The sequence below is a fragment of the Rhineura floridana genome, chromosome 1 (genome assembly GCF_030035675.1).
Source record: "Rhineura floridana isolate rRhiFlo1 chromosome 1, rRhiFlo1.hap2, whole genome shotgun sequence".
NCBI classification, from domain to species: Eukaryota; Metazoa; Chordata; class Lepidosauria; order Squamata; family Rhineuridae; genus Rhineura; species Rhineura floridana.
In genome coordinates this window covers 52,780,818-52,852,906 of record NC_084480.1, presented here as the reverse complement: position 1 = coordinate 52,852,906, position 72,089 = coordinate 52,780,818, and the positions used below count along the sequence as shown (strand labels likewise).

General features: G+C 41.8%; 1 long non-coding RNA gene across 1 annotated transcript; it reads right to left on the bottom strand.

Moving 5' to 3' along the window:
• Positions 1-15,929: 15,929 nt before the first annotated feature.
• LOC133378610 (uncharacterized) lies at positions 15,930-43,598 on the bottom strand. Its single transcript, XR_009761113.1, has 3 exons — positions 43,438-43,598; positions 16,506-16,588; positions 15,930-16,221 (listed from the first exon to the last, which is right to left on the bottom strand). It is a non-coding gene; the product is annotated as an uncharacterized LOC133378610 (long non-coding RNA).
• Between the last annotated feature and the right edge of the window lie 28,491 nt (positions 43,599-72,089).

The window sequence follows — 72,089 nt, the reverse complement described above, 5'->3', positions numbered from 1 at the left end:
AAAACAACTTGCATAGATCCAGATTAAGAACAGAGGAGGCTAAGTCAGAAACCACTGGTCCATCTAGTTCAGTATTTTCTACTGGCAGCACCTCTCCAGGATTTCAGATAGGTCTCTCTCTCTCTCTCTCTCTCAGCCCTACCTGGAGATTCTGGGGATGGAAACTGGGACCTACTGCATGCAAAACAAATGATCTACCACTGAGTTATAACCCTTCCCAAAATTCCTCTCACACCTTTAGTTCGCAGGGTGAAAACAATCATATTTGGCAGTTATGTACTTTTCCCATCGGGGTGTTTTTTGTTTTTGTTTATTTTGGGGTGTTTTTTTTGGTAATATGTATCTTAAATTTACCATCAGGTTGGTTAAACACAATGCAACATTCCTTGTCCTCTATGGATATTGTGAACAATTGTTTCTCTCTTCTGCCCAAGTCTTCTAAATGCTTGGGGACTCTTAATATGTCCTTCCTTAATGTATGTTTCTCTAGGCTAAACATTGAATTATGTTTTATTTGGTGATTAGGGATAAATTCAATTTAGTTTGAATTTGTTGTCATGAGCCCCTTGGAGACTCTTGGCAGAACTGGTCTGAAGAAGGGGAGGACTGGAATCCAGGGGAGGGGCCCAGTGAGTTGAACCAGGCAGTTGGCAAGGTTGGTGAGGAGTCCAGTGATCTGCTGGCTAACAGTCCCTCCCCCAAGGTGTCGACTGCCACATATGCGAGAGAGTCCCCTGTAATCCATACCCTCACTCTGCCTCTGGAGGATCTTCAGCCCCTTGATCCAACCTCTGTTCCATCTCCTGTAACTGACGCATCCTTAGAGCAGGAGGAGTAATCAGAGGTGGAGCCTGGAAGTGAACTGGCTAAAGTGTCTCTGCCTCCATCACCAAGGATGTGGTAGTATCTGCAAAAGCATGAGCGAACCAAGCCCGCTCACCAACCTACTTGCAGGAGGGCCTGCTTGTTTGCCCAGTCCTGGACTGAGAGACAATTCCCAAGAAAGTACTGTGCCTATCTTGACCCTACATAAAAGGGTCTCGGGGGGTGCGTGTCAAATGTTGTAACAATATCTTCGTTTGAGTAAAGACCTAGAGACCTGTAGTCTGATATATGTACCAATCGTGCACCAAGTTCTGTATTAAAGCCTTCAGGAATAAGTAAGTCAGTAGTGATTTTGCAGGGGATAGCCGGGACAGCAGTGCTGTTATTAAACTCTCGTGTTTATCTATCTATCTCATTGTGGAGCAGAAGCTGACAGTTTACAGATAGTTTTTTGCAAATATTAAAAAATGGGGTAAACAAACATAATTCCAAAAAACATTTGTTTTTGCCAGTATCAGTCAACCAGAGAAGAAACACCAAAGGACTAGAGCCAGAACATATTGTACCAGGCTGTCTCCGGATAGTTCCAGTCAATACATTTAATAAATCCCTCTGATTTAGTGAACCACTCTTCATTGCAGTCTCTTGTGGGAACTGGAGATGATCCTAAAACAATGATTATTAAGGTTGAAGGCTGGGAAATGCATCTCACAATGAAGCACATAATAGGAGATGTCTCTGCGAGAGTTTCTTTTTTGTTATGTGCATGAACACACAAAATGCCAGTCAAGAAGCAAGGAAGTATTACTATGTAATCACACTAAATTCACACAATTAGTCTTCTGAGAACCTGGATTCATGGTGAAGTGTGATCAAGGTCACATGGGCTATACCACATGCCTGGGCTTAAAACTGAACATTGCATTTAAAGCATAATGACTTTGGGTTGGTCTATAACAACACATTAGATAACTTTACAGGCGCAGCCATATACCAGGATCCTGTTGTGTGGTTAGCCCTGGCAAGCGAGGGGGGACATCTTGGAGAATCTCATGAGAGTGTCAGATTCTTGCAGGATCCTGCAGAATCTCATGGGTGGGCAGCACTTCAGCCTATAAAAGGCCTGGTGAAGTGCCAACCTGGCCTCTTGATTCCCTCCCTCGCTGGATTCACCTTACCCATGCTCAGGATAGAGCTCACACTGAGGTGTCAAGCAGACACCCCCCCCCCCATAGTCCCAGCGCGGGGTTGTTTTTACCTTTCTCTTAGTGAAAAGCAAGAACTGTTAGGCATTCTTTATGCTTTGTCACAACTTTCGTTAGGGCAGAAATGGCATTGGGCAGGGTAATTAAAATAAGGGGGACCCCCATAAGAGGTCTGGAGATGGCTCTCATAGTATGGGCCAAGCTTGGGGGGACAGATCTGAAGCCACATAGCTCCGATTCTCATTGGGACTGGTCCTGCACCACACTGGATCCATCTTGCTCTGGCTAATTCACATGTGCTCCTCAGTAGTCATTCTGAGGTGATTGTCAAACAACAGGCGTGTTGTTTGAGGGGATGTCAATCCTGCCTCCATTGCTATGCCAACCTCAAAATACCTGCTATAATCAATAAAGTTGTGGCCTGTTTCATCCCACACATATCTGGGGGTCTGTTAATTTCCGAATCTTGCCTTGAGAGACAGCACAAGGGTGTATACCCCACAACCCTACTGGACTCCTACTGGAAGAAAGAGTGGGATATAAATCTAATAAATAAATTCATTTTCAAGAGTATTCTTTGAAACTAAAGAGTATTCCTTCAGGCAACTAAAATCATGTGAGGGGTAAATGGGGCCAGGCTCATTGCCCCCCCCGCTATCATGTCATTGTTGCTCCCTCTTACCCTTCCCCCCTAGTCCAGGTGTTGGAGGGAAAGTCCAAAGATGGATTCCTGCTTTTAGGTTACAGACCCAGTTATTGGTGTGCTGGTTCCAGTGCATCTCCACCTCTGTTTTCTGGAAATGAGGGCACACGATGCTGGTCAAACTCTGCCCCTTTTTACTCTAAAACCTGGTTGGATCAGCTCCAATGCAGTGTTGTTGTTTTTTTAAATCAGCTTCACATTTTGCAATTTGGTAGATCAACCCATTTGCCTTCCAGGTGTGGCTAATGGAAATGCTTTGCTGTAGGCTCAGGCAGAGACAGTGATTTCCCCAACACTTTGCAGTGTTTAAAACAAAACTGATACCTACCAAAATTCAAACTCCTGATTTAGTTTCCATGCCCAGTTCAAACTCCTAAATGGCTTAGGACCTGGTTACCTGAAAGGCTGTCTTCTCTTATATAGCCTTGTCCATGGATTAAGATCTACAGGGTAGATTCTCCTTTGTGTCCTGCCAGCAGAAGAGGCACATTTAGTGGGAATACAAGGGTTTGCAAGGGTTGGTACTCTCTGACTAGGGAGGTCTCTTTAGCCCCTTATCTAGTCCAGCAGCTATTTGGCATGCTGAGATTATCTCTGTCCTGTCCAGAGGTATAGCTTTATGCCATATTGCTCTTGGATTTTTCTGTTTTTAGCTAGCTGATGTTTATTGCTACTGCCTCTCTGGTTTTTAAATGTATTATTGTCCCCCGTCACCCTACTGTTAGACACTTTCATTTCTTTCTGAAGATATAGTGTGATATAAATTTCCTTTATAAACCATTTATTTGTACTAGTGGTACACTTGATAATGAGAAATAGGGTGCTTTCAGACAGCAGTTTAATCCATTTCCCTGATGGTTCCTTACCTCATAATTTTCACCTTTTTTTTTTTTGGTCTTTCACATGATGTAGAAGTCAGTTCTAGAAATCTAATGGAATAGAGTGGAAGTTTACCACTTGTTTCTGTGCTAAATGATTCCAGAAATAATCTGTTTGCAAGGCTTAAAATCTGGTAAATTGTGGGAGTTTTGCATTGTTATTTTCTCACAATCATGCTACCGCCACTCATATGGCCAGCTGGGGTGCAGGATCCTAGCATGCAATTTGCTCCTGTACTTTTTTTTCTCCCTCATGAAAATTGTGCTGGTCTTCCAGTATATTCCAGATTCTGTATCTGGCCCTTGGAACTCTACCCAGGCCATACCCCCTCTTGGCAGGCCATACCCCTGGTTTAGCACCTCAAGTGTTTTTGCCTGGCTGGAATGTGTCCTCGAGCTCCAATGATGCCTCTTGCTTATCTGGATGGAGGACAGAGAGGGATGTATGTGTGTGTGTGTAGAAAGTAGCCTACTGTACAAAGGTAAAATTTACATTCATTGCTCCACCCAGTTTTGCTTCTGGCCACTCACACCCCTGCAATGTGGCCCCCAGAAGGTTGTCCAGAAGGGAATGTGGGCCTTGGGCTGAAAAAGGTTCCTCCACCCCTGCTGTATATGTGTTAAGAATGTGGGTCTGCCCCCACACACTGCTGGAATGCAGCCCCCAACAGCTTCTACCAGGGTCATGCGGACCTTGGCCTGCAGAATGTTCCTGACCCTTCTTCTAATGGATGCCTATGAATGTGAAGCCCCTTCAAGATTTATTTATGTATTTATTTACTGACAGTAGTTGTAAACAAATAACAGCAAAATGCCAGGTGTGCTTCCTTAAGATCTTAGTGGGAAGGCAAAGTAAACACATTTTAAATTAACCGAATAAACACATTTCTGGGTCAAAAATGGCAAGCCTTACGCATCCCTGAATAAACAAGTACTTCTGGCAGATCTTCTCAGTACGGGCTTTGGGAAACCATTGCACTGAAACTCAAAGAGACAAAACATTTAATATTAAAAACCTGTTGGCACTACATAAATATAGAAGTCATAGGTTGGTGGGAGTTTTTTGTTTTGTTTTGCTTCTTTGAAAATATTCTCAGTTATTCTAACACAGTTTTAGGAGTGATTTGGGAAAGGGCAGAAAACAAGTGGGAGAGAAATACTATGAGACAAAGGAAGTTGTAAACAAGAGCAAGGAAAAGGCAGTTTTTCATGCTGCAGATATTAAATGCATAGTCCTCTAAGCTTCTAGTAATGAAAATGAGATCTGACAGCTTTCAATGGTAGATTGATTAGGAAACACTTGGAACCTAACCAAGGTCTATGAATGGCATGGGAAATCATGTTGCAACCCCACACTGTGTTATGGAGGAATACGGCAGGATAATAACAGGCTCAGGGGATATTGGAAAGCTGCCATCAATACGACACTGCAAGGAAGCCGAACCACACAACACTGTGTGTGGCTCTAACACATACCTGCACAGTTCCTGATGTGCCATGAATGAGAAGTCCATTCTGCAGCTTGACTTCCAAGATATATATATCTTTATTGACTTGCTTTTAATAAATCCGCATACCACCTTACAGGAAAAAAATCCAGACCCAAAAGTTCTATGCCTCTTTAGTGTGCCTGAAAACGTTTTTCCTGTTTAAATCTTCCAATGTATTACCTAACACCAAGAGGAATAACTGATTTGTGGATTTACCCCCCCCATGAAGAAAAAAGAGTTAATCTTAGCACAGAATAAATTTTAATGCAGCATACTAAAAATGGACTTGCATTTTCTCCATTCGGTGAACTTCTGTTTCTGTGAAGACTTCCACAGAATCATGCCTATGACAAATGGTTGCTTGTAACCTTAAAGTATTAATGAATTCTTCCTACGGATGAGTCTTTTAAAGTTTCTGAAGCATCTTAGAATTTGACAAGAATTGCCCATAAGCTCTTTCTGTGGTAGAATAATTCTAATCTAATTTAGGAGTGGAAAATCAAGGTGCAATTTTCGATCAGCAGTTGACCTTTAAAAGTGACAACTCTTATTTATTTATTTATTATTTGATTTATATCCCACTCTTCCTCCCAGCAGGAGCCCAGGGCGGCAAACAAAAGCACCAAAAGCACTCTAAAACATCATAAAAAGAGACATTAAAATACATTACAACAAAACAACTTTAAAAACAATTTTTAAGAAAGCTTTGAAGATTTTTTTAAAAAAAGATTTAAAAACATTTTTTTTTAAAAAAAGGTTTAAAAGCATATTAAAAAGCACTTCTAACACAGAAGCAGACTCTTCTCTCCATGAACTAGATCCTAGTCTAAGGAACACAGTGGTTCACTCAGCAGGGTCAAATAATCATGCAGGAGAAGGAAATAAGTTTTGCAGGAAAACATCCAACACAGCCATGCTGTCCCTTTAGCAACAGAACATAATATTCTTTTCCACTTTGTATTGATATGTATAGTGATGTACACAGTAAAAGGTGATATTTAGCTGTGAAAATTGGTTTCTTATTGTCTCCTAGAATTTGCACGTCCAAAACTGGAAGGTATTATAAGTTTTAAATAAACATGTATTGTATAAAGCCAGTAATACAATAAGCTAATTATACTGGTTTTCTTGAAACTTTTACAGAAATTGGTTGGCCTATGTTCTGTCATGGTCCTGAGGGCTTTCTCAGTTCTGAAGGAACAATAAATGAAAAAGTGACAAGCCGCTGGGAATGAAGAAGCATTCAAGGCAGCCTTTTTCATGTAGTCACATTTTGCACATTAAACATAAGTGCTCAACGAATCTGTTAGCATGGCAAATTGTTCCTATGAATGTTGCTGTCAATGCCAGCTTTCTATTTGGGAGCAAGCAGTTCTGAAGCTATTGTCCATTGTTCCCCAGAATGATACACAACCAGGCTTCTTACCCAGAAACATGTTTTGGCCTCATTCCTGCTAAAGTTAGTCAAGACTCACTCCTCTTAAAATAATAATAATAATAATAATAAAATTTTATTTTTTAGGCCGCCTATCTGGCTGAATGAACAGCCACTCTAGGCGGCGTACATAATTAAATTTAAAATACACTTATAAAATACATAAAAATACAATTATAACATATTCAGTTACCCCCATCTGTACACTATAAAACTAAAATTAACTAGGGATTCTATATGCCCGCTGAAATAGCCATGTTTTTAGTCATGGCAGAAACCTACCAAGGAAGGGACATGGCGTAGATCGTATGGCAGAGAGTTCCAGAGGGTGAGGGCCACAACCGAGAATGCCCTCTCTCTGGTCCACACCAGTCTAGCTGTTTTAACTGGTGGGACCGAGAGAAGGTCTTGAGAGGCTGATCTTGTCAGGTGGCATACTTGGTGATGCTGGAGGCGCTCCTTTAGATACACTGGACCGAAACCGTGTAGGGCTTTAAAGGTTAGTACCAACACCTTGAATTGGGCTTGGTAAACAACTGGTAACCAGTGTAGATCTTCAAGTACCGGGGTGATGTGATCCCGCCGGCGGCTGTTCGTAAACAAACGTGCCGCCGCATTCTGTACCAGCTGTAATGGAAGAAAGTCGTTGCAGCAATGCTTTCAATGGAGGTGTGCCCTGGTTCATACATTGAAACGCCTCCATATGGGGTACTGGCAGACATCTGGCCAGAAAGAATTGCATGTGAATGGGTACCTTCTTCTGGGGCTGTTGATGCAACTCCTGTCATTCCCATAATCACCACTGCAGTTGCAATTGTTTGATTGGCCAGGACCATACCAAGGGTCCTCATGAAGAAATGCCAACTCCCACAATGTCCACTTCTATAGTGACTGCCACTGGGACATGCTGTTCTCACCAGTCTTGCATACTGCACAGGGCAGAGGATCATAACTGACTTTAGCTGGAGTGCAACCAAGTATTGCTGCTATGCATCTACCATTAATTTCAGTGAGGCTTGCCTCATTGCCAGGGAGAAGCACTGCAAAATGTTGATCAGTGGATTTCATGAGATTCATGAGGTCTACAATCAGAAGTGGGCAGGCATTGTCACAGAATTTGCAACCTTATGTTTGTTATTCACTAATAGGCAAAAAAAACCTTGCGGTTTAAGAATGTACCTATAGTCAACAGATATTTCAAATTTTAAAGAGCTGGGAAATGGGGCAGCTATAGTGAATGCACCAGGGGAGCAGGAGACCTGACCTCTCTGAGATATTGTACTGCCCTACAAATTAGTCAAAATGCAAACACAATCTTTCACAGTCCAATCCACTTCCTGTGTAGCTTGGAAGAATTTGGTAACATGTGCCTCTATAGCATTCACTATAGCTGCCCAATTTCCCTGCTTTTTAAAGTTTGATAGAAATATCTGTTGGCTATAGGTACATTGTTAAACCACAAGGGTTTTTGCCTATTAATGAATTTCCCTGCTTTTTGGTATGGGAGATAATGGGATCCTGTGCAAGTTTGCTGAGAACAAATTGATCATTTGCATGCTTATTGAGTTCAGTGGGATTTACTCCCCTGCAATCATGCTTAGGATAGGTAAAACTGACCATGGCGAGGGAAGTCTGGAGTGGGCAGCGGAGGAGGAAGAAAGAAGATGGGAGGAGAGGAAGAAGGGAGGAGGAAGGGAGAGGGGAGGTGAAGGAGGGCAAAGCCAGGTCTGATCATTTGCATGCTTACTGAGTACAATGGGATTTACTCCTGTGCAATCATGGCTAGGATAGGTAAAACTGTCCATGGGGGAGAAGGGGGAGGGGAGAGCAGAGGGAAGGAAGAAAGGGGAGAGGGGAGCAGAAGGAGTGGGAGGGGGAAGGATGGGATTGGAAGGGAGAAGAGGGAGGGGAGAAGGAAGGGGGAGGGAAATGGAGGAGACTGGCCCAACGTCACCCAGTGAGCTTCATGGCTGTGTGGGGATTCGAACCCTGGTCTTCCAGGTTATAGTCCAACACCTTTACCACTACACCACACTGGCTCTAGGTGCTACTAGGTCACATTCATTCAACACTGACTGTTGGCACCCAAAGGTAAATAAGAAAAAACCCAGGGTCTATAATCTTTTTGGGCCTGTGGGCATAGTCAGAATTTTGAGGGACTGCCATAGCACAACTCCTCCTGGGTGCTTCCATCCTCTGCACCAGACAGAGAATGCACTAGGGATGGAAAGATATGTCTGTTTCCATTCTCTCAGTTTCTGATTTTTCCATTGTTAAATTCAGTTCTCTACAGTTCTACAGCGATCTGCGAATTTTTTTTTTTAATCCTCATGAAAATTCTCTACCGTTTTAGTGCGAATTTCTCCAAATAAACACATTTTTGTAGGCAGTTTTGACAAAGGTATACATTTTTGCAAGAGGAAGGAAAAAAGGGGGGGAAGACCCCCAAGACGCCAAAAAGTGTGTTTGTAAAAATAAATCCAAAGCAGTTTATTAAAAAGAAAAGCCCAAATTCTTCCAAGCTACACAGCAAGTGGATTGGACTGTGAAAGACCAACCCCAATTGTGTTTGCATTTTGACAAATTTGTAGGGCAGTCCAATATCTCAGAGAGGAGGTCAGGTGTCCTGCTCCCCTGGTGCATTCACTATAGCTGCCCAATTTTCCTAATTTTTAAAGTTTGATAGAAATATCTGTGGGCTATAGCTATGTTCTTAAACCACAAGTTTTCTTTTGCCTATTAGTGAATATCATTACCCAGGGTGTCATTAATCGTGGTCTGGTGAAGATCAGAAGGGACCCAGTGACTGAGTGAGTCTGAGGGGCTGCCCTGAAGTAAGGTCTTGCCAGAGGGAAGTGACACATGTGGGGAGATAGCACTGGCTAAACTGTCCCACAGCCAGGAGTGCAGCCAGTGGAGCTTTGGGGGCACAGGGGCAGATTGGCCCCAGTAGCTGGATTGGATTGTGGAAGTAATTGGCTGGGGTGGAGGTTTAGGGAAATTGACTTGTGGGAGAGCCACTTGGAGATTGGTGTCAGCAACGGTGTCTCTGGAGACTTTAGAACCTGTCAGCAAGCATCTGCAAAGTCTCCAAATAAGCAACCGTATTCCCTTTTGTAAACTATATCCCTTCAATAAACCTACAACATAGTTCAAGATTTATACTGACAGTGGTGGCGTCATTTCACGCCTTCCACACACGCTACTAGGAGAGTTTAAAGAAGTATTCTGTGTGAATGGGTGGCAGAAAAAGGGTTATAGAAGCCTGTTTTATGTGAAGTGAGGCTGAGGAACCAGGGGAATCCCTAACAGTCTCCTTTAAGGGAAAGGGCTATACCTCAGTGGTAGAGCAGCATCTGCTTTGCTTACCGAAGGTCCCAAGTTCAATCCTGGCATCTCCACAAAGGGCTGAGAAAGACTCCTGCCAGAAACTCTGGGGAGTCTCTGGTAGTCAGTGTAGACAATACAAAGCTCGATGGACCAATGAATCATAGAATAGTAGAGTTGAAAGGGGCTATAATGCCATCTAGTCCAACCCCCTGCTCAATGCAGGAAAATGGTCAAACTTAGTGTAAGGCAACTTCTTCCGCAAAGCGTTGTTGTTGTTATGTGCCTTCAAGTCAATTACGACTTATGGCGACCCTATGAATCAGTGACCTCCAAGAGCAACTGTCATAAACCACCCTGTTCAGATCTTGTAAGCAGGTCTGTGGCTTCCTTTATGGAATCAATCCATCTCTTGTTTGGCCTTCCTCTTTTTCTACTCCCTTCTGGTTTTCCTGCATTACTGTCTTTTCTAGTGAATCATGTCTTCTCATGATGTGTCCAAAGTATGATAACCTCAGTTTCATCATGTTAGCTTCTAGTGACAGTTCTGGTTTAATTTGTTCTGACACCCAATTATTTGTCTTTTTCGCAGTCCATGGTATCCTCAAAGCTCTCCTCCAACACCACATTTCAAATGAGATGATTTTTCTCTTATCCACTTTTTTCGCTGTCCAGCTTTCACATCCATACATAGAGATCGGAAATACCATGGTCCGAATGATCCTGACTTTAGTGTTCAGTGATACATTTTTGCATTTGAGGACCTTTTCTAGTTCTCTCACAGCTGCCCTTCCCAGTCCTAGCCTTCTTCTGATTTCTTGACTATTTTCTCCATTTTGGTTAATGACTGTGCTGAGGTATTGATAATCCTTGACACATTCAGTGTCCTGTTTTTCAACTTTAAAGGGCTCCTGCTGGGAGGAAGGGTGGGATATAAATCAAATAATAAATAAATAAATAAAGTTACATAAATATTTTGTTGTCATTACTTTAGTCTTCTGGACGTTCAGCTGTAGCCCTGCTTTTGTGCTTTCCTCTTTAACTTTCATCAGCATTCATTTCAAATCATTACTGGTTTCTATTAGTAGTATGATATCTTCTCCATATCTTAAATTATTGATATTTCTCCCTCCAATTTTCACACCTCCTTCATCTTGGTCCAATGCCGCTTTCCATATGATATGTTCTGCATATAGATTAAACAAATAGGGTGATAAAATACACCCCTGTCTCACACCCTTTCCGATTGGGAACCAGTTGGTTTCTCCATATTCTGTCTTTACAGTAGTGTCTTGTCCAGAGTATAAGTTGTGCATCAGGACAATCAGATGCTGTGGCACCCCCATTTCTTTTAAAGCATTCCATAGTTTTTCATGATCTACACAGTCAAAGGATTTGCTGTGATCTCTAAAGCACAGAGTGATTTTTAAGCATTTTTAATAACACACATATATGTATATATATTGGGGTGAAGACATTTGCTATTTGTGTTGGAAGCAAGGCAAGGAGATGTTGCCCCACTTCAACCTTCCATGCATTAGACCTATGCATGGAGGGAGGATGTGACAAAGGCAAAATAAAATAAAACAAAAGAATAACTTGTTGCATTCTCCAAGTTAAATTTAGGAACCAACTCAACAAGCATATATAATGAATAAAATTGCTTTCAATATCAGCTGAATGGATGTTTAGTGAGAAATCAAGCATAAACTGAAGGGCCCATCTTCAAAACGTCCAAAGCTTAAGTCCTAAAATAATCCTTTCCAAGGTTCAAGGCTGATTAGAAATCAAACTATCTGATCAAAAGCTGTTCCCATCGGTCAGCATAATGCCTCCAATGCCAGGCTGAAGAACCAGCTGGTACCATACCACAACAGGAGGGATAATATGACTGACTAGATCCAACAATCATGGTGCTCCCCTAATTGGAATGGTGAGATTCCGCCTGTGTCCTTGGGCAATAGTCATCAGTTATTTTGACAAGATTCCACAGGTGACACTCTTCAGAAATGTGAGTGTGCTCAAGCTGCAGCTAAACTGCTGCGATTTAAACCAATTATTAACATAAAGCTGTTTGATAAGGTGGGGAATGGCATTTTATGTGCCTTTCCCCTTATGTCAATGAAGAGGGGAATTTTTTTTTTAAAAAAAGTAACGATATTTTGCCAAAGGGCTCCAGAGGGCATCAGAATATTGAGGATTTTGAGAGTACGTTTGAGGGGCAGCCCTATCATTACTTCCTTAGGCTATAGAAGCTGAGAGGTGTGGAGCAGTGCTGAGATACGTGTGCTAAGTAGCCTGACCTGCACTTCCTAAGCAGGTCTGCTCCCTGCAGGTGCAGTGGAGCATGTTGTCCTATCACCAGCATTGAAATAATGGTCTACTGCCAGTCCAGTTAAGTTCTGTAGGTGAAAGGAGGGTGCTGTCTTTTGCCTCAGGTAGCAAGATGTCTTGGGTTGCCCCTGCATATTTGAGCATAAGACTAGCTCTGTAAGTGGCAGGAGCAACCTGAAATTCCTCAGCATTAAAAGCCAGTTTTGGAAAGTAGTTGTTTCCTTTAAAAATCACAAATGGCATGTGCAATATTGAGACATCAATGCTACCCAGACTAAATTATAGACAAATCCTTCTCTGAGGACTTGAATAGAAGAGACTAGATATCTTCTCACAATATTTCACTGGCTGGCAAAGCAAGCTCAGCAGAGTGAGTTATAAGTATCTTGTGTTACGTTCCATGTTCCTATTGTGTACATCGTACAACTCCAGACTCTCCTTTCGCATCTGTGCACATCAGCCTCTGGGCTTCCATTCGACTTTGACACAGTGGCGTCATTAGTCACAGCACTACTTGTACTTGTCTGTTGTTCTTCCCCAGTAGCTTGCTGAATGCCTTCTGACCTGGGAGTCTCATCTTCCAGTACTATCTCGTGTTGCATTTTGGATACTCTGTTCATACGGTTTTCATGATATTCAGAGGTGGTTTGCCATTGCCTTCCTCTGAGTCTGGATGCATCTTAGTCTGGTGTCTCAGCTTTGACCATTCCACCTTGGGTGCCCCTGCTAGGAGTCTAGCCTCTTGGTCTAGACTCCTGACAGCATTGCTTTCAGCTTCTTCAACACTCTGAACACCCTCACCATGTTAAGGTGTGCATCCTAGAGGGGGTGAGATATTGTACTGCCCTACAAATTTGTAAAAATGCAGACACAATTTCGGTTGGCCTTTCATAGTCCAATCTACTTCCTGTGTAGCTTGGACAAATTTGGTAACGTGCCTCTGAGCACATAATGAGGGGAGGAGGAATGGAGGGGAGGGGTCTGGAAGGGGAGGGTGGGATGGGGAGCAGAAGGCAGGAAGGAGGGGATAGGAAGGAGGAAGAGGGGAGAGGAAGTTTAATCATTTGCATGCTTATTGAGTTCAATGAAATTTACTCTGGTGCAATCATGCTTAGGATAGGCAAAAGTGACCTGGGAGAGGGGCAGGGAGGGGGAGGAAGGGTATGGGTAGGGAAGAAGGTGGAGGGGAGAGGGGGGATCTACAATCAGAAGAGGGGCTGACTGTTAAGCCACTCCGGCCACTGAAGCTCTGTCAGGGGAATAGGAGTCTCCTAACAACTCTTAGCACCCTTCACAAACTACACTTCCCAGGATTCTTTGGGGGAAGCCATGACTGTTTAAAGTGGAATAAATGTCTGGCATGGGTGTGGCCCCCTAATTAGCCAAGCCAAACAGCTGTGAGTCTGGCTTTTAGAACACTGACAGTTGGTTCTTACTGAGCATGTCTGTGCTATCCAAATTTAAATTTCTTAAATTAATTAAAAATCAGCCAGGCATTTTTTTTAACTTCCAAACTGCAGAAGATGAAGGTCAGTATGGGGCAAGGTCAGTAACAGGATTGCAGGTATTCAGTGAACATGGCTGATTTTTAATTAATTTTGACAAATTATGAGACCACTGACAGAAAAAAGTCCAAAGGGGTCTGGATTTTTTTTCTCTTGTTTTGCACGTTGAGTGTTTTGTATACCGCCATTAAAAGTTAGAGGGTTGTTAAGTAAGCATTTCTGAGTTCAGGATTACAAATTTTGTAAGATTTTGTTTTGAAATGAGCTTATGGGAAGCAGCAGAATGGCATGGGCAGTATATTCAATTTAACATAGCAGAATGTGAAAAATCCATGCTGGTTATAGCATATAGCCATTCTTGTGTCTGTGTAATAAGTGATCTTGGAAGAATGGTTGTAACTTTGTAGTGACTATAGCCCTAATTGTTATTCCTCTGCATGTCACTAGTTAAGGTGAGCCTTGGTCAGAGACAGAACCACCCATAAAAAGTATTCTTGAGTCTGGAGCTATCTAAAAATGACACAATTTCATTCAGAGGATTGCCACTTCCCAAGCTGACATCTTAAAGGGATTCCATATTTAAGCAAAATAATATATCATGCAGTCATGGTGCCTGACTTTTTCACTACATCAGATTAAAATGTGGAATTCTGTGAAGTACAGTGCATCCATCCAGAGCTTGAAGTGGCTTTAATCTCCTTTTGTTTTGTTTTTCTAGCAAGCAGTCTAAACCATCGTCCCTGTTAGTTATTAACTCAGGAAGTGATCTCATTGACATGCAACTAAAATAGTATTTAAATGTAAGTTTGAAAGATCCACTTTACCCTCTTTACTTAGTTATGGGCAGTCATCCAAAGTGGCTATATGCCAACTGGGGGGGGGGGAATTCTCCTCTGTGCAGACAAATTCAGAGAAGTTCACTAACATGGAAGCTATCCAGAAAGTGAACAGCTAGATTGTATATCTATCTGTGGTGCAGCTAGGCTAGCCACTGTATTTACCTGAAACAAGGAAGCTCATTAAGAGGCTCTGTAGGCCTTCTTATGTAACAATATGGACAGACAGCATAAGAACCTATGTCACAAGGGTAAAAATTAGAGGAGTTTTCAAGCCTAGAAAATGGAGCTGTGTTGAATTAGAGAACTGACAGCAACACACACTTCCTCTGACCAGCTTTTTAGAGAGCAAAGATGTCTGAGAATACGTCAAACATATGTATGGTCCATGACATATTCATTTATTGATTCAGAACATGAAACATCAAAAGTGGAAGATGGACCATACAAATTACTGGCATATGTATGACCAACTCAGCATGCGGCTATGCTCCTATTTTATATAGCTGAAAGCCATATTGATAAGCACTGTTGATATAGGCTCAAGAGGCCATCTGAAATAGCACTAAAACTGAAATTCTGCACATACACATGGAAGTAAGTCTTGCTGAAGTGAACTCATGAAGCCTTAATTCTGAATAACCTTGCATCAGATTGAGCTGCGCATGTGCTTAGCATTGTGAAAGCTGCAGAATCCCATTTTAATAATTGCATTCTAGCTGAAGTACACACAGCATTGTGCAAATTTGGGGTTAATTAAACGAGCGCAGTGCCTTTTCTGTACGAATACAGCCCATCTGCTCAGACTGAGGATTAAAATATCAGCTGCAGTGTGAAATTTAAATGAGGGCCTTTTAAACTAGCAGGTGGAAGAGAATGAGCAATTGCTTCTGGTGGAAGGACTTAGTGTCATGATATTATGAGTATTCGTGTTTGAACTTTTCAGGAAGAGGCAGACATGTCCGTTGGCCTGTGCTACATACATGCAGCTGCAAAAAAGCTGGAACTCTGTTCCTGTCATCATCAGGACAGGACAAATAATGAAACACTTTGAAATACTCAAGGGCTATTCATAGGGCTTTTTATATTTACAGGGATGAAGAGAGAGAGAGAGAGAGAGAGAGAGAGAGAGAGAGATGCAGCAGTCATTTTTATCCATAGATATGAACTAAAAATAACCTCTTGATAAGGATACAGAACTTTCAAGAGTTTAGATTCAATAGCTCTGTGCCAGATATATTGTCTGTACTTTCACAAAAGGCAATAGCGTGTAATACTACAATGATTATATTCAAGCATTGACACAGCTCATCTGAACAGTGCCATTATCCATTGGTACATGGTACTGGAAATTGTCACTTTGACACACACTTCTTGATCAGCACCCAGGACAGCTCCTTGAAAGTTCAGACTAAAATCTGGAGCAGGATTCCACTACCCTACTGACATGGAGCTACCAGCCACAACTGACTGGTTGCAAGTTCATTACTTGGGCCACCTCCTTCCATACAGACCCTCTCAGGTGCAGTTCCAACACCTTCAGAAGTTGAGGGGAGTGACCCATGATAGGTTATTCTCTATGGGAGCCCATTATCTGTAGAATTTCCTCTCCTCAGATGTGTGTCTGGTACCTTCATTATGTTGTTTTTGTTGTATGCTGAAGATGCACCTCTTTACTCTGGCCTTTGAAAAGAAAGGAAATTATAAGTACTACCACTGATCACTTATATATATTATTTAAACTGAAAGATCTGATTTACAAATTGTATAGCTAAATCAAATCTTCCTCCTCCTCCTCCTCTTCCTCCCCCACCCACCCACCCAAGGGAAGAACCATAGATCAGGGATAGATCATCTCCTTTGCATGCAGATGGTCCCATGTAGGGCTGGTGAATGCCCCAGTCTGAAACCCTGGAGAGCCACTGCCAGTCAGAGTAGACAATACTAAACTAGATGGTCTGGCTCACAATTAGGCAGCTCCCTATGTTCCTTTCTTCTTCTTCTTCTTCTTCTTCTTCTTCTTCTTCATTGTTGTAATGTGCCTTGGGTCCTAAATTAATAATAACAACTCCTATTAAAATAAAATACTGATAAAAGGACACATTTATGGGCTCATAGTTTCCCCTTATGATGCTTCAGTATGGATAGGAAGTAATCCTCATACAGCTTTTCAAGGGATGATTAGCCTAAATTGCTATAAGGCACTGCTTAGGGGAAGCTGAGCAGCCAGCTTCTTGGTGCCATATCTTCTGCTGTGTCGACAACTAGGTATCAATCAGGCTGTAATGTGTTGGTGGCTGAGGATTCAGTGTGGCCGATATCTATACTATTCACCCATACAGGATGGCTGATAGCCATACTATTCACCCTTTATAAAGTACAGGAAAAGGGTGAATGCAGAACCACGGACTTGGTCTTAGGCTGTGGTGTGTGATCATTGCATGACTTCTAGACCAGGAATTGGAAGCTTGTGACTCTACAGATGTTGCTGTTCTACAGCTCCCATCATATCTGACCACTGGACACAGTGACTGGGGCTGATGAGAGCTAGAGCCCAACAACATCTGGACAGCCACAGGTTCCTCCTTTCCCTTTTCTAGAATGCCTTTCCATGCCTGCTGCTTATGCTTTCACTGGACAGGTTTAATGCTATTTTCAAATGTTGTCTTTTTTGCATATTAAAAACATTGTAGGATTATAATGTTCCATTATTTCAGAAGGACAGGTCCAAGCAAAAAAAATGCAAAAAAAAGTTTGATCTCTGTAGTCTATGTGTACTGGAACCCACTGCACTGTCTCACTGTTCGCTGACACAGCCTTTGTAACACTTGCTTTGGGGAGCGCCAGGTCCTCCACTGAAGAGTGTTTCTCCAGTGGGGCATATCAGTTGCAATATCTTAAGAGGTGTCCAAATCAGTGCAGTTTTGAAGGGTTTGATCCACGATCTTGATTCAAAATAGTACCCAATTGTATCCAAGATTAAATCAACACTGTGCCTTAATCTCAGGAACCATCTTGCAAACGTTGATTAGGATGTCTTGAGGTGTCCAAATCAGTGCAGTTTGGAAAGATTTAATCTGCCACCTTGATTGAAATTGTCTTCTGACAGTAGCTAAACCTAGACTAAAACCTCTTCCTTGATCTGAGCAATTATCATGCCAAATTTGGTTAAAATCAGTGGAGTTTTTAAAGGTGCAATGCACCACCTTGATTCAAAATGATATCCAAACATAGGTGAAAATCTGCTCCTCAGTCTGAGGAACAATCATGCCAAATTTGGTTATGATATCTTAAGAGTTGTCCAATGCATAGAGAACAGACAGTCAAATAACATATTTCCAAAATATATAGTAGACTTTGAATGGCTATGACTGGAATTTTATATTATTCTTTTTTGTTTGTTTGTTTTTTGTTATTGTTTCAAGCATTGCTCACTAGCCTTGGGGGAAGTCCATTGGAACAGTTGCTATGGCAACCTTACAAATTTGCCCATTCTTCTGGCCAGACCTGTCAGTGTTGGGATGCTGTCCCCATAATTAACACCACTGAAGTGAATTTTTGTCTATTCTTGTGATAACAAAGAACATGTTATGAAAGGACTGATCTGCAGACAGATGCTTCTTATTACAATATGAATGTGAGTTAAGTATGAAAGAAAAAAAGGCCATGACGTCTAAGGGGGGGCGGAAAATGAAGTGAGAATCCAATTTAATGTGTAAAGACACTCAAAAGATAAGGCTGTGCATCCTTATTCACAACAAGGGCTGTATTTAGGTTCCCTCAGATCCTTTCTGATTTCTCAGGTCCATGAACCATGTCAGTAAAAACAAAATACATCCCTAATGGGAACTAGCTGGTGTCCATGTGTTCTGAAGCACATCTTTTTTTGCTATTCCATATGGATAACACATGGAAACTAAAGGAAAGGTGCAGCAAATCAACCTAATCCCATAATTCTTTGCCTGTAGTGAACAGAATGTATCCACTAGTGACTTTCTTATGAAAAAGCAGGCCAACATTTATCTGTCTAATCTAGGTTCCCCCTGTTGCTGCTTGTTATCAGAATAACTCCATTGTGCCATGAACAATGCATATCAAGTTCCTTTTCTAGATGACAATATGATAAGAATAATCTTTCCCCAATGAAATGGAAACAATTTTATTTATTTTTTCATTTTGTGGGTTTTTTTATAGGAAGTAATTTTCAAATTTTCCTAATTACCTCTCAGAAGTCTTTGATCTTACCAATCCCTTGCTGTTTGTTATTTCTATTCTGAAATAACAACAGCAGACACCGTTGTGTGTGTGTTTTCATATGAAGGGTTTGAATCTCAATTAGGGCCTGTAGCTGAATTGCCGTTATAATTGGTAATGGGCTTAATGTGGACTGTGTACTATATTGCGGGGGAGACCAGCCTTTGTTGTTAATTGTATAACAAGATCATTGCATGCTGCCCACAATCTTGATAATTCTTAATGAAAAATGTCTATGTCTGTGGCATTTTTCAAAGAGAAGCCTATCAATAGGACTTCATCACACATGACACTAAAGGCCTCTCTTGGCATTATATCGGAAGGACTGTCATCTCTTATATGAACCTGACACTTATTAAGGTCATCAACAAAGACCCTGTTTCCATCCTATTCTTCAGCTGCTTGGGACCAGATAGAGGACCTATTCAGTAGTTGCATTTAGGTTATGAAGTCCACTCCTGAGAGATGCTCACTTTCCCCCCTCTTTATTGGGTTCCTGCCAAATGAAAATGATCAAGAATTTTTTAAAGAAAGTATTTGGCACAATTACAATGTCACTTGCTTATCTGTTTCAAGGCTGAAGAACCTCCAGCCTGCAGGCCAGATGTTAAACTTCCCCTTCTCGCCCACCATGGTACCAAGGCTGCTTGGGCTCCCTTGTGTCATGGGCCCCAAGGAGAACCTTTGGCAAGATTGGTAGGATGAGGAGTGGGTTACTGATGTCATGGAGGGGGCTGGGGAAAACATGGGAGAAATGTTTCCAGAAGGCTCTGGCAACTCTAAATTTTGTGAGGTTAAAGTAGCCCATCTCCCCCCCCATCTTTGAGACTGACAAGGTTCCCTCACTGGTACCCATTCCAGACCTAGCCATTGACAGATAACAATTAATGAACAACCAGAGTCTTCCAGAGAGAGGAAATCGAAATCAGTGTGTCTGAGTGTGAATTTATGCTTTTGCCAGGGTCACAGAGATTTGAAAAAAAGACAGCTTCAGAAAATGATCTTTGCTTCTAGGAAAAGCCCTCACTTTGCAGCAAAATCAAGAAAGTACTATTGGATGCTCGGACAAATATATGCCTACCCACTTCTCTTATATTTAGGAAGGGTGAATGAAATTAGGGCATAGCAATAACAGTCCGTCATACCTTCACCTGCTAGTTTGTATCATGAGATATATAGCCTGCTGTTGCTTCCATTTGCCTAATTTGTATCCTGAGATATACCTAGACTGTTTATAAGAGAGATGACTAGCCTGCTTCTGGGATATGTCTAGTCTACTCCTTTTATGTGTTCTGAATCATGCCTAGAATGCCTGATGCTGCGTTCCTGCACTGACCTCTGGAATAAAGCTCATTAAAAACCCAGACACCTAGTCCTGAGTCTGCTTCTCTGGTTGGGAGCCAGGATACCTTGTGATGCCTATTTGCATAACAAAAAATGCAGTTAACACCATGTCTCATTTGGTCCTCAGTGACTGTTCTATCAGCTTATTGTACTATCATTGGTTCTTAAATTTCCTTCTTTTCCTCTTTCCTGCTTTCCTTTTTTGTGTCATGTCTGTTGGAATGTAAGGGCAATGTTCAGTTAAATAATTGCACAAGCAGACCAACTTGGGCAATGGAACTTTTTCCCCTTCTCCCCACAGATGCCCCACACTGTCCCCAAATCAGAACAGATTTAGGTGGTGCACTGAGGGAGGAGAGGGGGAAAGTGTTCCATTACACAAGGAGTAATCTTTGCACTGATGGAACATTTGCCTTAGTGCTACATTGAATGCAACACAGTCTGTAGGCAGAGCCTGTGTTGTTGTTTATTCAGTACCTAGAAATTAGGAATCATCATCATCATTGTCATCATCTGTTAAAATTGTGTTATGATGTGTACAGTCAGCCTTTTTGCTATAAAAAGAGTTGATGAATGGGTCATCCGTACCAATCTACTACCAAGATGAGCTTATTTCCTATTGTTCAAACTTTCCCCTGGTCTATGGAACAGAAAAGTAATAAACAGAATTCAGAAGCAAAAACAACAGCAGTCTAGCTTATACTGGTTCCCTTTATACCAGTGGTGTGAAACCTGTAATGCCCAGATATTGCTAGACTCCATTGCCATCAGCCACAGCCAGCATAGCAAATGGTCAAGGATGATGGGAGTTGTAGTCTAACAACATCTGGTTGGCCACGGGTTCCCTATCTCTGTTTTACACCCTTGATATCTAGCAAGCTATTGTTTACATTAGTTGCTTCAAAAGTATTGTCTGTATCAACGCTAAAGAACAAAAGAATTCAAGGTTGTAATAGCTATCATTTTTAATTTCTCAGGGGAGCATGTCACATCTTCACATCTCAGAGCAGAATTTAAAATCTTTAGTGTAGCACAATATTTTCATTTTGGTTTTACCAATTATTGCCAAGGTACTTTGTGCAGTACAGTAGAAATCTTGCCTTGCCTTTCAATTGGTCTGTTATGTTGACAACAGCTTTTCTAAAGGCAAGAAATCACTTGTCACTGCCATCTTAGTGTACCATTCAGACCATAGCACAGACTGTGACAAACTGCATTGGATTCTGATCCCATGTCTAAATGTGAACAAATGTAACATTCAAGCATTCCTTTCATGATAACACAAAAACTATCACATCCATGAAAGGGGATTATTATCTCTACTATAGAAGTGTGACCCCCTCCCTCAATAAAATACCCATGGTCAAGTCTATCTCTTCAGTAGAGAAATTATATTTAGTCTGTAGGGTTGTTATAATTATCAAAGCCCATAATAGATAATTAAGCATCCTTACATGAGACAGCTCAATTTTAACATACTGGGGGGGAAGGTTTTCCTGATCTCCTACAAAAACTAGAATGGAACAGAGCAGCAATCAGTGCAATTTATTATTTCATGTATATTTTTATGAATTGTAAAAAAAACACATTTTATATAACAGAAAAGAGAGCACATTGAACAATCAGCCACATCAAAATCTGAAATATAGTTTGAAATGCTGAAGAGATGCTATATAAAGTCATGAGCAATCCATTGAGTTGGATCAATGGATTAGATCCAGACTAAGGCTGTAATCCGACCTAACCCCACTTACCTAGAAATGAGCACTACTGAATTTAATATAGAACTTACTGAAGAGTAGACATGGTTAAGATTGCACTGTAAGTTATTTGAAATTAGGTCCACTGAAATCAGTGGAAAAAGTTGTGACTTTATATGTCCCACTGATTATTATTATTATTAATAATAGAAACACCAATAAACAAATCAATCTCTAGACCAAAGAAAAAACTTGACAACCACAATGGATTAACAGGTGAAGTAACATAATATTCTTTCTTGTTATGGTCTAATATAGAAGACTATCACTATGTTCATATTCATCAGACAGAGGGATTTAAGGCATAATCATCAACTGATTAATACCCAAGCACTTGAATCATTAATTATCCCCCACCCCATCATGTCATATTGGGCTGGAAGCATCCTTCTGCTATTAGTCTTATTAGTGTGAAAAATACAACTCCTACATTCTGAAAAAATAGTGTCTTGTTTTACTTATCCCTTGATGATTTGTAAGCTTCTCTGCAATGGTAATTTCCCAATTTTACTGTAGCTAACACACAGCCTCCCCTTTCATGCTGATTGACTCCTAGGAATGCCTGTTGTACTGGAGTGTGTACTCAGAGGTGACGCAGAAAGCAAGGGACACAAGGGAAAGTGGAAAAAGGGCAAGGCTGTGAGGAGTCGTGGTATGACTATCATGAAGGGACCATGTACTTCTCAATTTTCCACTACACTACTAATCACCACAAGTCAGGCAGCAACTAACATAAACGTAATCAAGTCTCTGCATGCTATACTCTTTTCCTCCAAGACAAACAGTGAAATTAGCTTTAATCTTGCTGCATTAATGATTGTTTGCCCGGTTATGTTGTTGATCTGTTTGAGTACTTCATCCCCCTGTACTTATGTAACAACTTCCGCTCACACAATGCAACTTCTCCTTGTCCTCCTCTCCTGGAACCCACCACCACAAAAACCTGGTCCAAAGGTTTGGGAGGAATTCCAAGAGCTGATCTGGGTGGGCATCAACCTGATAAAGAATTTTGCTGACTCTTTGTCTTTAAATCAGACTTAAACTGGGCATCCCTTCAAACAGAGGATGCTTTATTTATTTATTTATTATTTATTTATTTCGTTTCATTTCTAGACCGCCCATAGCTAGTAGCTCTCTGGGCGGTGTACAAAACTGGATTAAAATACAATAATATAATAAAATCAATAACACATAGCAGCAAATTAACTAACAAAAAATTAAACGTAAAAACATTAAAACGTCTGGGAGTATAGCCAGGTCTTAACCTGGCGCCTAAAAGAAAGTACCGTAGGCGCCAGGCGTATCTCCTCAGGTAAGCTGTTCCAGAGTTCGGGGGCCACCACAGAAAAGGCCCTAGATCTAACAACATTCCTCCGGGCTTCCTGATGAGTTGGTACCTGGAGGAGGGCCTTAGATACTGAACGAAGTGAACGGGTAGGTTCATAGCGGGAGAGGCGTTCCACAAGGTATTGCGGTCCCACACCGTATAAGGCTTTATAGGTCAAAACCAGCACCTTGAATCTAGCTCGGAAACAGATGGGTAGCCAGTGCAAGCGGGCCAGGACAGGTGTTATATGCGCAGACCGATAGGTCCTCGTCAACAACCTAGCTGCCGCATTTTGCACTAGCTGGAGTTTCCGAACAGTCTTCAAGGGCAGCCCTACATAGAGCGCATTACAGTAGTCCAATCTAGAAGTTACCAGAGCGTGAACAACTGAGGCGAGATCGTCACTGTCCAGATAGGGGCGTAGTTGGGCTACTAGGCAAAGATGGTAAAACGCATTCAATCCTTTCAAACAAAGGATGCTCTCTTTACAGTAGGACCCATGGCTACCCTATTTCCTGACCTAATCTATTACAAAGGATGATGGTTTATATTATGCTAGATATAATAGCTGTTTAAAAGCAACTCAAAGTCCTTGAAAATGAGAACTAAATATTTCCTCTGGGTGACTAGTATAATAAAGTTAGTTTCCTTCTCTATCTCACTCCATCTTTGCTTTCTAAACTAATAATATTCACATAACTTCATAGAGTGTAATGTTCTTTTCTCTTCTTCCTCCTGTATAGCAGCAACAGTCAATGTGGTGTCCTCCAGCTCTTGTTGAACTCCAGCTCCCATCAGCACCAGCCACCATAGTTAATTGTCAGGGGTGATGGTGTAACCCCTATGGGTTATTGGTTTGGTCCAGTGGGTGGAGAAACCTTAAGGAAGGATCGTACTTGGGAGTTTGCGTACAGTAAACGTGAGGGCTGAAGAGAAAAGGAGCTGTTATTGCCAGGGAGTAAGGATTATGCCCTTGTCACCTTGAATTAGGTAATGGGGTTTTAAATTATGTGTGTAAAAGGGAATGGAAGAGTAAATTGTTTTTTGTGGTTTTATGTATTTGAATTCAATTTATATTTCATTTAGGGCTTTAAGATTTTGCATGGGAAACTTCTGAACTTTCTCTCCTGGACCTTCTGCAAGCAACTTCTTCATTGATGCCTTGCTGGATGCATAGGACTTTGGGGATTATTATGTTATGAAGACATATGATACATTCTGTTGGCATATATTGTGTTATGTTCCTTTTCAATTATTACTTAATATATATATATAAAACATTTGTAATTGTGTTTGCAGTATTCATTTCAAGGAGCCCCATAGGACCCAAGAAAGAGGTACAATGGGAACTGTAGTCCAACAACATCTGGTGATCACCACATTGGCTACTCCTGCTGTATAGGCTCATAGACCCCCAATGCTAATTTTTATATTAACTTAAATCTGTATGAGTTTGCTTGTGCAAACAGTAACAGTAGTAATTTAAGGCTTCCACATCACAGGGTTATGAAGGCCATAATGCACCTTTTATCTATTTTATCTATTTTTATATATAAAAACTGCTACTAACTTTAGCTGCCGGCTAACAAAACAATCTGTTTATTGCTAGAATAACACAGGATATAAACAGAAAGAACTGGAATTCTAATAGGGAAGACTTGCTCTAGCCCATTTTAATAAATATAACTCCATAATGATCAGATTATTACAGACCCAAACACAGATCAATGATGACAAAATAATATCATAATTATTGGTCCCGGTAATGTTCCATATGCACAAGGTGCTCCTGTTGCTGGCTGTGGCAGATAAGAACATAAGAAGAGTCTGCTGGATCAGGCCAGTGGCCCATCTAGTCCAGCATCCTGTTCTCACAGTGGCCAACCAGATGCCTGGGGGAAGCCCGCAAACAGGACCTGAGTGCAAGAACACTCTCCCCTCCTGAGGCTTCCAGCAACTGGTTTTCAGAAACATACTGCCTCTGACTAGGGTGACAGAGCACAGCCATCATGGCTAGTACCCATAGATAGCCCTGTCCTCCATGAATTTATCTAATCTTTTTTTAAGGCCATCCAAGCTGGTGACCATTACTGCATCTTGTGGGAGCAAATTCCATAGTTTAACTATGCGCTGAGTAAAGAAGTACTTCCTTTTGTCTGTCCTGAATCTTCCAACATTCAGCTTCTTTGAATGTCCATGAGTTCTAGTATTATGAGAGAGGGAGAAGAACTTTTCTCTATCCACTTTCTCAATGCCATGCATAATTTTATACACTTCTATCATGTCTCCTCTGACCTGCCTTTTCTCTAAACTAAAAAGCCCCAAATGCTGCAACCTTTCCTCGTAAGGGAGTCGCTCCATCCCCTTGATCATTCTGGTTGCCCTCTTCTGAATCTTTTCCAACTCTATAATATCCTTTTTGAGATGAGGCGACCAGAACTGTACACAGTATTCCAAAAGTGGCCACACCATAGATTTATACAACGGCTTTATGATATCGGCTGTTTTATCTTCAATACCTTTCCTAATTATCGCTAGCATGGAATTTGCCTTTTTTACAGCTGCCGCACACTGGGTCGACATTTTCATCGTGCTGTCCACTACAACCCCGAGGTCTCTCTCTTGGTCGGTCACCGCCAGTTCAGACCCCATGAGCGTATATGTGAAATTCAGATTTTTTGCTCCAATATGCATAATTTTACACTTGTTTATATTGAATTGCATTTGCCATTTTTCCGCCCATTCACTCAGTTTGGAGAGGTCTTTTTGGAGCTCTTCGCAATCCCTTTTTGTTTTAACAACCCTGAATAATTTAGTATCGTCAGCAAACTTGGCCACTTCACTGCTCACTCCTAATTCTAGGTCATTAATGAACAAGTTGAAAAGTACAGGTCCCAATACCGATCCTTGAGGGACTCCGCTTTCTACAGCCCTCCATTGGGAGAACTGTCCGTTTATTCCTACTCTCTGCTTTCTGCTTCTTAACCAATTCCTTATCCACAAGAGGACCTCTCCTCTTATATCATGACTGCTAAGCTTCCTCAGAAGTCTTTGGTGAGGTACCTTGTCAAACACTTTTTGAAAGTCTAAGTACACTATGTCTGCTGGATCACCTCTATCTATATGCTTGTTGACACTCTCAAAGAATTCTAATAGGTTACTGAGACAGGACTTTTCCTTGCAGAAGCCATGCTGGCTCTGCTTCTGCAAGGCTTGTTCTTCTATGTGCTTAGTTAATCTAGCTTTAATAATACTTTCTACCAGTTTTCCAGGGACAGAAGTTAAGCTAACTGGCCTGTAATTTCCGGGATCCCCTCTGGATCCCTTTTTGAAGATTGGCGTTACATTTGCCACTTTCAAGTCCTCAGGCACGGAGGAGGACCTGAGGGACAAGTTACATATTTTAGTTAGCAGATCAGCAATTTCACATTTGAGTTCTTTGAGAACTCTCGGGTGGATGCCATCCGGGCCCGGTGATTTGTCAGTTTTTATATTGTCTATTAAGCTTAGAACTTCCTCTCTCGTTACCACTATTTGTCTCAGTTCCTCAGAATCCCTTCCTGCAAATGTTAGTTCAGGTTCAAGGATCTGCCCTATATCTTCCACTGTGAAGACAGATGCAAAGAATTCATTTAGCTTCTCTGCAATCTCCTTATCGTTCTTTAGTACACCTTTGACTCCCTTATCATCCAAGGGTCCAATCGCCTCCCTAGATGGTCTCCTGCTTTTAATGTATTTATAGAATTTTTTGTTGTTGGTTTTTATGTTCTTAGCAATGTGCTGCTCAAATTCTTTTTTAGCATCCCTTATTGTCTTCTTGCATTTCTTTTGCCAGAGTTTGTGTTCCTTTTTATTTTCTTCATTTGGACAAGGCTTCCATTTCCTGAAGGAAGACTGTTTGCCTCTAAGAGCTTCCTTGACTTTGCTCATTAACCATGCTGGTATCTTCTTGGCACTGGTGGTACCTTCTCTGATCTGCGGTATGCACTCCAGTTGAGCTTCTAATATAGTGTTTTTAAACAACTTCCAAGCATTTTCGAGTGATGTGACCCTCTGGACTTTGTTTTTCAGCTTTCTTTTTACCAATCCCCTCATTTTTGTGAATTTTCCTCTTTTGAAGTCAAATGTGACCATTTTGGATTTTCTTGGCAATTGGCCATTTACATGTATGTTTAATTTAATAGCACTATGGTCACTGCTCCCAATCGGTTCGACAACACTTGCATCTTGCACTAGGTCCTGGTCCCCACTGAGGATTAAGTCCAGGGTTGCCGTCCCACTGGTCGGTTCCATGACCAACTGGTCTAGGGCATAGTCATTTAGAATATCTAGAAATTTTGCTTCGTTGTCGCGACTGGAACACATATGTGGCCAGTCTATGTCTGGGTAGTTGAAGTCACCCATTACTACCACATTTCCTAGTTTGGATGCTTCCTCAGTTTCATATCTCATCTCAAGATCTCCCTGAGCATTTTGATCAGGGGGACAAAAGATCGTTCCCAGTATTAAATCCTTCCTGGGGCATGGTATCACCACCCATAACGATTCTGTGAAGGAGTCTGCCTCTTTTGGGGTTTCGAGCTTGCTGGATTCAATGCCTTCTTTCATGTATAGAGCGACACCGCCACCAATACGTCCTTCCCTGTCCTTCCGATATAGTTTATATCCAGGGATAACCGTATCCCACTGGTTTTCTCCATTCCACCAGGTCTCCGTTGCGCTCGCTATATCAATGCTCTCCTCTAAGACCAAGCACTCCTGAAATAGAGATCTATAAATGCCTGGAGAACTTTCTCTCTCATTGCACACAATGAGAGGTGTCCATTGCTACACACAGGTTTTGGATAGCAGCCACTGTGCTCATTTGGTTTCACTGTAGCTAATGCTGCATTTTGCTGATGGAAAAAAGATACAGCAGTTCCTAGAGAAACTGTAGATGCTGGATTTATTTTGTAATAGGCAATGAAGGAGAACGTAACAGCAAACCTGTAACAGGACAGAAATCACTTAGCAGACTGACTTCATTCATGCAAACATTTGTGAACATGTTTGTGCATTTTCAATCACTTTAATTACGCAAACTGAAATGTCTTCAATAACATTATGAGATAAATAATCAAAATAGCTTTTCAAATATTATACCACAGCCTATGACAAGGCATTTCATTATAGTAAGCTGCAAGTGCTGACATGCACAAAACTCTCCTGATGTCCTGTTAAGTGCACTGAACATTCCTCTCCTTTAATAATGAAAGACAGACTTCTGTGGCCAGAAGAAATACATTGACTAAAGTGGTCATGTGATTGCCTGCCATAATCCCTACTACATATAATTTAAAAACACACACAACTATATAGCAAACCACACATAAAAAACTCTTTTATTTGCTTTTTCAATCAGTGGATCTTTTTCTTTCTCTCCTTGCTAGTTGACCTTCTCTCAGCATATCACTGTGCCTCTACAATGATCTCTCCAGATCAGTAAGAGAAACCCAGATCCTGGTTCCAGGGGGAACTGGATGTCAAGGTAAAGAGTCAGACTTTAAAGTATTCTAGCAGAAGCCACAAGCCTCATACGCAAGAGAAAGAAGCCTGTTTGCAAGGTCAACTCAAGGAGCAGCTGAGTGAACAATTCCTTTGTGAGGTTGAGATGTCTCTGTGAATGACCTTAAAGCCTTTCTGACAGTGTTTGCAAGGGTTATTGGGTGTTCCTACAAGCATGGCTCCCAAGGTCCCATGAACAATTTCATTTGGTGCCTATGACTCTCATGAAAATTAAGACAATGAAGTGACATAGAAGGACACTGTGGATGCATACTGCCTTTACATTTCCTAAACTCCTTATTACAACTAGGGCAGCCAATTACAAATCACCAAAACAAGAGGGGAAAAGATGACATGGATTTGCATAAAATGTGCATATGCTAACTACATGTTGAGTTGCAAATTTAGAAAAAAATCCTATAAATTTAAATAGAAATACACCACATCTCACCATTGTGGGGAAGACTGTGGTCAGGTCTACCGTCCTGGTGCTAAACTTTGATGGGCAACTTCAAGAGGCACCTTTCTTGTGATTCTTTATCTTGAACTGGACTAAATTAATAATTTGTGAAAGACCGACCCAAATGGTGTTTACATTTTGACAAATTTGTAGGGCAGTACAATATCTCAGAGAGGAGGTCAGGTCTCCTGCTCCTCTGGTGTATTCACTATAGCTGCCCAATTTCCCTGCTTTTTAATCCAGGAGGTAAGAAATGGGATCCTATGCAAGTTTGCAGAGAATGGATTGATCATTTGCATGTTTATTGAGTTCAATAGGATTTACTCCCCGGTAATCATGCTTAGGATAGGTGAAACTGACCAGAGGGGAGGGGGAGGGGAGGAGGAGGATGGACAGGGGTAAGGGAGGAGGAGGGAGGGGAAGAAGGGCAGAGGGGAAAAGGGTGAGGTGAGCAGGCAGGAGGGTGAAGGGAAGAGAAGGGCAGGTTTGATCATTTGCATGTTTGTTGAGTTCAGTGGGATTTACTTCTGTACAATCATGCTTAGGATAGGTAAAACTGACCATGGGGGAGGAGAAGGAGAAGGAAGGGGGAGAGGCAAAGGAAGGGAGATGGAAGGGGCAAGAGGTAATGATAGGAGGGGAGGGGAGGTTTGATCATTTGCATGCTTTTTGAGTTTAATGGGATTTAGTCCTGTACAATTGTGCTTAGGATAGGTGAAACTGACCTGGGGGAGGGGCAGGATGGGGAGAAGGAGGGCAGGAAGGGGAGGGGGAGGGGAAGAGATTGGGTGGGTGGGCACTGGACAGAGGGGAAGCCCCTTTCCTTTCCAAAAGGAAAACATTGTGGAGAGTATAATTGCTTTTCATGGTTTCCCCCACCTTTGTATTCTACAGCAGGCATATGCAGCCTCCCACCCAAATTTAACCAAAGCTGTCCCTGGCCACATACATACCAGACCTTTATTTCACTTTAGATAGTCATGGCTTCTCCCAAAGAATCCTGGGAAGTGTAATTAGTGAAGGGTGCTGAGAGTTGCTAGGAGATACCCTGTTCCCCAGAAGAGCTTCAATCAAAGTGGCTGACTTTAAACCCCTCTGGCCACTGGAGTACTGTCAGGGGAATGGGAGTCTCCTCTCAGCACCGTTCACAAACTACACTTCCCAGGATTCTTTGGGGGAAGCCATTACTATCTACAGTGGACAAAATGTCTGGTGTGGGTGTGGCCCCCTGATTAGCCAAGCCCAGCAGCTGTGAGTCTGGCTTTTAGAACACTGACAATTGGTTCTTACTGAGCATGCCCGACATTATCATTGAGTTCAATGCTATATGTCTTAAATTAATTAAAAATCAGCCAGGCATTTTTTTTTAACTTTTAAACTACAGAAGATGAAGGTCAGAGTATGGGGCAAGGTCAGTAATAGGATTACAGGTCCTCTGTGAACATGGCTGATTTTTAATGAATTTCAACAGATTATGAGAACTCTGACAGAAAAAAGTCCAAAAGGGCTCTGGATTTTTTCCTCTCATTTTACACTTTGATTCTCTCTGACTGTTTTGTGTATCACCATGAAAATTTAGAGGGTTGTTAAGCAAGTGTTTCTGAGTTCAGTACTATAAGGTTTGTAAGGTTTTGTTTTGAAATGAGCTTATGGGAAGCATCAGAATAGCATGGGGGTATTTTCAATCTAACATTGCGGAATGCAAAAAATCCATGCTGGCTATGGTATACGACCACTCTTGTGGTTGTACAATAAAGTAAATGGAAAACAACTTTTTACTAATGAAACCTACTACTAATAACAATTTACTGATCATCATTATTTTCCTTTGTAAATGCTTTGGGCAGATTTTGGGCCTCCTCTTCCAGTTATTTTGGCAGTTTGTGGAGCTGAATTGAAAAGAAACCAGGGAGAGCACCAGGCATGACTGGGCCCTTGGGCACCAGCCTGCCCTGGGCCCATGGTGCCTGCAAGCCTCACCTACCTCTTCAATTGTCTCATGTTAACCACTTGCATGCTGCTTGCGTATGCATGCCATCAACCAATATGGTGGTAGTGGCTTCCCTAAGGGGTCTGATGCTCCTGCTGCCATCTTAGTTGGTGGCACGCATGCATGCTACATTATGCATGTGCACATACCTGCCATCAACCAAGATGGCAGCAGGGGCAGCAGCCCCTTAAGGAAGCCTCCACTGCCAACTTGGCTGATGGCAGGCTTGTGCGTGCAGTGCACACAGCATCCCCCAAAATTGAAGAGGTGGGGCTTGCATGTGGGCTTATTGAAGCCCGCACTGTCAGTATGGGTGGGGTGCTTAGGAGCTCCATCTCTGAGATCTGTGGCATGTCAGGAGTTGACAGTGCTGCAGATCACAGAATGGGAGTGCTAGCCTCACACCCTAAGGAGAGGCCCTTCAGGGGCCCTCGGCCAGGGCCTGACCTGGCCACCCTCTGGCACTGACCCTGAAAGAAACCCTCAGATTTTCCAAACATTTTAAATAGGGATGGGGGGATATTTTGGTTCAGACTGCATTTTACTACCCAATTTGCACATCCCAAAACAACATGGGAAGCAAAACACATCTATCTGAATTTTACAACGCAATTCTCCAACCATATAATTCTCAAATGCGTATATTAGAGGAAGTGTGTATAAAAATGAATATATTCATGAAAATAACATACAAATTGCTTACAAAAATATGTATATTTGGCAAAATTCCATACAAGTGGAGATATGTACACTAAAATGCTGATAAACATTTGCAGAGGACCAAGGATACTGTAGACCAGATGTTCCCCTTGAGGCAAATGGGACACAGTTATAAAAATACCTCCCCACAGGGGAAGGGAAAATAAATAAAGGAATTTTAGTGGTATAGAAGGCATCACAATCTAATTGTTTTACTTTTTAAGAAGTACATGAGAAGACCCTGCTGGATCAGGCCAAAGACTCATGTAGTCTAGCATCTTGTTTTCACAGTGGCCAACCAAATGCCTCTGGGAAGCCCACATCAGGACTTCACTGCATCAGTATTTTCACCACTTGTGATTCCTTATAAAGTGATGTTCAGACACATGCTGCATCCAACATATACCCGCCAACACAGTATGTCTCTGACAGTAGTCCCTTGGGCTCTCTGTCTTGCCCCAGAAGATCTTGATATTACTATCTGGCCTCTAGAATCCACGTATCTTCCTTATACTGGAAGGAAACTCTTCAGACAGTGCAATGAATATATATATAATTGCACAGAGATGGGGGTTTCTCAGGGGAAAGTGAAATTTGGGATTCAGTTTTGAAGGGATGCTATTTCTTTCTTCTGTCTTCCTGAAAGAAGTATTCTAAATTATCCCATTCATTCAATATCAGTATCTCCAGATGACAACTCTCCAATCAGCAAATGAAGTTTCGTAACTTGATTGAATAATAGCTGTTGATTTATATAGCACAGGAACTCTTTATTAAACCAGCTCACGTTGCACTGCTATTTGAGAACTTGTATTTCCTAGGGCAGAAAGCACCCTCACATCACACAAACCAGGGTTCCAGCTTCCTCACTAAGTGGCATGTTCTGATTAATGTATACAGTGTTTATCTAGAAAAGAAATAGTGATTTAAGAAGGCTACCCAATCAAACTGACGACCAGAAATAATTCATTGTACAGAATGTAACATTCTAGCATGCACAAGCACGCACACACACAAATTTAACTCTGCTCTTGATGGGTCAGCAAATTCTAAAGCTGCAATGGTACATGTAGCATTGGCTTCTCTTGTAAAAACATACTATAGGCATCTGAGGATTGTGACAATAAATCAGAACTACAATGAACATTTGCTTGAGATGTCATTTCCTATCCAGTTACTGAATCACTATGGCTCTTAAACAAAAGGAAGTCGGAATGTAGAGCAAACTTCCTAAGTAGGCTTTAAGGAGAAATGTAAACTTTTTTATATATGGTTAGGTATGAGCTAAAGTGCCAGTTTTGGTTTCTCTCTATTTCTAATTTTTCCAATCTTACATTCAGTTCTCCAGATTTTTACATCACTTTGAAAAAGTTTTTCAAACAAAAAAGTCCTCTTGAAAATTCATCAGCTTTTTAGTACAAATTTCTCCTAAGATACACACTTATTTTGCCTAATATACACATTTTTGCAAACCAATTTTCCAAATATAATAAATTTTGTATATTATTTTGACTAATATATGGGTTTTGATGCACACTTCAGTGTATGCATTTTTGTACAGATTACTTGGCTGGAGAATGTATTGCAGAATTCAGAGAAGTGCAAATTTTAAAGGGTGTTCGTGTATTGTTTTGGAAAGTGTGAATTAGGTAGGTTCATCTTTAAATGAACTGAATCTAATCCCCCCATCCAACATATATGGATGTTTCTTCAGGGAAGAAACACAAGGGGGTGTTCAGTTGTACAACCATGTGCATTGAAAGAATATGTGAGGGGGGATTCTGGGATTGTGCTGCATTGCCTCATCTTCTTGCTGCCAATGTGCATGCTAGCTCTCCCCCCCCCCCCCCGGGTTGCTCTTGCATTTGGTTGCTGTATGAAGAACTCTTCCTTGCAATGCACTCTATGTGGGGCTGCCCTTCAAAGTGGTTCAGAAGCTGCAAGCTGTACAGAATGCAGAGACCACGTTGCTGGTGTGTACAGCTGTAAAAATGTATATAAAACTGTTCTGAAGCAGCTTACTGGTTTCCACGCTTCAGCATCCAATTCAAGGTGCTCACATTAGTGTTTAAAAACAACTTGGATATCAAATAATTGAAAAAGTACCTTCTTCCCTATAGATTGTTGGAAGAGGGCCTTCTGGTAGTTCTACCAGTCTCAGATGTTTGGGAGGAAGGCCTTCTTGCTGGTGGCCTCAAGAATGTAGACATATGTCTGGCACCATTTCTTTGTCTTCCTTTAGTCACGGAAGATGCACTTCTCTCAAAACTGAATAATTGATAGAACCGTAGAGTTGGAAGGGGCCTATAAGGTCATTGAGTCCAACCCCTTGCCCAATGCAGGAATCCAAATTAAAGCATACCCGACAGGTGGCTGTCCAAGTGCCTCTTGAATATCTCCAGTATTGGAGAGCCCACCACCGCCCTAGGTAATTGGTTCCATTGTTGTACCACTCTAACAGCTAAGAGATTTTTCCTGATGTTCAGTTGAAATCTGGCTTCCTATAACTTGAGCCCATTATTCTATGTTCTGCACTCTGGGATGATCGAGAAGAGATCCTAGATCTCCTCTGTGTGGCAACCTTTCAAGTACTTGAAGAGTGCTATCATATCTTCCCTCAATCTTCTCTTCTCCAGGCTAAACATGCCCAGTTCTTTCAGTCTGTCCTCATAGGGCTCTGTTTCCAGTCCCCTGATCATCCTCATTGTCCCCTTCTGAACCTGTTCCAGTTTTGTCCGCATCCTTCTTAAAGTGTGGTGTCCAGAACTGGACAGAGTACTCAAGATGAGGCCTAACCAGTGCTGAATAGAGGGGAACCAATACAGAACAGAAGGAATAGAAAGGGAGGTGGAGTCACACTCTATGTTAAAAATATATATTCCTGCACAGAAATACTGGAGGATGAGCTTTGTAGCTCCACCAAGAGTATCTGGATTAAAAATGGGGCAAGGAATAAAAGGAATATGGTGGTTGGAGTCTACTACCAACCACCCAATGAAGGAGATGAGGATGAAACTTTTGCAAAGCAAATTGGCAGTGTTTCAAGGAGGCATGATATAGTAGTAATGGGGAACTTCAATTACCCCTATATCTGTTGGGAGACAAAATTCTGCCAAACATGGCCCCTCCAAGAAATTCCTGACTTGCTGAAGATAACTTTCTCCTACAGAAAATGAAGGAAGCAACTAGAGGATCAGCTATCCTTGACTTGATTCTAACCAACAGAGATGACTTGGTGGATGAAGGGGCAACTCTAGGGGAAAGTGACCATGCTATACTTGAGTTCTTGATTTTAAAGGAAGCAAAAGCTGAGAGCAGCCATACAAATACCCTGGACTTCAGGAAAGCAGATTTCAGTAAACTCAGAACAATGGTAAGTAAGGTTCCTTGGCAAGCAACCATAATGAGAAAAGGAGCCCAGTTCTAAAGGAAAATTCTAAAGGCACAATGGCAAACAATTCCATCAAGAAAAAAAGGGGAAGACAGCAGAAGAAGCCAATGTGGCTCCACAAAAAGCTTAGAGATGACCTGAAAACAAAAAGGACACATACAGGAAGTAAAAGGAATGCCAGGCCACAAAGGAAGAGTACAGACAAGTGGCAAAGAATTGCAGGGGTGGCGTCAGGATGGCTACAGCTGAGAATGAATTGGGGTCAGTGAGAAATGCTAAAAGCAACAACAAAGCTTTCTTCAGGTACATCCATAGTAAAAAAAAAAACAGAAAAGAAATGGTGGTACAGCTACTCAATGAGGATGGCAAAATGATAACAAATGACAAAGAAAAGGCAGAAGTGCTCAATTCCTACTCAGTCTTCTCCCAAAAGATGGCCTATGACCCTTCTGGAAAACAGGAAGTAGAAGGGGCAGGATTGCTGCTGGAAATTGATAGATGGAAATTTCGCCCAGTTTCTAATTTACCATTCTTGGGCAAGGTGATCGAGCGAGCAGTGGCCAAACAGTTACAGACACACTTGGATGAAGCAGATTATTTGGATTCATTCCAGTCGGGCTTCAGGACTGGTCATGGAACTGAAACAGCCTTGGTCGCTCTGGTGGATGATTTAAGGAGGGCGTTGGACAAGGGAGAACATGCATTCCTCGTCCTCCTGGATCTCTCAGCGGCTTTTGATACTGTCGACCACGGTATCCTTTTAGATCGCCTGAAGGGAATGGGAATAGGGGGCACCGTCTTACGGTGGTTCCGTTCCTATCTCTCAGACAGGCATCAGCGGGTGGCATTGGGGGATGAGGTTTCAGACCCTTGGCCTCTCAATTGTGGTGTGCCACAGGGTTCTATCCTCTCCCCCATGCTATTCAACATCTATGTAAAGCCGCTGGGAGCCATCATCAGGAGATTTGGGATGCGGTGCCACCAATATGCGGATGACACTCAGCTCTATCTCTCGTTCAAGTCCTCACCAGAGTTGGCTGTGGAGACCATTTCCAATTGCCTGAGGTCAGTAAGTGAATGGATGGGAGATAATAGGCTGAAACTAAACCCTGACAAGACCGAGATGCTGCTCGTGGGAGACAGGAGAAGGTTGGGAGATATAGACCTGGTGCTCAATGGGGTAAAATTGCCCCTGAAGGACCAGGTCCGCAGCCTTGGGGTCATTTTGGACTCCCAGCTGTCCATGGAGGCTCAGGTTTCAGCAATGAGCCGGGCAGCTTGGTATCAATTACATCTGATACAGAGGCTGCGACCCTACCTTCCTGTCCATCTTCTCCCACAGGTGGTGCATGCCCTGGTCTCCTCTCGCTTGGACTACTGTAATGCGCTCTATGTTGGGTTACCCTTGAAAACGGTCCAGAAATTACAGCTGGTACAGAACGTGGCGGCGCGTCTGATTAAGAACAGCCGTCGCCGTGATCACATCACTCCGGTGTTAGAAGATCTACACTGGTTACCAGTTGTTTACCGGGCCCAATTCAAGGTGTTGGTATTAACCTTTAAAGCCCTATACGGTCTCAGCCCAGTTTACCTGAAGGAGCACCTCCAGCATCAACAAATATGCCGCCTGACGAGATCAGCCACTCAAGACCTTCTCTCGGTCCCACCAGTTAAAACAGCTAGGCTGGTGCAGACCAGAGAGAGGGCATTCTCAATTGTGGCCCCCACCCTCTGGAACTCTCTCCCTTACAACCTACGCCATGCCCCCTTCTTGCCAAGTTTTCGCCAAGCCTTGTAAACCTGGCTATTCAGGCAGGCCTACAAGACCCCTGGGGTTGCCTAATTTTATTGGCGATAGTTGTGGATGGTTTTAGCTTAATTTTATATCAAAGTTTTGGTTATATGTGTATTTGATATGCTGTATTTATCTGATTTTGTACGCCGCCTAGAGTGGCCGCTGATGCGGCCAGATAAGCGGCCTAGAAATAAAATTTTATTATTATTATTATATATTATAATATAGAGAAATGGTCAAGGAATACCTAATCACTTTGAATGAGTTCAAATCTCCAGGGCCCAATGAACTGCATCCTAGACTATTGAAGGAACTGGCTGAAGAACTCTCTGGACGACTTTCTACTATCTTTGCAAAATCATGGAGGATGGGTGAAGTGCCGGATGATTGAAGAAGGCTAAACTTGTCCCTATCTTTAAAAAGGGCAAAAAGGAGGAACCTGGGAACTACGTACCAGTCAGCCTGACATCGATCCCTGGAAAAATTCTGGAGCAGATTATAAAGCAGTCAGTGTGTAAGCACCTTGAAAATAATACAGTGATTACTAGAAGCCAACATTAATTTATCAAGAACAAATCCTGCCAGACTAATTTTATCTCATATTTTGATCGGGTAACCTCCCTTGTAACATACTCCAAAACTCCGGATGACTGCACCCAATAGTCTCATGTAGATGTTTAACAGCATGGGGGACAGAACTGACCCCTGCGGAACCCCATACTGGAGAATCCAGGGTGCCAAGCCATGTTCCCCAAGCACCACCTCCTGGAGCCGTCCCACCAAGCAGGAGCAGAACCACTGCCATGCAGTCCCTCCCACTCCCAACTCAGCCAGTCTTCCCAGAAGGATACCATGGTCAATGGTATCAAAACCCACTGAGAGATCAAGGAGAATCAATAGAGTCACACTCCCCCTGTCTCTCTCCCAACAGAGGTCATCATACAGGGTGAACAAGGCTGTTTCCATGCCAAAACCAAACCTGAAACCCGACTGAAATGGATCCAGATAATCGGTCTCATCCAAGAGTGTCTGGAGCTGGCCTGCAACCACATTGCCCAGGAATGGAACATTTGCCACCGGCCTATAGTTATTAACATTTTCTGGGTCCAGGGAGGGGTCTCTTCAGGAATGGTTTCACTACTGTCTCTTTCAGGTGGCCAGGGACCACTCCCTCTCACAGAGAGGGGCATTAATCACTTCCCTGGCCCAGCTAGCTGTTCCACCCCTGCTAGCTTTTATTAGCCAAGAAGGGCAAAGATCCAGCACAGAAGTGGTGGCATGAACCTATCCAAGCACCTTGTCAATGTCCTCAAGCTGTACCAACTGAAACTCATCAAGTTTCAGGACAACTCTACTGGGAAACATGAAGTAGAAGGTGCAGGATTGGAGCTTGAGATTGATAGACAAATGGTCAAGGAGTACCTAATCACTTTGAACGAGTTCAAATCAGCAGGGCCTGATAAAGTGCACCCTAGAATATTGGAGGAACTGGCTGAAGAACTCTCGGAACTGCTGTCTATTATCTTTGCAAAATCATGGAGGACTGGTGAAGTCCCGGATGACTGGAGGAGAGCTAATGTTGTTCCTATCTTCAAAAAGGGCAAAAAGGAGGAACCGGGAAACTACAGAGCAGTCAGCCTAACATCAATCCCTGGAAAAATTCTGGAGCAGATTATAAAGCAGTCAATTTGTAAGCACCTTGAAAACAATGCAGTGATCATTAGGAGCCATCATGGATTTATGAAGAACAAATCCTGCCAAACTAATGTTATCTCATTTTTTTGATCGGGTAAGCTCCCTTGTAGACAGTGGGAATGTTGTGGACATAATATATCTCGACTTCAGCAAAGCTTTTGACAAAGTGCCCCAAGATACTCTGATTAGCAAGCCAGCTAAATGTGGGCTGAATGGAACAACTATCAGGTGGATTCACAGTTGGCTATAGAATCATACTCAAAGAGTGTTTATCAATGGTTCCTTTGCAAACTGGGGAGAGGCAACAGTGGGGTACTGCATGGCTTGGTCATGGGCCCAGTGTTGTTCAAGATTTTTATTAATGATTTGGATGAGGAGGTACAGGGAATGCTTATCAAATTTGTAGATGATACAAAATTGGGAAGGATAGCTAATACCTTGGAAGACAGAAACAAAATTCAAAGGGATCTTGCTAGGCTAGACCATTGGGCTGAAAACAACAAAGAAATTTAACAGGGATAAGTGCAAAGTTTTACATTTAGGAAAAAGAAACCAAATGCACAGTTATAAGATGGGAGATACTTGGCTCAGCAATACTACATGCAAGAAGGATCTTGAGATTGCTGTTGATCACAAGCTGAGCATGAGCCCACAGTGTGGTGTGGCTGGAAAAAGGCAAATGCTATTTTAGGCTGCATTAACAGAAGTTAATTACCTAGAGAGGTAGTGGGCTCTCCAACACTGGAGGCATTCAAGAGGCAGCTGGACAGCCATTGGTTGGGAATGCTTTGATTTAGATTCCTGCATTGAGCAGGGGGTGGACTTGATGGCCTTATGGGCCCCTTCCAACTCTACTATTCTATGATTCTAAGTATAGTTTCCAAATAGCGTGTATTGGTTCCCCTCTATTCAGCACTGGTTAGGCCTCATCTTGAGTATTCTGTCCAGTTCTCGACACCGCACTTTAAGAAGGATGCAGACAAACTGGAACGAGTTCAGAGGAGTGCAATGAAGATGATCAGAAGCAAAGCCCTATGATGAGAGACTGAAAGAACTGGGCATGTTTAGCCTTGAGAAGAGAATACTGAGCGGACATATGATAGCACTTTTCAAGTACTTGAAAGGTTGCCACACAGAGGATGGCTAGTATCTCTTCTTGATCATCCCAGGGTGCAAGACACAGAATAATGGGCTAAACTTGCAGGAAGCCAGATTTTGACTGAACATAAGGGAAACCTCCTAACTGTTAGAGTGGTATGACAATGGTACAAATTACCTAGGGAGGTGGTGGGCTCTCTAACACTGGAGGCCTTCAAGAGGTAGCTGGACAGCCACCTGTCACATATGCTTTAATTTGGATTCCTGTATTGAGCAGGGGGTTGGACTCAATGATCTTATAGGTCCCTTCCAATTCTATGATTCTGTGACACTGCATGACCCAGATGTCATGGATGAAACCAGTGACCATCAGAAGTGGCAGGGAGCATGTGAGAAGATGCTCTATCTTTGGTAAAGAACCAAGGGTAGCTTTGGCGGTCAGCTACGTGGTGGTTTTCTGGGTCCTAAAACACCAAAATACTATACTTCATACTAGATTCTCTCATACTGCAGTTGTGGGGAACCTTAGCCCCAGGGCAAAATGCGGCCTTCCATGCCTCTCTGTCTGACCCTTGAAACTCTTCCCAGGCCACACCCCTCACAAACTCTGCTTCACACATGGAGTGTTTTTGCCTGGCTAGATGATGTCCTTGAACTCTGATAATGCGTCTTGCTTGTCTGGATGGAGAATGGAGAAATGTGTGTGAGTGTTTGTAGAATCTAGCCTAGTGGACAAAGGTAATATTTACAATTGTTGCTCCACCCACTTTTACTCTGTCATTGCCCACTACTGACATGTGGCCCTCAGAAGGGAATGCGGCCCTTGGGCTGAAAATGATTCCCCACTCCGACATACTGTGACCACATGAGAACATTGAATAATCAAAATGTATATACGTTAGTATATAAATAAACAATATCCTTTTCAAATATAAATATAAAAAATTGTTCTGTTATTTCTTGTGTTTTTGACTGGTTTTAAATGCCTACCAGAACTTTACTTATGAAGTTCACAAAGTCATAGACACTTTTAAAAACCAGTATCTAGCCGACATTTGGTCCATCTCTTCAGCATCCAGTGTGTCTATCTTGTTTCTAAAGTGATCTGCCTGCCTGCCTACAGGTTCCTTCGTCTTCTTCTGCTTTTTGCTCATGTGTATCCCCAGGATACTCTTCACTAGAAAGAGAATCCACAACAAAGCAGTTCAGAAGCTGACGGGTGGGTTGCCTCTGCCCCAGTGACCCTGTTTCTGATTTCCATCTCCTCTCCTCTGTTCCCCATTGCTCTTGTTGCTTCAGCTGTTGCTTACTTTCATCTCTCAGAATCCTCTGTCTTCAGCAAGGGACTGCATATCAGTCCCTCAGGGGCTGATGTCAGCATTCCTGTGCTCAGCATGCACAGTCTTGCTAATTGGTCCTTAAAGTGTGTGCTTCGATATTGTATCTTCCTTTGGCTGTTTTTACTCCTAAGGATAGGTCTTTTTAGAGGAGGAGGATTCACTTTCATGTGATCTCTGCAAGTGCATTGATTGATTTTTTTATATACATATATCCCATCTGTAGTTGCTTCTGCCTAAGCAGTAGTGGCAATGCTAGCTCGAGTTCGTAAGGGCAAGTTTCATTGTACATTTTTCTGCATTCATTTTCTTTCACCCTACTTTCAAAATCCTGCTCTTTGTAAATGTATTCTGTTAGTGAAATCACTGGTATACATGCTGCTGACTGCAATGGGCTTCATATAGAACCAGTTCACGCTACTGAATTTCTCCATGTAGTTGTATACATAGTTACAGGGGCACATGGAAAAAGGGTAGCATGAACTGGTTGGCATTCACAGTGCACTACCAAGCATATCTGTGGTCAGGCAGCATTTTCCCCCAACAGCCACAATCACAGAGATGGCTGCAGGCTCACATAATTTTCTATATGTGGCTGTGCACCTGCAAACATAACCACATGCAGAATTTCAGTGGTGCCAACTAGGAATGGTTGAACACATCCAGTCTCTTCCCAGATTGATCTTGAAATAAGGCAATTCACCTCGATGGGGGGGCAGAGAGAAATCAGCTCATTTCTTGAACCAATCCCAGGAGATTTGGAAATGAAAAGGCCTTCTCCGTGCCATCCTCCTATCCCAAATCACCCTCTCCACCCTCCCCTTTTCCCCATCTTTCAAAAAGGACAAGGTGCTAGTATCGGCATGGGGAGGAGAGCAGTGAGGAGCAAGGATGCATCTCTCAAGAGGGCTTCTTCCATAGCAGTGTCCCTTAGCAGTGACATCCTTCTGAGACATTGCCATCATAACATACCTTGTAAACTACAACACCAAAAGGTCACTGCTCTGAAAACCCTGATGTGCATGTTGAGTGTGTTGGTGATGGAGAAGGGAAAGAAAGAGGAAACCCTTCTTCCTTCTCTCTAAGTGGTTCCATTGCCAGCACATCATCTCTTTAAAATGGCAAGTGAAGGGAAGGGTGTTTTGGCAATTGGGATGGGGACTCTTCTCTGGCCTAAATATTGATCCAAGCTGAAGAAGGTTTGGGGGTTCAAGGGATCGTAAGACCTATCTCTCCTTTAGTGAGCTTTTAAGAGCCCCTGCAATTTGTGTCTGAGACAGGCTCAGACCCTCATTACAACCCTAGGGTGGCCCTTAGGGTGAAGCAAACAGTGACACGCAAACACATATAACAAAACCCTAAAACAACATTTGTTAAACAAAAGCTCCTTTGGGAGGGTGTGGCATGGAGCGGAGACAGAGCAGGATGAGGCCCTTAGCTATGTCAATCTTAAGAGGTCCCACAGCATTACCAAAAAAAGTGTATTATTCTAACAGAAAGGGCAATGAAGAGGATAGTGTTTGTTTTAGAATCTGTTTCCCCTGTTTCTTTTTTCACCAATTATGTATAACTTGAAATGTAGTGTTTTAAAAATTTATTTAGAGGCTCTCATAATCTGAGGCCCTAAACTGAGTGGAGAAACAGCAGAGAGTGCTTAGCCTGTTCTTCACCCATCACTTTTCCACTGTAACTGCCTCCATGCTCCCCCTGATGCCTATGGGAAACCTGCAGCCAGGACCTGAATGCAAGAGCATTCTACTGCCTCCGACACTGGAGGTAGAACGTAGCCATCAGTGTTAGCAGTAGTCATTCACAGCCTTATCTCCCATGAATTTATCTAATCCTCTTTTAAGTGTGTCTAATAACAGTGTGGATTTTCTGATATTAATTAGGTGTCCATAGCTCAGCTTTGCATGCAGACAATACTGAGCTAGTTGGACCAATAGTTTGGCTCAGCATAAGGCTGCTTCCTATGTTCCTGAATATAATGGATGGGTAATAATATCAGAGTGAAGGCAGAGCTAATCCAATCAGGATGACGATATTATTACTATTATTATTTTCTTACCTGCCCAAGGATGGGTTATAGCTTATAACAATACAATGCAGTTAAAACAGCAATAAACATCAACAACCCCATCCATAAACCCCAAAAACAATAATTCCACATATTACAGGGAGGGCTCTCCTAACTGAACTCCTTACTGAGCAGAGCAGGGAGCGCTGTGTCAGCTGGTCTAGATGAGATACAAGCGAGCCAGCTTTCAGAGAGCAAAGGAACAGAGTGAGCAGACAGGAAGAGCTAACAGGAGTTTGACAGAGGAGTTATAGGGAGGAAGAGACAGACAAAGACAAAGAGGGCTCTGAAACTATGTGCTCTGAAGGACTCCATAGCTGCTTAATTGGAAGTGGTGTGGCTCAATAGCTGCTGGTTGAAGGGGTGTGGCCTGATAGCTGCTGAGTGCAACTAGGAACAGCTGTGAGGGCTGGGAGTTTTCTGTTTCCTGACTTCTAACTGAGCAGAGCAGAGGGAGCTGTGTCAGCTGGTCCAGAGGAAATACAAGTGAGCCAGCTCTCAGACAGCGAGCAAACAGGGAGAGCTAACAGGAATTTAGTGCGGGAGTTCGGTTGGAGAGGTTCCTAACATTTTTCCCCTTGTACGGCATGCCACATACCAGTGGGTCTCTTCTATTTACCCTGGAGGAGGACAGGACAAAGCACAGGCCATGCCAATACAAGTAGGAAGAAAGAAAGAAAAGGCAGCAGAAACTATGGACAGGAAAGACACTCCAGTGGTGGTGACTTGCAGAGTGTGTGCGATGTTTGTTTTCTTGCCTGAGAACAACATGGTGTACACGTGCAACAAGTGCAAGTAGGTGGCACTGTTGGAAGAAAAAGTGGGTGGCCTGGAACAGTGGGTGGCCACACTGTAGAGCATAAGAGAAGATAAAGAGTTCTTAGATAGAATGCTGGAACAACAACAGCAAAGAGATGGACAAGAGGTGGAAGAACAATAGCAAGCTGAAGCAGAAGATGAGACTGCTGTGGAGAGCAACCACAAAGTGGAGGAAACTCCGTGGAAAAGGGTGACAGGAGCAGAAGAGCAAGAAGACATCCATCACCAGTGGAACTGTGGAACCACTTCCAGACACTTGAGGATGAGACTAGTCTGCAGGGGAAGAATTACAGGAGACCCCACGCAACAGTGAGCAAGAGGCTGAAGCTCAGTCAGTGTCTTGCCCGAACTCAAAGAACTCAGACTCAGAGACAGCTATAGTTTCTGCTTTTATTGAAGTAAAATTCAGTTCTGTACACTTCATGAATCTACCTATAACTTACTCAGAATTCAGCATCCCTCTCTAGCTTACTAGGTGCAACTTGGCAGCAATAAGACATTGACTCAGCAACTAACCTTCCCCCGTGCCCAGCTTAAATAGGGCTGGGCAGGCTCCCTGCTTGTGTGTACCCAGAGTCATTGCTGGGTGCTTGAGCATAAACACAGACTCCTCCTAAGCTGGGATTGTTGAATCTCCCACTACATTCACTTACTGGACCAGGGCAAAGGCGGGGCCTCAGTCTCTGTCCCATCCTCTCCCTCTGTGGGGGGAGGGCTGTCCGGCAGTGGCACAGGTGCTGGGAGATGTGCCTCATCAGGTGGAGGAGTGACAGACTGGTCTGGTGGTCTCTCCAGGGGGGTGTCTGGGACTACTGGAAGTAACCCATCAATATCTGGAGCGGGGGCCAATTCATCATCCCTCCCCTCGCTGGGTTCTTCCCCTACTGGAATGTCCCAGTCCAAGTCCTCCTTGCCCCCCTCCTGCTCGCCAGTCCACCCCTTGCTAGCATGGCTTATGACAGTCAAGCAGAGGCAATGAAACCACACCCCACAACAAGAAGAAGGGTAGTGGTGGGAGACTCCCTACTGCGTGGGATTGAAACCCAAGGATGCTGAGAAGATCCATAGACTCGCCAGGTATACTGCCTCCCTGGGGGATGGATTAGAGATGTGATGGAAGGGTTGCCATTGCTCATAAAGCCCACTGACAGATATCCCTTTCTTCTCATCCATGCGGAAATGAATGATACTGCCAAGCGGAGCTACCAAGAAATCACATCAGACTTTGAAGCTCTGGGAAGCAAACTCAAGGACATTGGGGCCCAGATAATTTTGTCATCCATCCTTCCGGTACTTATAAGAGGAGTGGAGAGGGAAAGATAAATACTCCGGGTGAATGACTGGCTACAAAGGTGGTGCCAACATGAGAGATTTGGATTCTGGGACCACGGGCTATGCTTCCTGGAAGATGAACTGCTGGCAAGTGATGGGTTGTACCTCACAAGGACTAGGAAGAATGTGTTTGTCCACAGCATGGAGAACTTCATCAGGAGAGTTTTAAACTGAATCCTAAGGAGGAAGGAGACGTAAGCTTTGCGGTAGTGACTAACAAAGGCTTGTGAACAGTAAGAGGAACTGAGGGAACGGCTCTAATGGGGCCCAGTAATAGTCTTCATAAAAATGTAGGAAGGAAGCCAGGCCATAAATCACATGGTCTTCAATGTCTGTATACTAATGCCCAGAGTATGGGAAACAAACAGGATGAATTTGAATACAGGAGAGTAAATATGACTTGATAAGTATAACTAAAACTTGGTGGGATGACTCCCATAACTGAAACACAGTGACTGAAGGATATAACCTGTTCAAACAGAACAGAAGTATTGGTTGGATAGCTGATCCTCTAGTTGCTTCTAAAGTTTCTAAAGCAGGGAAAGGGAGCCTGTGGATGTTGGAGGGCTACTACTCCCACCATCCATCACTATTGGCCATGCTGGGCAGGGCTAATAGGAGTTGGAGTCCACCAGCAGCTGGAGGGCCGCAGATTCCCAATCCCTGGTCTAAATAATGTGCAGCTTCCACAGTCACCAGAACTATATCTGGAAAGCCAGAAGAACCTGATGGAAGAGGGGTGGACATCTGTCCAGAACCCCTGTTTAGCACTGAGGAGAAGAGAAGGAAGGAGGTGACAGCAGAGTGGCAGGAACCAGGAATTTCCCACCTGGTGGCACCTGTTGCTGTTGCCCTCCTGCGACAAAAGCCACATCAGCCAGTGAGGGTAGGGCCAAATCTGACATTCCCTGGTCCCTAGAAATTGCAAACATGTGAGGGCTATCTATGGCTGATGCAAGTCACTCCTTCTGGTCTGCAACCTGGGCGTACGGAATCTATTCACACACTACTTTTTTTGAACAAAAATGTGTTGATTCTTATTTTTTTAAAAAAGTATGGCCAGGCAAAGGTCTCTGCCACCAGATCCTGGGCTCTGACAAGTCTACCCCATATTGCTATCCAGGCCTCACCCCTCCTGTAGGACCCCTGTTATGCACCTTAATAGCAATGAAGGGTAGGATAGAAATTCATTAGATAAATAGTGGGTGCATGATTTTTTTTTCATAAATAAACTTGGTTTGTGGTTAGTCTATTGTGAAAGTGTTTTGCTCAAGTTTCCATATTTGTTCAGATGAATACAACAATACTACGGCATAACCTTCTGGAAGTTAATGGGGGAGGGGATCCTTAGACATATGTAGAACTATGAGTTGCATGCAAGGGTTGCTCTGCCTTCATAGAAAGCACTCATGCAACTCAGGGCACTAGATTTTTCCCAGTCACCCATACCATCTGCAGAAATTTGGAGACAACTCTAGTCCTCAAGGTCACATTTTTAGGGGGCAGGAAGCTTAAATAATCAGCAAATGTTGGGTTCCCCAACTCCCAGCCAGCATGGATTATAGGAGTTGTAGTCCCAACAGCACCTGGAGGGCACCACATTAGCTAGCCTATGCTAAGACAATGCTCCATTGGATAAAATCCATTGTGTGTATTTGTATTGACTCTCAGACTTCTTTCAGAGCCCACAGTTGTAAATATTGTGCTGAAAGGTACAACTAGACAAGATGTGGGAGATCTGTCATCAGGATCTCCTGCATTTTTGTTAGTTAAAAGTTAAAATCAGAGCAGAATTGTGGCACTGGCTTGGGAGGGGACTTATGTCTTGCCCCACACATACAATTTTCCAGATTTAAATTGACCCCAAAACTGCTGTACGCACCACAGCAGGAAGGGGACAGTCTCTCTCTCTCTCTCTCTCTCTCTCTCTCTCATATGGAGCAAATAACAGTTCCAGGGGGTGCAATTTAAATCAAGGAAATGGTGCCAAGAAATAGGATTAAACATCCTCTTCTTCAGTACTATGGTTCCAATCCATGGTTGCATTTAAAGCAGTGGCACATGAGGGGGTTGGAACAGCATTATTGCCCTCCCAGGGTTGGCACCGGTGGCACTGCTGCTCACCGGGACAGGAATGGGTTAGAGCAACACAGCAGTGAGGACAGGGAAAGCTCCATCTTGACAACACCAGCATCCTAATCTGATGCTGCCAACCTGGAGCTCCCCTGATCTTGATGCTACCTCGTCCCACCCCATCCCAGCAAGCCGCAGCACTGGTGATGCCAGGAGGGTGTCTCTGCCACTCCACTCCTTGATGCTCAGAGTTCTCCTACATCACATCTACCTTGAGCACAAGGAAAAGGAATTTTGAAGCTGATATATCAGCTTCACTGTGAAATCCTGACTTCATTGGCTTTTCAAAACCATGTGATAGTTAATGTAGTCCAAATCAGAGCTACTAATTACTGAGAGAGAGAATGTGAAGGGCAGAGCTGAGAAAAGTACTATACTGCCAGCAGCACCCTCTAGCACAGCCTTTCCCAACCAGTGTGCCTCCAGATGTTGTTGGACCACAACTCCCATCAGACTCAGCTAGCATTGCCAATGATTAGGAATATGGGAGTTGTAGTCCAGCAACATCTGGAGGGACACTGGTTGGGACCAGGAGACCAGGAGAGAGACCTCGGGGTTGTAGTGGACAGCATGATGAAAATGTCGACCCAGTGTGAGGCAGCTGTGAAAAAGGCAAAGTCCATGCTAGGGATAATTAGGAAAGGTATTGAAAATAAAACAGCCGATATCATAATGCCGTTGTATAAATCTATGGTGCGGCCGCATTTGGAATACTGTGTACAGTTCTGGTCGCCTCATCTCAAAAAGAATATTCTAGAGTTGGAAAAGGTTCAGAAGAGGGCAACCAGAATGATCAAGGGGATGGAGCGACTCCCTTACGAGGAAAGGTTGCAGCATTTGGGGCTTTTTAGTTTAGAGAAAAGGCGGGTCAGAGGAGACATGATAGAAGTGTATAAAATTATGCATGGCATTGAGAAAGTGGATAGAGAAAAGTTCTTCTCCCTCTCTCATGATACTAGAACTCGTGGACATTCAAAGAAGCTGAATGTTGGAAGAGTCAGGACAGACAAAAGGAAGTACTTCTTTACTCAGCGCATAGTTAAACTATGGAATTTGCTCGCACAAGATGCAGTAATGGCCACCAGCTTGGATGGCTTTAAAAGAAGATTAGACGACTTCCGGGAAGGGTGACTTAGCCTGTGCCTGCTTTTGAGACGGGCTCCTGCCTCAAAAGAAGCTTATTCAGATATATCAGTCAGTTTTTTCTTTTTTTTTTGACTGATTAAACTTCTCCCGGGTAGGGAGAAACGAAGAGATTAACCTCAAAGCCTATTTTTGTTGGGACGACCAGATCTCATTAATTTATGGGACGAGGTCCAGCCGACGAAGGTGGGACGGATTTTCAACAGCAAGCTCTATCTGTTAAAGCGAACGTTCATCTTATCTTCTAAGAGAGAACGCACTAACAGGCAAGCACCCTTCTTTCTATATTTTTCTTTTACTTGACTTAAATTGTTGCTGTTTAAAAGAGATTTGCCAGATTGATCGGTTTTTGACATCTCACTGGGGAGCCGTAACTTCTCTCTGCTACGCACTAATTAATAGCTTATCTCTGTTTTTGTTGCAAAAAGCTGTCCTGGATTTGCATTCTAAAGATATACACAGAAGAGGGATTTCTATTCCAGATTTTTATTTTGAAAAATATTATACTGTTTTGAGACTACTCTCTTTTTGGTCTATTTTATTTTGACGAATCTGTTTCTTGACGATTGCCATTAATTGTTTCGATCCTGGGAACTGCATTTTGTTTACTTAACTATTGGAGAGATAAGGCTGTCTGCTCTGTTTATACTGTGATGTCACCAAGTTTGGAGTATTAACCCAATTGTTGCTGAAATAAGAAGTGGTTTTCCTATATTTTTCTTTTAAAATGGCAATTAAGAAAGTGGCTGAGAATCTGGAAATAACTATGTTTCAGAAAATAATGGATGAGATTGAGATAACGAAAATTGAATTGAGAAAAATGAAGCAGGAGATTAAAGATATAAGGGTCCCTGTGAGAGAGGTGACCCTGGAAGGGGTCCCTGTGAGAGAGGAGACCCCGGAGATTGGAACAGGGGTCCCTGTGAGAGAGGAGACCCTGGAGACTGGAATAGGGGTCCCTGTGAGAGAGGAGATCCCGGAGATTGGAACAAACGTGGAACAGGAACAAGATTTGGAGTCTATGGACTTTAGAAATAAAATCTATTGTTTGGAACTCAATGTTATCTCTGAAGAAATTAATGAAGATTCTAGAGATAAAGTTATCAATGGCATGGATTATCTTCTGGACTGGAATGATGTGATGGAGCCCAATATAGAGAAAATCTATGGAATTAACTGCAGCCATGTGACAATGGAAAAACTTTTAAGAGATGACCCAGTGTATTTTGAAAAAAAGAACAGAGATATGATTTTACAGCAGTATTTCAGCAACCTATTCAGAATGGATGGCAAGAAAATATTTGGGATAGAGGTAATTCCCATCAGACTCTTACTATATGACTATGGCTTTGACAGCAAGATTATTATGGAATACTGATAATGGAAGATTGGATATTGAAATTACTGGACTTAACAAGACTACTGAAGATGGAAGATGGAAAATGGAACTAATAGAGATAATAGAACAATGGCTACTGAAATTACTGAACCTAACAGATTCTGATGTGATGGATTAATTGAAATGTTTATTTTGACTATGGTTATAACAATAAGATTATCATAATTAGTAATGAGATGGATTAATCGATATGCTTATCTGGAAAAAAAAATTGATAGATATATTTCTTAAAGAATTGAAACCTCTCTTTGACTTTTTGTGGAAAGAATAAAGTAATGTTTATGAGATTTGATGATTAAGTAAGATAACTACTGGAGGAAAGTGATTTTATAATATGACTTAAGAGACAGGATTGTTATATATTATAGACTTATAACTGATTTGATCTTTGACAAATGGGAAGTCAATATTTTACTCTTTATTTTTTATTTTTTATTTTTTTTTTCTTTTTGTTTAACTATTTTTGATTTTGTTTTTTGTCTTTGAATGTTTTATGATTTTGTCTTGTATGTTTTATGAAAATCTGAATAAAAATTATTGAAAAAAAAAAAAAAAAAAAAAAAAGAAGATTAGACAAATTCATGCAGGACAGGGCTATCAATGGCTACTAGCCATGATGGCTGTGCTCTGCCACCCTAGTCAGAGGCAGCATGCTTCTGAAACCAGTTGCCGGAAGCCTCAGGAGGGGACAGTGTTCTTGCACTCGGGTCCTGCTTGCGGGCTTCCCCCAGGCACCTGGTTGGCCACTGTGAGAACAGGATGCTGGACTAGATGGGCCACTGGCCTGATCCAGCAGGCTCTTCTTATGTTCTTATGGAAAGGCTGCTCTAGCATGTCTGGGTCACTGTGGAGGTCGTGGCTGTAGCAAAATGCCTGACTCCCCTCTAGGCGTTTTTCCTCCTCTGAATTTGAGAATCTAATTTGCCAACATTGGGTGCTCCTGACCTTTACACATGGAGTATTCCTCTGGTGCTTATTCCACCTAATTATTCCAAATTAGGCCGTGGAGAAAAGGTAACTGGAAAAAAGTTAACTATCTCCAGGGAGTTTCTTTTTTTAAGAAAAGGCCTTTACCAAAGGTTCCTTCAGCCTTACAGAAATTTCAGCATTTTCACAGTAGGGACAAGTGATGTCTTCATCTTCATGCAGAAATAACACACATTGTGCTTTAGTCCTGCACGATGGTGCAGTTTGTTTTTATCCAGTTTTTGTAGGAGTCTTTTTGGGCAGTTCCCAAGGCTAACAATTCAGACTCCTGCATCCATTTTGTCTTGATTTCTTTTCCCTTTACCCCTCTAGTGGCCAGCTTCTCAAGTTTCTTTGCCTGAATCTTCTGATTCATTCCACTGGACCATTATTTTGGCTGGCATCTCATGCAGCAACACTGGGGGGCGGGGGGGGGAGGGAGGGATCTGTCACATGTGAAAACACTTTACAGAATTAAAGAATTATTTTTATCATTGTTGATCATTTTCTTGGAAATCTAAACTGGTTTTAGCCCCATTTGGACATTCAGGATCAAGCAGGGGAGGTAGGAATGAGGCAGAAATTTGGTTCAGTTCACATTTAAAAGAGAAGCTGTTTAATTCAGACTTTCTGAACCAATCTGAGAACTGCAATACAGCCATCCTATGAAATTCAAAATTCTCCTGATTTGGCAATGCAGTTCACCATCCCAGTAATGTGTACAAAAATGCATGTGCTAGGGTAAAGTTCACATAAAAATGCATATATTTGTGATAATGACATTTAAAAATGAATTGTATTAGAAGAAATAGCTTGCAAAAGCCTGTATATTAGGCAAAAATTCCTCATAAATATTAAACAGGCACCAACTCTGTTGTCTTTTTGCCACGTGTTTGAAGATCTTCCTCTCTGAACAAGCCTTTTAACTAGAGACCTTATCCCAGTCTGCATCTGTGTTGAAATTATTTTTAAGATGTTTTTAAATATGTTTTTAAACTTTTTAAAAAAGATATATTGTTTTATGATGTTTTTTAAAATGTTTTGTTTTTATTATGCTTTATATATTTTTTAGTGTTGTCATTTGAGTGGAAGGGCAGGATATAATTTAATTACTACTTCTACTATTCCTACTACTACTACTAATAATAATATTACATAGAAAATGTGTATATTAGAAGAAAATCATGCTAAAAGCTAATGGATTTTCATGAGAACTTAAAAAAATCACAAACTGATATGGAAATGTGGAGAAATGAACTTAAGATTGGAAAAATGAACTTAAGATTGTACACCGCCCTGAGAGCTTGTTGCTATAGGGCTGTTTAAAAATGTAATTAAATAAATAAATAAAAATAAGAAATTGAGAGAAACCAAAATTGACAGTTTCACCCATCCCTAATGTGAGACAGGAACATGGGGCTGCCCTTGTTTACCCTGCTGCGCTACTGCACCCATGCTGGACCATCCTCAGTGCTATCTATGTTGCTGGGAGGAAGGGCGGGATATAAATTTAATAAACCTTTATTATAATCATCATCTTCAACAGCAGCAACAATAACAATAATAATAATAATAAATTTATATCCTTCCATTCCTCCCAATAGGAGCGCAGAACATCAAACAAAAACATTAAAACATTCTAAAACATAAAAACAAACATTAAAAAATATTAAAACAAAACATCTTTAAAACCATATTAAAACAAAACATCTTTAAAAACATCTTTTTAAAAAAGCTTTAAAAACATCTTAAAAAGCAGTTCCAGCACAGACACAGACTGGGATAAGGTCTCTACTTAAAAGGCTTGTTGAAAGAGGAAGGTCTTCAGTAAGCTCAGAAAAGATAACAATGATGGTGCCTGTCTAATTTTTAAGGGGAGGGAATTCCAAAGGGTAGGTGCCACTACACTAAGCGTCCGCTGCTTATGTTGTGCGGAACAGGCCTCCTGATAAGATGGTATCTTCAGGAGGCCCTCATCGGTAGAGCGTAGTGATCGAGTGGGTATATAAGAGATAAGACGATCTTTCAGGTATCCTGGTCCCAAACTGTATAGGTCTTTGTACACCAAAACCTTGAACTTAGCCCAGTAGCTAATGGGCAGCCAGTGCAATTCTTTCAGCAGCAGGGTGACATGTTGGCGATACCCTGCCCCAGTGAGCAGTTGGGCTGCTGCATTTTGCACCAGCTGCAGCGTCCAGACCAACCTCAAAGGCAGTGGCACATAGGGCACATTACAGTAATCCAATCTGGAGGCTACCAGTGCGTGGACAACAGTGGTCAGGCTATCCCGGTCCAGAAACAGCCACAGCTGTCTTACCAGCCAAAGCTGGTAAAATGCATTCCTAGCCACTGAGGTCACCTGGACCTCGAGCAACAAAGATGGATCCAGGAGCACCCTCAGACTACAAACCTGCTCTTTCAGAGGGAGTACAACCCCATCCAAAGCAGGCAACTGACCAATTATCCAAACTCAGGAACCACCAACCTACAGCGCCTTCATCTTGCTAGGATTCAGACTCAGTTTATTGGCCCTCATCCAGCCCACCGCCGAGTCCAGGCACTGGTCTAAGGTTTGCACAGCCTCTCCCAATTCCGATGTTACAGAAAAGTAGAGCTGGGTATCATCAGCGTATTGCTCACACCTCACCCCAAATCTCCTGATCATATAGATGTTAAACAGCATGGGGGACAAGATGGTACCCTGCAGCAACCCACAGTACAACTGCCAGGGGGCTGAAAGACAATCACCCAGTGCTATTCTCTGAAAATGACCCTAGAGGTAGATTGGAACCACTGTAAAACAATGCCTCCGATACCCATCTGACCAAGTCTGCTCAGAAGGATACCATGGTCAATAGTATCAAAAGCCACCAAGAGATCAAGTAAGAATAACAGGTTATTAACTGTTATTATGTTTTTCTTGTGCCCGATCAGCCTCATGCCTCATCTTTTACCACTTGCACTCTAGCTGTCGTCCAGCCTGTTTCATTGCCCTTAGCTCACTGGTGTACCAAGGTGCAAACTGGGCCCCACAGTGATGGAGAGAGCACTTAGGAGCAACTGTGTCAAGAGCCCGACATGCCACCTGAAGCACTCAAACTTTTCTGTCCCTGTTTAATGCTTATTTATGTATTTTCTCAAATTACATCACTCATTATTATTAAAAGCTCAAGGTATCTAACAACAAACAACAAAAACTCATTTTAAACCCTACGAAAAGCAGCAGAGAAATAGAGAAAGAGAATGCAATGCAACCAAGAAAAGCAATACTAATTTGGCAGGTGGCGAACCAACTGAACTATGGCCCCATCCACACCAGACATTTATTCCACATTAAATAGCCATGGCTTTCAAAAAGAATCCTGGGAAGTGTAACTTGTGAAGGGTGCTGAGAGTTGTTAGGAGACCATTATTCCCCTCACAGAGCTCCAGTTCCCAGAAGGATTGGTTCTTTGGATACTACTTCAGTCCTCTGTTCAGGAAGGATGTGCTTTGCTTTCTTCCTGAACAGAATGTGACTGCCAGAGTTGTTGTTGTCTCCCCTCAAACTATCCCACATCCAGCTTTGAAAAATGAAGAACGAAGGATTTTATTACATTTGTCTTTATAGAGGTTACTCAAAGGTATTACAATACAAGCAACAGCATCCCTGCAAAGAATTAAATTTGCTTTGAACCAATATTCTCTATATGATGTTATTAACTAAAAAATAATCAAATATGTAGGTCCCTTCATAATGTGGTTAATATAAGTAATACGCAAAGGGAGAGGTTGGGAAACTACTTTTGCAATTAATTTGGCAATGCACAAAGTTCTCATGTGTCATTAAGTAGAAATTATTCAAGGAATTCCATGATGTGGTTTACTAACTAGCAACTGCAGGGGGGAGGGAATTAACGACAAGGATATATGTGTGGTGTCAACAGAAGTTATTGTTATTGACCAAATATTCTGTTCACTGCAATGACTTCATGAAGAGAAGGAGGCCCTGCTTTACCCTCTCTACTGCAACATATGGATCAGCACAATGCCCCCAAAGGTGGCACAAATAGGATCTCAAGCTGAACAGTAGATGAAGTAACAGCAGGATTGTAAATCACCTTGAAATGTATATGAAAAGCTTTCATAAGTTAATAAAATAATAATAGGAACAACTACAACTTTACAGCAGTCTGTTGCAGCCATTTTATTAAAGTCATAATCAGTTTATCTATATGCCGTATGCTCTGACCCCATGGTCAGAGCAGCATGCTTCTGAATACCAGTTGCTTGCAAACCACAAAAGGGGAGAGTGCTCTTGCACTCAAGTCCAGCTTGGGGATGCCCACAGGCATCCGTTTGGTCACTGTGAGAACAGGATGCTGGACTAGATGGGACATTGGCCTGATCCAGCAGGCTCTTCTTATGTTCTTATGATGTTATCTGTATGATGAAAAACTTGCTGGACTAGTAAATGTCTGGACTATAGCGACAATACAAATATCACAAGAAGAGCATAACAACATGGGGCATGAAAACCAAAGTGAAGGTGGAAAAGAGGTAATAGAAAACTTTCTCTGCAGCAGCTAAGTAATATTTATAGTATTGTCTTGGGCCATATACTGCGTTAAGTAGCACTGATCCTGGGATTCAGCAGCTTTGGATTCCCTTACTATAAATGTGCATACAATTATTTAAAACACTTGAGCTAAGTTGCCACTCTGAGATAGGACAAACATTGATCTCCTTCTCCATTCCCAGCAGTTATTTGCCAGTGTCCTTCATTCATTACAGATTGTGCAAAAACAAAATTTCAGAAGCAGACAGTTGCAATTATAATGATAAAAGAAAATAATTAAAAAATTACACAGATTTTTTTAAAAAAACAATGGAAGTTATTAAAAATAAGAAGCAGTTTCAAGTCAAAATAAATTTCTGATGTTATTTTCCATTGGCAAAGCCAATAAAAGTAATGGACAAAAGGCAGAAGAATGAAAACTTTATGATTTTCCATCCTTTTCTGGTTTCTGTTGAGCAAAATGCTATTGCGCCAAGAAACCTATATATGGAGGGCACAGAGATGCACCTAAAAACAAGGGTCTGATTTTTCCCCTCCAGCCAAATGTCTTCTCTGCACTGCAGTCTTCAGATGTACTTATTCTGCTTTGTAATTTGGTCAATGATCTCCCTCCTCTCTCCATATTTTAGGTGGACTCTCTACTTTTTAAAAAATTTAATTTTAAAGTGCCACTTGTATATTTATGCAGAGGATGTAAGATGGGGGCAGTTCTGGGGTGGACTTTGGGGTGCCAGAACATCCCAAATTTATGCATAAATGTGAATTTGGAGAATTTCTCCAACATCCTTACCTGTGGATATTATAGAATCATAGAATAGTAGAGTTGGAAGGGGCCATAAGGCCATTGAGTCCAGCCGCAATGCAGGCATTAGGGATGGGGGAGAATTTTGATTCAGTTTGCATTAGAAGCCAAATTTATCAAATTTACACTTTCTGACACAATATGAGAACAGAAACACAGCCATCCTTCAAAATTCGTGCTTATCCAAATTTTGCAATGCGGTTCACCAACCAACCAATGTTTACAAAAATGCATAGATTAAGGGTGTGTGCATTAAAAGTGTGCATAAAATGAATATATGAGTGAAAAACATGCAAAAATCATTGTATGATGACAAATGGCTTGCAAAAATGTGTGCATTAATCAAAACTGCCTACGAAAATATGTTTATTAGGAAAAATTTGCACTAAAATGCTGGAGAATTTTCATGAAGAATTTTTTTTAAAAAAATCACAAATTGTTGCAGAAATGTGGAGAACTGAATTTAAGACTGAAAAAATGAGAGTGAGAGAACTGAAATTGACATATCTTTCCATCCCTAGCAGGGATGTAGGAATATTACGCCAGACAAGTGCGATATTATACTATAACAAGATGTTGCAGCGTGGAGTGCTCCTATATAAGATTCTAGCCAGCCAGCCATGCCCTTTTCCAGAATACTCCATTCCATTCCCATTTTCTTCCCTCCTCCCTCATCAGCATTCTGTGGCCACTGAGCATACTCAATCCTCATTGGGCTGCACCGCTTTAAGTTTTTATTTCTAAAGATGGTTTGTATTTTTGCAAACCTTGGGGTTTCCCTGAACCTACTGATATCTCCCTCTTCAGCATGGACAGTGCTGGCTACATAAAGACCAACATTCAGAGACTTGTGATTTCTATTAGTATTTACGATTTCTTGATTGAATCTTGATGTGTGAAGCTCTTGCTCATTTGTTTCTGTTGCTTCCAGTAGCCATTGTGATACCACCATGTCAGATACTCCATCTTTCTCGCAATACCGTGCAGACACGTAAACATCGCTGAGAACAGGGAAAGAGAAGTCAATGGAGTTCTGAGATGCCTTCAAGATGGATTCCAGGTGATAATATCCTGAGTGAACTTCACTGCTGTGCCGCTCCCCATTCCCCCCTTTTACTGCTGCACCACACTGCAATAAGCCAAGGTTTGGCTTAGTGTCCAAACCGGGACTTTTGGTTAAGCCCTCTCCTCACTAACCATTGTCCGATTTTGGATGAGATGCTAAGCAAAACATTGGCTCAGATTAGCTCAGCACTAAAAAGGATCATGGAGGAGCAAAACAGCTGTGAGTTCTTCTCCAGGAGCCTGCACATTTGTGCAGTCTTTTAAAGCCAATACAGGATTGCAGACCATTTTAAGATTGCAAATGATAGGTTTTGTATCATTGACAGATAAAATATAACAAAATTTTAGAGGTTTACCCAGGGCTGGTGCTATCATTTGGCCAACTAGGTAGCCGCCTAGGGCGCAGACCTCAGAGGGGCGCAGTACTGACCTTTGAGGGGCACAGTTTTATACAGATTAGTTTTTTTAACCCTTGTAAAAATGCAACTGACAATTTATATTTTTTATTTTAAGATAAATACCACAACAGTGTTATGGAATATAATTAATTATAAAGTCTTATGAAAAATTTCTATATTCTGTTTTTTATTTATCCTGTTTATACTTGAGTGAGTAACAGCGTGTTTGTGCATTTTTAGGAATACTGACCATTTAGAAAACTGTCAGACCTGGAGAGAACTTGAATTGCACTTATCTAAAGGAAAAACAATTGATGATATTAACCAGCAGAAAATTAGGCAAGAAGAACAATATTGGCGACAAATCTTGGAACGCTTGATTGCTTTGGTCATAGTTCTTGGCATACAAAACTTGGCATTCCATGGTACAACTGAAAAGTTGTATAGAGCTAGCGATGGAAATTTTTTGAAGTTTGTAGAATATCTAGCCCTTTTTGATCCTATCATGAATGAACATTTGTGCAGAGTTAAAGAGCAAGAAACAATGGTTCACTACCTAGGAAAATATATCCAAACTGAGCTTATACAGCTTCTAGCAGGTGCTATAAAGCAGAAAATTTTAGCACATGCAAACTCAGCCAATACTGTTGGAGAATTATTTCTCCATTGGGATCTTTTGCTGGGGGTCCTTAAAAAATATTTGAGGACACATGATTGAAGCAAAAGGTAGGCCTTTATTCTTTACAAGCATATGCATATGCACATGCAGGGTCAGCCCCCCAGAAACATCCAGGAGAGACTGCACTGAGGCACTATGTGCAAGCTCTTTTATAGAGTACAGTTACAGCATGTGACAATGATTTCAGCAATCTCATGAGTTCCTGCCCACCCAGCATCACAGTTCCTCCTCTCTACAATCGTTCCAAACCAATCAGAAAGTATTAGCTAACTCCAGTGGTGATTCCAAGATTCTGTCCATATCATTAATGTCTCCATTGTCCTACTGTCTTTTTAAGACTAATGAATTTTGGTTCTAGTTGGAACAGTTACTATTGTGAATATGTGAATTGTTGCATTTTTTCTGATGGGTCAGGCTGACCAGGTACACCTGCTTGGGTTTTACCTCAACTCAGGGTAACTGAAATCTCATGAGCATCACAGGATTTTAATAGCTATAGGGGTCTTATATGTTCTTATACTTTCTCAGAAATCCCATTTACTTACTTATGAAATACACAACTCATAGAGGATTTTGTTTAAACTCCTGAGCTACATTGTGAAACCACACAGATAAAGGAAAACTGGGTGACTCTGGCTAACTAGTATCTTTCAGCCTCAGAAATATATAGAGGCAGGCCACCCCTTTTTCTTAATGAAACCACCACCTTTTTTCTAAATGAAAACACAGTTATAAAGTTGTAAATACTGAGTTGTTTTAAAATCATTATAAAATCTCACTATTGCTCTTCATTAAACATTGAATAATTATTACAGATTTTTCCCCTAGGTGGCATTATAACTTTACCCAAGAATCAAATATTGGCACTTCCTACTTGTTACATCAATCACAGCTTTTCTCACAATTTAAATGCTCCTTGATTCTAAATAGAGTAATTAATATTCTGTCAGTCATGCATCAGCCGGGTCTTGGCAAAGAAACAGAAGGTCCCTGTGACCGCTGCCTGCTTCTTTATCCACAAGCCTGATTTTAGGGCCTCTGGATTTTTGCTTGGTTCCTTTTGATTTTAAAACATATTGTCTAATATCTATGTTTATATATGTGGATATATAAAATTCCCCATTATACTACTCAATTATTCTGGACTGCACACCTGATGTTAGTCATATTGAACAAATGACAATGATTGTACGTTATGTTGATGTAATCAAACCATCAGTTAATGAGATGTCTGAGCCTGAGGTTATCATAAGAGAACATTTCTTGGGATTTGTTCCACTAAAGGAGACTACAGGTGCCTTTATGACAGAAACTCTTCTTGGACAGCTTGATCAAATGGGATTACCAATTGAGAATCTGCATGGTCAAGGTTATGATAAGAGTAACATGAAAGGCAAAGAAAATGGTGTACAAAAGAGAGTCCTGGATATAAACCCATGTGCCTTTTTTGTGCCCTGCAATGCACACTCTTTAAATTTGGTAGTCAATGATGCTGCTAAGTGTTGTCTGGAAGCAACTGGTTTCTTCAGTTTGGTTCAACAGATCTATAATTATTTCTCTGCATCAACTCAGCATTGACAAATTCTAACTAGCCATGTATCAGACTTAGGCATAGCTATTAAGCCATTGAGCGAAACAAGAGGGGAGAGTCGGATTGATGCTTTGAAACCACTGAGATATCATCTTGGTAGTATATATGATGCTTTAATAGAGATCTTGGATGACACAAGCCTAAAAGGTGTATCTGGAAATACTTCCTCAATTGAAGCTAAGGCCCTTGCTGATGCAATTTGTAATCTCAAGTTTGTGGTAACCCTTGTTACATGGTACAACATGCTTTTCGAAGTCAATCTTACAAGCAAGCTACTACAAAATAAGGAAGCTGATTTAAATTCAGCTACAAGCCAATTGCAAGTGATGAAGAATTACCTTGTGGGCTTCAGGTGTGATGAGGGTTTTCAACAAGTTTTGATAGATGCTACTGAGATTGCAAAGGAGCTAGAAATACTACCACACTTTGAGACAGAACAGGTTAGAAAAAGGAGAAACAGCAGTTTGAGTATGAGGCCCAAGAAGAGGCACTGCAAGATCCAAAGCAGAAATTCAGTGTAGGTTTCTACTATGCTGTCTTAGACATGGCCATACAATCTGTGGAAGAGATATTCCAACAGCTGCAACAATATAATTCCCTATTTGGCTTCCTGTATGATATATACAGTATCAACAAAAAATCTACTGAAGATGTACTTAAGGCCTGCAAGAATTTGGAAAAATCATTGATGCACAATGGAAACAAAGATATTGATGCTGGAGATCTGTGCTGTGAACTTATAGCAATAGCTTGAAGACTTCCAAAGTCTATGCCACCACAAGGAGTACTTATTTTAATACTACAACAAAAACTCCTGGATAATGTGCCTAATGTTTCTGTTGCTCTAAGGATCCTTCTCACACTTCCAGTGTCAGTGGCAAGTGGTGAACACAGTTTCTCAAAGCTCAAACTTATAAAACATACGCTCAACAATGTTGCAAAAGAGACTAGTTGGCTTGGCAGCTATATCAATTGAACATGCCCAAGCATCAGCACTTGCCCTGAAGGAATTGGTGACATAATTTGCAAAGGAAAAGGCACTCAACGTGAGCTTTTGATGTGCCTGAAATTGAAAGTTTTAAGAGACTTAAATTTTAACATCACAATTCACAAGATTATTCAAAATGATTTGTGTGCTAAAACATTTTCTTTTCTATTTGAGAAAGATAATCAAAGATTGTTGTATTACTTATTCTTGCAATTTAAAATAAATTCAGCAGTTTCACGTTTTGTGCTTTTCATTTTTTCTACAAGACATCTGTGTTTGAAAATTGAAGTTAGCAATTTTTTTCGGGTGGGGTGCAGGTAGTTAGTCTTGCCTAGGGCACAAAATAACCTGGCACCGGCGCTGGGTTTACCTACAACTTTGGGCAGAGAGCTTTAGTTTTAACCCAGTATATATATTTAACCCATATCTTCTACTTTACCAAAAAAACAAACAAACCACCCAGGCCATTAGAGAATGGGTACAGATCTGTAAATTGCTCTTTAAATGATGGCATTTATAGTGCCTTCCCACTCTGTTGCTTCTTTAAAATTGGGGCTATTAGAACATGGAGCAGGGCTATGAAAATCAGAGCTTTCCTTGACCACATCAGGACCTCTGGAGACTAAGAGCCACATTATGTGAAGCAGTTGAGTTCCAGGCTGAGCCAGTAGTTATTCTCAGTTTTATAAACATTTTTTGCAGTGTTCAAAAAAAAAAAGAGGAAACTTGAGACATAATGCAAACAAATATACATTTCCCAACAGTAATTCCCACTGTCCAGGTGGTAACTCTACCATACAAGAGTTGTCTGCAGCAGCAAAACAAAACAGAGTATACTCATTCATGCAGCTTCCCAACCCAGAGCCTGAGTAAAAAACAAAAACTTATAGTGTCTTTTTTCTCAAGCCTGGATATATTGCTTACCGCAATGCCAAAATACGTCAGAAAATCTTTTATGTTGAAGGGGTTTTTTTGTGCTTTAGTTTAACTGCTTAAAAATAAACTCCATAAAAGCAGGATGTTTTTATGTCCAAACAGATTTCTTATGAGCAGGAGAACTTTATAGCAAAATTGGTTGGTTAATTGGTTGGTTATTTGGAAGTGAAGCAAAGGGCATATATCTACCAGGCATATATGGAAGAAGATATGCCAAAATGTCTGTAGCTATTCTCTTGTGGAGATATCCAAACCTTGAAAATAATTTGAGATTAAGATAAATAAGGATTTTGTTTGAGAATGTTATACTTCCATGTAATTTAAAGCTGAGGAACAAGAAGATTCAGATAGCATTGCTTGCTATCCCTGTAATAACTGGATTGGCAAGGTCCAGTTTTTCAGGATCATTGATGGCATATGATTGAAGAAAACCAAACTGCTAACAAGGCTAGGTTCATTCTAAAAGCCTAGGGTTCAGTGCATGTCCTCTGGGTTTGCTGAGCCTCTTCTACTGCAGATTGGATCTTACCTGCCACTCCTACATATTTGGGAAATGGTGAAGTCAGGGAAAATATGACCCACCTCAGAAGTTCTGCAGCAGATGAGGAGTCATGAATTCCCATAACTGATGTCAACACACCTCAGTACCTCCATTCCAAGTGTCAGACACATAAATAATCTAGTTAATTATTAAATATGTGTATGCATGGGGGTTCATTCATCCATAGCTCCAGATCGTGGAGATTCTAGGCCAGTTTGGCAATACTCCTGAAAAGCAATCTGGTCCTATGCAAGGATTTGGTGCACTGACCCTGACTCTGCATGCTCAGTTGGCCTATTAGACTGAGGCATATGGGTATTTGGAGAATCAACCACACAAGTTTATTATTATTATTATTATTATTATTATTATTATTATTATTATTATTATTATTATTATTATTATTATCTTTATTTATACCCCGCCCTTTTTCCAAACTGGAACTCAAGGCGGCTTCCAGATAAAAATAAGTACATATCATTAAGAAGCTATAAAAATATAAAACATATAAACATATAAAATCAGCATTAAAACAGGATTAAACTATTAAGATGTTAAAACCAATTACTCTTAAAATACTGCAACCCAGTTTAGGAGCATACAAGTAAAACAATAACATACAGCATCCTCTTCAGTCACTACCCTTAAAACCTTCAGTTCCAAAGGCCTGCCGGAAGAAAAAAGTCTTTAGCTGTCGGCGGAAGGACTGCACAGAGGAGGCCATTCTTGCCTCCCTAGGGAGGGAGTTCCAGAGCCTAGGGACAGCCACCGAAAAGACCCTATCTCGTGTCCCCACCAGTCACACTTGTGAAGGTGTTGCGATCGTGAGAAGGGTCTCTCCTGAAGATCTCAGGGCCCGGGCAGGTTCATATAGGGAGATATGGTCTGACAGATAGCCTGCACCTAAGCCGTATAGGGCTTTATAGGTCATAACCAGCACTTTGAATTGTGTCCAGAAACAGACTGGCAGCCAGTGGAGCTGATGCAGCAGGGGAGTTGTATGGTCCCTGTAACCAGCCCCAGTTAACATTCTGGCTGCAGCTTGTTGCACCAACTGAAGTTTCCAAACAGTCTTCAAAGGCAGCCCCACGTAGAGCGTGTTACAGTAGTCTAAGCGGGATATAACTAAGGCATGTGTCACCATAGCCAAATCAGACAACTCCAGGAACGGGCGCAGTTGGCGCACTAGTCTTAACTGTGCAAAAGCATTCCTGGCCACCGCAGAAACCTGGGCTTCCAGGTTTAAGGCTGAGTCCAGGAGCACACCCAAACTACGAACCTGCATCTTCAGGGGGAGTGTAACCCCATTCAGCACAGGCTGAACCCCTATTCCCTGATCCACCTTTCGACTGACTAGGAGCACCTCTGTCTTGTCTGGATTAAGCTTCAGCTTGTTCACCCTCATCCAGTCCACCACTGCTATCAGACACTGGTTTAGAACCGAGACAGTTTCCTTGGAATTAGGTGGAAAGGAGAAATAGAGTTGGGTGTCATCTGCATACTGATGGCACCAAACCCCAAATCTCCGGACAACGTCTCCAGCGGTTTCATGTAGATATTAAATAACATGGGGGACAAAACTGAACCCTGAGGGACCCCACAGGCCAACGGCCAAGGAGTCGAACAGGAATCCCCCAGCACCACCTTCTGGGTTCGACCCTCCAGGAAGGAACGGAGCCATCGTAAAACAGTGCCCCCAAGTCCCATCCCGGTAAGGCGACCCAGAAGGATACCATGGTCAATGGTATCGAAAGCTGCTGAGAGGTCCAACAGAACCAACAGGGACACACTCCCCCTGTCCAGTTCTCTGCGTAGGTCATCTACCAAGGTGACCAAAGCCATCTCCGTCCCATAACCAGGTCTGAAACCAGACTGAAATGGATCTAGATAATCCGTTTCATCCAGGAATCCCTGTAGTTGGGAGGCCACCACACGCTCTATTGCCTTGCCCAGGAATGGGAGATTAGACACTGGCTGATAATTATCCATAATAGAGGGGTCCAGGGAGGGCTTTTTCAACAAAGGCCTTACAACTGCCTCCTTTAGGCACATTGGAACTCTGCCTTGTTGTAGGGCCCATTCAGGTGGATTGTTGTCAAGGTTCAGCCCTGCTCCGACTTCCAAACTGGAGATCTCCTCAGATGAAGAGCAAGGGGAGCCTACAGCAGATCTTCACACTATCAGTGACCCCAAAGAGTCTTTGGACATGGACATCCCTGCCTCAGAACTGGAGGTCCCCATACCAGCTGTTTTACTTCCTGACCAGCTCACAGAACCTTCCTCTTAGGAGATGTTGAGTTAGGCAGGAACCGCAGAGCTGCCCTCGAAGTGCCTGAACAACTACATGTGAGGATACTTGGAAGGAGAGTGGCATGCATAAAAACAGCTGCTGAGTTCAGGGCCTGACAGAGAGTCAAGAAGGGATGGAACCTGTAGCTCCTATATAAGCTCCCAGTTGGAGTTGCTCCATTGCTGAAACAGCAGCTCTCATCCCAGTTCGCAGTATTTCCAAGCTTCCTGACCTGGAGAAACAGACAGATAGGTTAGGCATGCTGGCTCCATGTATACAATTGAACTGTCTTTGGATCATGCAGAAGAATGGTGCCTTCCAGATATATTTGACTGCAACTCCCATCAGCTACAGCCACAGCATGGCCAATGGTTATGGATGATGGGGATTGCATACAAAACATCCAGAGGACACCAGGGTGAGGAAGGTGGTATAAAACTGATCATCATCACCTCAACTTTCTCGTGTTTTCTGTGCCTGTCTGCCTATGTTTGTATAACACAGGTAGGCAGACACAGAAAACACATGGGAGCCTGGATACTATACTGATGATTGGCCTAATAAGCCACATTCTTAAAAAAAAGTGAACTTCTAGTCTGCCATCCAAATTAAACTCTTTATTTCTTTGCAGGTAGCACTGCTAAGGGAAATCTTTAAGGAAGAATAAGTGTGAGTGACTAATCGTGAAAAATGCCTAAGGGACTATGCTTGCTGGAAAATATCCAGAGTTTAATTTTGTTTGGCTGCGCTAGATTCACTCTTGTTCACAGTCACAAAGGTTTCAGGGGCTACAAAGTTTAAGCCCCTATACTTTATTCTTGTGCATTCAAGCACATCTGATATATAAATGTATCTCATTGCAGACTAACATTCATCAGTGGTTGCTGCCTATTCACTGGGCTAGATGTGAATGCCATGTTTTAATTCCTACTTTTGAAATCCATCCCCAGAGAAAAGAGGAAAGAATAAATAAGCCTGTTGCTCACCCACTTTCAAGTATTTGCTGACCCTTGGCCTTCTGTACATCAGTACACACAGTACCATGAAATGTGGGATAACCAGGTCAACTGGGTGGCGCACTCAACACTTTTTAAAAGGCAAATAATAAAATAATAATTAGGAACATAGGAGCTTCCTTATACAAAGTCAGACCTTTGGTCCATCTAACTCAGTATTGTCCACAGTGGAGATGTCAGGGATTGCACCTGGGACCTTCTGCATGCAAAATGAATCCTCTGCTACAAGCCAGAGTCCTTCCCCACATATCTTATGCTGGTGCAAAACACCTGGATACTGTGACACTTTGGTTTATATTGTCCATAGCTAGGGATGGGGTTCACTCTTTGGCTTTGGTCTGTGTTTTGGTTTTTGCAACTGGCTTGTGGTGCTGATCTGCAACATCCCCCCCCAATATGTGTGTGTGTGTGTGTGTGCGTATTTGCTATTTCTGATCTCGTAATAGCTAAAGAAATTGCTAATGATGGCTTTAAATTTAAATTAGGCAGATTATCGTCTGTCAATTCTGCCACTTGCCTCAGGTTATTGGGGTGCTAATCCAAGATGTTAATACACATTGCAGCACTTCAGAGCAAAGCTGTTTACATTAATAACGATGTAAAATTAGCCATGGATTTGTTCTTTTAAAAAGCCGGTGTCGCTGATAGTCACAAGCATTAGTCAAACCTGATCCGAAGACATACAGGATTTACGGATTCTGACAGAATTCAGTAACAAATCTGAAAATGCCAAAATTTGCCCCCATCTCTAGCCATAGCATATGGTGTTGCGGCGAAGCACACACATCAAACTGTGTTCAGTGTTATAAAGCCGGTGGGATAGGATCATACTTACCATTGGCTAAACTAAGGCCAGAAGTAAAATTAATTTCTTTTTTTTTTTTTCAATTAATTTTTATTCTAATTTTCAAAACCAAAATAATACAAAAAGAAAACAACACAAATCAATAACTAATACAATACAAAAAGAAACATATATCTAAAAATATTGACTTCCGATTTGTCATAGTTCAGCTATAAATCTATAATATATAACAAACCTATCTCTTAATAGATTATAAAATCACCTTCCTCCAGCGGTTTTCTTAGTTGGTTTCAAATCTCATTAACATCATATCATTTTAATATTCCACAAAAAGTCAAAGAGAAGTTTCCAATCCTTGAGATATATATCAATCAATTTTTTTTCTAAATAAACATGCCAATTAATCCAGCTCATCAAATCTACTAAATCCAGTAATTTCAAAACACTATAATTCAGCTATAAATCTATAATATGTAACAGACCTATCTCTTAATAGATTATAAAATCACCTTCCTCCAACAGTTATCTTAGTTGGTTTCAAATCTCATTAACATCATATCATTTTAATCTTCCACAAAAAGTCAAAGAGAAGTTTCCAATCCTTGAGATATATGTCAATTGATTTTTTTTTCTAAATAAACATGCCAATTAATCCAACTCATCAAATCTACTAAGTCCAGTGATTTTAAATCGCTCTTCTGTCATTATCCATATTGGGTCCATCTTCCATCTTCCATCTTTACGCACCCAAAAATCTTGCTGTCATAGTCATATAATAAAAGTCTGATAGGAATTTCCTCCATCACAGATATTTTCTTACCATCAAATCCAAACGTATCACTGAAGTATTGTTGCAAAGCCGCATCTCTGTTCCTCTTTTCCACGTGATACACTAGTACATCTCTTGAAGGTTTTTCCATTGACACAAAACAGGCATTAATTCTGTTAACTTTCTCCATTTCAAGTTCCATCAGATCCTTCCAGTCCAAAAATTTTTTTGAACCGATAATATCTTTATCTCCAATCTCTTCAATTCCTTCAGGGACAGCGCTGAATTCCAAACTATAATATTTGTCTCCAGGATCCATCACAGCCAGGAAATCCAAATCTTTTTTCATGTCCATAATTAAGCCAATCTCCATAGTTTGAACCTTGCCTTTAATTTCTCTTTCATCTTTTTTTTGTTTTCCAGATCTATCTTTATTCTCCTTTCTCATAGAATCCTGAGTTTCTTTCAGCTCCTGTCTCATTTCGTAAAATTCAATTCTCCACGCTTGTCTATTATTTCTCAGTTCTTGTTTTATTGGGTTAATCCCATTCATTATTTTCTGAAACATGTCTAGAGATAAAGTCCCTTCTTGTACATCCATGGTCTTCTTAATTGTCGTTCTTAAAGCCAAAGGAACAAAACTCCTTCAATTTTCAATGTCCCAAACAAAGAGCAGCTTATTTCTTTAACCAGTTACAAAGGAGTTAATTTTTCCAACAAACTAACGTCACACGCTAGACAGCCCTTATCTCTTATCTGCCTGAAAGTGTAAGAACAGCTTTAGTTCACAGCGTCGAAATAGCTAGTAGCAGAGAGAATGAGCAGATTCGTCAAAAAAAAAAGTAGATCAAAAAGTAGTCCCAGCCATAGATCAAAAAGATTTCTTATCTCCTCCAATCAGAAATCTCTCGCCCGTTGTAATCTTTAGAATGCCATTTTCCATGTCAGCTTTTTGCAATAAAAAAAAAAGATAAGCTATTTATATTTTCTTCCCCCCTAGCTCCGCGAACAAAAAAAGGAAAGTCTTACCTCACCTAGGTTATCTCAATTGCTGTTACTTTGACAAATCTCTTTAGCTGTATAGATAAGAAAATGATGAATGTAGACAGGAGGATGTTTGCCTGTTAATCCGTATAAAAAAAAACGGGTCACTTATCCAGCTGAGCTAGCATAAAAATCCTTGCTCTGTCTGAGCTGCTGGAAGACAGACAATTCTGACGAATTCCAGACTCCAACAATCAAAACAAAGCTATGTGGGGAATCTCACGTTTCTTCTTTAACCGGAAGAAATTATTCCCAGTCAGAAAAGAGCCTTCTGACTGAATTTAAACTGGATGAGTTTCATCCAAGACGGGAGCCCGTCTCAGAGGCTGCACAGGCGTAGGGATCCTCCTGGGAAGTCAGAAGTAAAATTAATTTCTGAGGGGATTATTTTAAATGCCTCAACTAGTTGACCTCCCACCCATGGTTTCAAGCATCCTCGTAATATTTATATGGCTGTGGGAAGTAGGATCAATGGGATCATTCCCTCCCGTTTTGACACAGGCTGTCACCTTCCTGCAGAATTCTGCCCCCCAACTACTCATACATATGCCATTCCAGTGCACATTTTAAATGATTGCAATGTACAACACTATTTGTTGCACGCTTTATTCGAAAACAGAGAACATGTCACTGAAAATTAGTAATAACAAGACTGTGACTTTCCAAAACTGTTTCGCAGCCATTTATCTTTTTAATTAACGAAATGTGTTATCCTCAAATGGGCTGCAGAAATGTTTAGAGACTCCCCAGTTATACATAAGGTAGAAAGTAAAGCTATACAGAAAATAACAAGAATTTATGGACAAGAAATAGAAGGGTTAGAATCATATCGTTTGGCATTACATATGTATTTATACAGCCACAAGAGTGGCTGTATACTATAGCCAGCATGGATTTTATGCATTCCGCAATGTTAAATTGAAAATATCCCCTATGCCATTATGCTGCTTCCCATAACTTCATTTCAAAACAAAACCTTACAAAACCTATAGTCCTGAACTCAGAAACGCTTGCTTAATAATCTTCTAAATTTTAATGGCAATACACAAAACAGAGATAATTGAAAGTTCAAAGTGTAAAAAGAGAGAGAGAAACAAACCCCTGTTGTTGTTGCCTTTATTTATACCCCGCCCTTTTTCCAAACTGGAACTCAAGGTGGCTTCCAGATAAAAGTAAGTACATATCATTAAGAACATATAAACATATAAAAATCAGCATTAAAACAGAATTAAACTATTAAGATGTTAAAACCAATTAGCCATACACTTAAAATACTGCAACCCAGTTTAAGAGCATACAAGTAAAACAATAACATACAGCACCCTCTTCAATCACTACCCTTAAAGCCTTCAGTTCCAAAGGCCTGCTGGAAGAAAAAAGTCTTTAGCTGTTGGCGGAAGGACTGCACAGAGGAGGCCATTCTTGCCTCCCTAGGGAGGGAGTTCCAGAGCCTAGGGACAGCCACCGAAAAGGCCCTGTCTCGTGTCCCTACCAGTCGCACTTGTGAAGGTGTTGGGATTGCAAGAAGGGTCTTTTTTGGACTTTTTTCTGTCAGAGTTCTCATAATTTGTTGAAATTAATTAAAAATCAGCCATGTTCACAGAGGACCTGAAATCCTATTACTGACCTTGCCCCATCCTGACCTACATCTTCTGCAGTTTAAAAGTTTAAAAAATGCCTGGCCAATTTTTAATTAATTTAAGAAATTTAGCATTGGAGTGAATGATAAGCCCAGGCATGCTCAGTAAGAACCAACTGTCAGTGTTCTAAAAGCCAGACTCATAGCTGCTTGGCTTGACTTATCAGGGGGCCACACCCACACCAGACTTTTTTTCACTTTAGACAGTCATGGCTTCCTCGGAAGAGTAGTTTATGAAGGGTGCTGAGATGAGACTCCTTTCTCCCGACAGGGCTCCAGTGGCCAGAGGAGTTTAACAGCTACTCTGACTGAAGCTCTGTGAGGAAAATAGGGCGTCTCCTAACAACTCTCAGCACCCTACACTAACTACACTTCCCAGGATTCTTTGGGAGAAGCCATGACTGTGTAAAGTGGAATAAAAGTCTGGTGTGGATGTGGCCAGTGACAGCTTTGATTTAAATGTGGGTAGGAGACTACATGTGCCTGCTGTAGAATAAAAAGGTGGGAGAAATCCTGAAAAACAATTATACTGTTCACAATATTTTCCTTTTGCAAAGGAAAGTGGCTTCCCCTCTGCCCAGTGCCCACTCATCCAGTCTCCTCCCCTCCATCCCTCTCCCCTTTCCACTGCCCCTCCCTACCCCTAGCCTACCTCCCATTCCTTTCCCCTAGGTCAGTTTCACCTATCCTAATCAAGATTGCACAGGAGTAAATCCCACTGAACTCAATAAGCATGGAAATGATCAGACCTGCCCTCCTCTCCTCCCTCCTTCCCATCATCTTCTTTTGCCCTCTCCCTCTCCCTTCCTTCATCCCCCTTCCAATCCTCTCATTCCCCTACCCTCTCCTTTCCCTCCCCTCTCCCTTCCACCTCTTCTGCCTTTCCTCTCACCTCCCTCTCCTCCTCTCCCATGGTCAGTTTTACCTGTCCTGTCCTAACCATGATTGCATGGGAGTAAATTCCATTGAACTCAATAAGCATGGAAATGATCAGACCTGCCCTTCTCCTCCTTCTCCTCTCCTCTGCCTGCCCCTCCATTCTTCCTCCCCTCCCCTCCTCCTTCTTCCCCCTCCTCTGCCCACTCCAACCCTACCTCCCTCTTCTCCTCCTCTCCCCCATGGTCAGTTTTACTTATCCTAAACATGATTGCATGGGAATAAATCCCACTGAACTCAATAACCATGCAAATGATCAAACCTGCCCTCCTCATTCCCTCCCCCTCCTGCCTGCTCCCCTCCCCCTCTTCCCTTCCTCCCCTTCCTCCTCCCCCCTACCCCAACACTTCCTCCTCCCCCCCTCTCCATTCCCTGTGTTCAGCTTTACCTATCCAAAGCATCATTGCAGGGGAGTAAATCCCACTGAACTCAATAAGCATGCAAATGATCAATCTATTCTCAGCAAACTTTGCACAGGATCCCATTTCTTACCTCCTGGATTAAAATCAGAGAAATTCACTAATAGGCAAAACAACAACAACAACAAAAACGCTTGGGGTTTAAAAACCAACAGATATTTTCATCAAACTTTAAAAAGCAGGGCAATTGGACAGCTATAGTGAATGCACCAGGGGAGCAGGACACCTGACCTCCTCTCTGAGATATTGGACTGCCCTACAAATTTGTCAAAATGCAAATACAATTTGGGTTGGTCTTTCACAGTCCAATCCACTTCCTGTGTAGCTTGGAAGAATTTGGTAACATGTGCCTCTGAGCATACGGTGAGTGGTGGCAACACCTGCAATCAGCCCAAATAACAGAAACAAGACATATGCTATGTTGATCTTGTTTTAGCAGGGAGGAAGCAAGAATATTAAGACAGTTCAGATAGTCACTTTAAATATGTTTGATTTACAATGTAATTTTAGTG